The 60,948-nt window shown below is 36.9% G+C and overlaps 1 pseudogene; it reads left to right on the top strand.

The window, feature by feature from the left end:
- Positions 1-7,262: 7,262 nt before the first annotated feature.
- On the top strand, positions 7,263-55,074 carry LOC107129664 (small ribosomal subunit protein uS2-like; annotated as a pseudogene).
- The last annotated feature ends 5,874 nt before the right edge of the window (positions 55,075-60,948 follow it).

The raw sequence follows: 60,948 nt of genomic DNA, 5'->3' as shown, positions 1-60,948 counted from the left end.
ACACAACAATATGGTAGATGTAAACAAAAATATATCAAAATTGAATTAAATGTGGCTAGCTTAAATGTTCCAATTAAAAGATAAGGATTATTAGAATAGAATTTATAAAACAAAACTCAACTACCCACCTACTACAATAGAGAATGCAAATATAAGGACAGATAAAACTGGGGGAAGGGAGAGCATCAGGATAAATAGCTAATGCATGCAGGGCTTAAGGCCTACGTGATGGGTTGATGGGTGCAGCAAACCACCACGGCACAAGTTTATCTATGTAACAAATCTGTATGTCCTGCATATGTGTCTTGGAACTTAAAATTAAATTAAATTAAATTTTTAAAACAGAAAAAATTGAATGTATAAGAATAAAGTAAAATGAGGTATATATTGCAAATACTAATCAAAAGAAAGCTGATATCCCCATATTAATATCAAACCAAGTAGGTTTTAGGGCAAAAAGCAATATTAGGACTCAAGAAAACATAATAATAGAAAAAGCTTAATTCACCAAGAAGATCTAGTTGTAAACATGATAAGCAAAAATTGAGCGAACTAAAAGAAGAGGTAAGTAAATCTACACTCATAGTGCGATATTACAGCATACTTCTCTCCAAAAGTAATAGAATATGCAAATAGAACATTAGTAAAGATATGAAAGACTTATCAACATGAATGACAAAATAATCTAATTTTGTCATGTAGTAGATGCTGCATGCAGCAATAGCAAACTACATATTCTTTTCAGATACCCAGAGAACACTGACAAAAAAGGACCATATGCTGGGACATAAATTGACATTGTGTACAAAATATGTTCTTAGGCCACAATGAAAATAAACTAAAAACCTATAATATTAATTAAAAATGATTACTGGAAAAATGTTTATGTGTTTGAAAATTAATAAATAAACTTCTAAATAGTCAAAGGGTTAAAGAAGAAATTAAATTTTGAAATTAGAAAATATTTTAAATGCACAATAGTGAAAGTACTGCTTGTCAAAATTGTGGGATACCGCTAAAGCTAAGTTTATGATCTTAAATGGATATTTTTTAAAACCATAGTTGAAATTCAATGAGATACACATTCATTTCAAGAGAAGAAAAAGATCAGCCCAAAGAAAATGAAGCAAAAAATTGATGAAATAGCGAACAAACACACCATAATGAGGATCAGCCAAACCAAAAGTTGATTCTTTAAAAACAAGGCACAGCATATTGAAAGGGCATGTGAGGAAAGGGAAAAAAATAACAGTAGTCACAGATTTGGCTAGCAGGAAAATGAAAAAATTGATATCAATGTTTCATCTTTAAATGACCTATAACACTGACAAAATAAAGATTTTAATCATTACATGTTTAATCTTAAAACTTGGTACTCTTGCTTCTGGTCTAAGCTCCTCCAGTCTCTCTCTCTCTCTCCATCTCATCACTGTCAGTGGGATAATCTGAAATTCCTCAGTGATGCACTTTGCCTTAGCATGGTTTATGAAGCCCTTAATGGTATGGTAGTCCTTATCTATCCAGTATCATTTTCCACTACCCTCCATCCTGCCCTTCATATCTCAGAAATAACTACTTGTAGTTTCTGAAACACATTCATGCTTAACTCTACTTGCAATTTCTTGTGACATTAATGGGAAATAAATGATATTCCCATTTAACCAACTTGTATTAGTAGCTACCCTTCAAGAAGGTATTAAGTATTCTCATTGTGGTCTTTCCTGATGTCCTACCTACACCTAAGTAAATACACTTTGCTTTGTGTTCCCATATACTCCTTGTTCACACGTCAACCATAACATGTATCCTACCATTTTATAATTATTTAAACTTTGACTTTCTCAAGTATTTGTGAGAAGCCTCAAATTTTAAAACTCCATCTCTAGGACTTTAATAATTGTGAACACAAATAATTGAAAAAATACGCACATCTACTGAAAACCTTCTTACAAAAGACAGACCACTATCCTCTATGTGATCCCTCATAGAATGCCTAACTTTTTTTAACTACTACCATGCAAGCTTCAGAAGGTAGGATGTTTTTAAATTAGAGGCCATTACATTATAATCCATCTGCCAGCACCATTTTTAAAAATTAATTTAGCCCTTGCTTTCATTATGTGATCTTATGTCTAACATCCACTGCTGATCAAGGCACTTAAATAAACTTTAAAGTAGCAACCAGGTTGTCCTGCTAAGTTCTGAAGCTATAACTCCACAGGCACACAGGTAATTACCCTCAAATTACTTAAAGTCTAGCTTGAAGGCATGCCATGATGAGAACCACACTAATTAATAGACCATGTATCTGCAAGACCTATGCACCTTGGTTTTGGGGGGAATAGTCTTGGTTTCAGTTAGTCTCTTCTATTACCCCATAAGTACATAATAATCTGTTAGAATATATGTTTCTTTATGTGTGTTTGTGTCTGTATACATATATATAATATATGTATACACACACACACATAAATATAGTCATCCATCTCCTACCTGTTATCTGTCTATCCTTCCCTAAATGTTTCAAAAAAAAGATGTTAACATGAATTGTGAGAATAAATATAAAATATTTTCAACAAAAAGTGCTGGAACAACTGAATATTCACATGCAAAAAAAAATGAATCTCGACACAGATGTTATACCCCTTACAAAAATTCACCCAAAATAGATTATAGAACTAATTGTAAAACACAAAACTATAAAATTTATTGAAGATAACATAGGAGAAAATCTAGATGATCTTTGGTTTGGTGATGACATTTTAGATTCAACACCAAAGGCATAATCCATAAAAGAAAGAATCGAAAAGCTGGACTTCATTAGAATAAAATAATTTCCGCTCTGTAAAAGACACTGTCAAGAGTATAAAAAGAAAAGCCAGAAACTGGAATTTGCAGAAGGCAAATCTGATAAAAGACCATTATCCAACATGTATAAAGAACTCTTAAAACTCAGCAATAAGAGATCACTCAATTACAAAATGAACCAAAGGCTTTAACAGACACCTCATCAAACAAGACATATAGATGGCAAATAAACATATGAAGGAACATCAACTCCACATCATGTCATCAGAAAAATCCAAATAAAAACAACAGTGAGATACCATTACACATCTATTAGAATGACCAAAATCCAGAACACTGACACTACCAAACGCTGGCCAGAATGTGGAGAAACAGGAACTCTACTTCATTGCTGGGGGCCATGCAAAATGTTGTCACCACTGTGGAGGACAGTTAGGCAGTTTTTTAGAAAACTAACATACTCTTACCATACAACCCAGCAATCACACTTCTTGGTATTTTCTCAAAGCAGTCGAAAACTTATGCTTACACCGAAACCTGTAAGAGATGGTTACAGCAGCTTTATATATAATTGTCAAAACTTGGAAGCAACCAAGATGTCCTTCAGTAGGAAAACTGCCAAATAAATTGTGGTACACCAAGCAAATGGAATTCTACCGAGCACTCAAAAAGAATTGAACTATCAAGCCATGAAAAGATATGGAGGAAACTTAAATGCATATTACTAAGTGAAAGAAGCCAATCTAAAAAGGCTGCTTACTGTATGATTCCAAGTATATGACATTTTGGAAAAGGAAAAACTGTGAAGACAGTGAAAAGATCAGTGGTTTCCAGGGGTTAGGAGGGATGAATAGGCAGAGCACAGAGGACCTGTAAGGCTGTGAGAATATTCTGCATGATACCATAATGGTAGATACATGTCATTACACATTTGTCCAAACCCATGCAACTTACTACAACAAGTATGAACCCAAATGTAAACTATAGGGAATAATGATGTGCCAATGTGGGTTCATGAAAAGTAACACATATACCACTCTGGTGGGGGATGTTGATAGCGGGGAAGGCTATGGAGGCAGGGTGTACATGAAAACTCTCTGTACCTTTCAATTTTGCTATGAATTTAAAACTGCTCTAAAAACAGTCTTTAAATTAATTAATAAATTTAATGTAATACAAAAAGGTAAAATTTTAAACTGCATCTAACTTCACATGCCTGTAATCCCAGCATTTTGGAAGGTGAAGGCTGGAATATTGCTTAAGGCCAGGAGTTTGAGATCACACTGGGCAATATGATAAAAATTCATCTCTACCAAAAAGAAAAAAAAATTAGGCGTGGTCGCATGCCTGTAGTCCTAGTTACTCTCAGGAGGCTAAGGTGGGAGGATCCCTTGAGCCCAGAAGTTTAAAGTTATTGTGAGCCGTGATTGGGCCACCACACTCCAGCCTGGACCACAGACAGAGGCTCTGTCTCTAAAATAATTTAAATGAAAGTAAATAAATAAACCTAAGTATAGCCAGCTGTATTAGATTCTCTGGAAACAAAGAATCCAAAAAAAATGTTTAAAACTCTACAACAATCATAATACATTTTTAATGAATTATAAATAAAATGAGGTATTTTAGAATTACTTCATTTGGGAAAATGTCTTCCCAAGTCTTTTAGACTTAGATAAAATAAAGACAAATAACCTGCTACAAGTCCAAGGATGGTGAAGTACTCAAAAAAGCCTATCTCCAAAGTGCGTATTGAATAGGTTCACTTTTCTCCATCCTCGCAGCCACTCCATTCTGGTCCAAACCACTATTATCTCTCCCTTGGAAAATTAAATTATTTTCTATCTGGTTTCTCCTTTTCCACTCTTGGCAGACTTTAATACACATTTTACATAGCAGCTAAATTGATATTATAAAACCACAAACCTGATAATGATACTTTCCTGTCTACAGGGAAGCGCTTCAGTGGCTTCCTACTGCACTTAGGATGAAATCCAGATTCTTAGCATCATGGCCCCTGCCCACATCCCCAGCCATCTTAGGTTATTCTCCCCTCATGTTTTATGCTCCAGGCATATCAGCGTTCTTCCCACTGTTTCCTTCCTTGAGGTCTTTAAACATGCTACCAACTCTTCCTGGAGTGTTCTTTCCCCCACCCATAACCTGGCTAATTCTTAAACATCAGTTCTTCGAGTTGACTTCCATTTCCTCTTTCCCCACAAATCTAAGTGAAGTCTGTTGTTGGTTTGGGTTCTCTGGGAACCAGATTCTGAGATGAAATTAGAGGTGTGAATGGTTTTTGAAGGACAACGCCTGAATAGGAAGGCCAAGAAAGCAAGATTGAGCAAGAGATAGCTTCAGACAATGATGCTAAAGACACAGTCTCTGCCAAACCGGCCAACACACCTGGAGCAAAGATTGTCCATTGCAAGGGTCTCACATTGGATAGCAATGGCTAATCCCTTACATCACTGCTTTTTTCAGCCACTGACTAGAGCCACCTCTTCAAAGCAGAAGCTAATCCTTATGAAGCTAAAAGCTGAAGATTACCAGCTAGCCACCCACCTTGAGTCTTGGCAGGAAGTTCTTTCTTTTTTATTTTATAATTTTTTAGAAAATAGAGATGGGTTTTTGCTACGTTGACCAGGCTGGTCTTAAACTCCCGATCTCAAGTGATTCTCTCATCTCGGCATCCCACAGTGTTGGGATTACAGGTGTGAGTCACCACAACTGGCCAGCAAATTATTTCTTTATTTTAAAATTTTTTGAGGTAAAGCATCCATATAAAATACACCATGTTTGCTACTTTTAAGTGTACAGTTCAGTGGTGCTCTAAAAACAGTCTTTAAATGTAAGAATAAACTTATATTCTTTCCTTTTCCCTTCATCCCCCTTCCTGCTACCCTTCCCACGCTCTGGTAACCAGAAGTCTACTTTCTATCTTAAAGAGATCCACTTTTTAAGCTCCCACATATAAGTGACAACATGTGATATTTGTCTTTCTGTACCTGGCTTATTTCATTTAACAAAATGACATCCAGTTCGATCTATGTAGCTGCAAGTAATAGAATTTTACTTTTTATGGCTAAATAATATTCCATTGTGTATATATACCATATTTTCTTTATCCATTCATTCACTAATGAGCACTTAGGTTGATTCCATATCTGGGTTACTGTGAATAGTGTTGCAGTAAACATAAAGGTGCAGATATCTCTTCAATATATTGATTTCCTCTCCTTTGGATATATATCAAGTGGTAGAATTGCAGGATCATATGGTGGCTCTATATTTAGTTTTTTGGAGGAACCACCACACTGTTCTCCATAGTGGTTGTGCTAATTTACATTCCCACCAACAGTATATATGAGGGTTCAACTTTCCCTACATCCTCTCCAGCATCTGTTATCACCTGTCTTTGATACAAGCCATTTTAATTCTAAGGAGATGATATCATTGTGGCTTTGATTTGCACTTTTCTGATGATTAGTGATGTTGAGCATTTTTCATATGTCTATTGGCCAATTTTATGTGTTCTTTTGAAAAATGTCCATTCAGATCTTTTGCCCTTTGTTTAATTGGATTATTTGGTTTTTTGCTATTGAATTGTTTGAACTCCTTATAAATTCTGCTTATTGAATTTCCTTTATTGAAATGACTCTCCTTTACCCATTGCATGTTCTTGGCACCTTTGTTGCAAATGAGTTGGCTGCGATGCATGAATTCATATCTGGTTTCTCTATTATGTTCTATTGGTCTATGTATCTGTTTATATAATATTACCATGCTATTTTGGTTACTACAGATTTGAAGTAAATTTGGATGTCAGGTAGTGTCATATTTTCATACTTCCAGCTCAATTCTCTTTCTGCAAAGTTGCCTTGGCTATTCAGTCTTGTGGTTCCATATAAATTTTAGGATTTTGAGGGGCCAAGATGAGATCTCCAACAAACGTGTCTACAACTTAGGCAAGGCAGAAGGTCTGCACATACCTTCTGGAAGGGGGGCAGAATGCAGGGAGCCAAGCAGCATTGTTCTGCAGGTCCCACTTCCACAGCACTTCAAAAGATAAGACACACTGGCTTGGAATTCCAACCAGCCACCAGCAATAGGGTGGAGCCTGCCTGAGACCTAACAGAGTCACGGTGGGGAGGGGCAGGCACCATCTCTGCTGTTTGGTCAACTCAGCTGTTCCAGCCTGTGGGCTTTGGAAAGTCCAAACATTCCAGACGAGGAAGGGTGCCCCTAGCAGTGCAGTGCAGCACAGCAGCTTTGCCAGATTTTGGCCAGACTGCGTCTTTAAGCAGGCCCAATCCATTCTTCCTCACTGGACAGGGCCTCCCAGCCAGGCCCTCCAGCCACCACCACCCACACATATTACAGATAGAGCTCTGATCTCTCCCTGGGATGCAGTGCCCAGGAGAGGGGGAAGGGCCACTACCTGGGTTGGTTGTACGATGACAACTCAGCCATTCCAACCTACAGGCTTTGGAGAGTCCAAGCCAACAGAGGCAGAGGCGGATCTCCAGTGCGACACAGTTGTTGTGTCAAGGTGTGGTCAGAATGCTTCTTTAAGGAGGACCCTAATCTGCTACTCCTTGTGGCAGGTCCTCCCAGCTGGGTCTTCCCAGCCAGGGCCTCTGGCCACCACCGCCTGTGTTCTAGGGGACCAAAAAAGCTCTAATTTCTCCCTGGGACAGAGTACCTGAGAAGCAAGGCAGGCCACCAACTTGGCTGTTCAGGCTTCTCAGCCCATTCAGCCTGTGGGCCCTGGAAAGCCCAAACCAATTGAGGGCTGAAAGTTATCCTCAACACAGCGCAGCTGCTTTACCGAAAAGCAGTCAGATTGCTTCTTTAAATGAATCCCTGATCTCGTTCTTCCTGAATGGATGAGACCTCCCAACTGAGGTCTCCAGCCACCTCCTATGGGAGCATTGAGGCAGGAAATAAGTCAGTAACCCCCGGCACAGAGCATTTATAGGAAGGAGCAGGCTGCCATCTTTGCTGTTTCACAGCCTTCACTGGTGATACCTCCAGGTACAGGAAAAACTGAGGCAGCTATGGTCTAGAGCAGATTCCCAGCAAACTACAGCAGCCCTATGGGAGAGTGGCCTGACTATAAAAAGAAAAACAAACAAACAGAAAACAACAACAACAACAAAATCCAACAAAAACCCCATCCAAAGGTCAGCAACTTCAAAGATCAAAGGTAGATAAACCCACAAAGATGACAGAGAATTAATGCAAAAGTGCTGGAATACAAAAAGCCAGAGTGCCCCCTTTCCTCCAAATGACCACAACACCTCTCCAACATGTGCTCAGAACTGGGGTAAGGCTGAGGTGACCAAATTGAGAGAAGTAGGCTTCAGAAGGCAGGTAATAACAAACTTCACTGAGTTAAAGAAGCAAGTTATAACCCAATGCAAGAAAGCTAAAAATCATGATAAAACAATACAGGAGCTGACAGCCAAAATGGTCAGTTTACAGAGGAATATAACCAACCCGTTAGAGCTGAAAAACACACTACAAGAACTTCACAATAAAATCACAGGTATTAATAGCATAAGAAAACAAGCAGAAGAAAGAATTTCAGGTCTTGAAGACTAGCTATCTGAAATAAGACAGGCAGACAAGAATAGAGAAAAGAGAATGAAAAGGAATGAACAAAACTTCTGAGAAATATGGGATTATGTAAAGAGACCAAATCTAAGACTGATTGGGGTACCTGAAAGAAATGGGGAGAATGGAACCAAGTTGGAAAACATACTTGAGGATATCATCCAGCAGAACTTCTCCAACCTCGCAAGAGGGCCAACATTCAAATTCAGGAAATCCAGAGAACCCCAGTAAGATAATCCATGAGAAGATCAACCCCAAGACACATAATCGTCAGATTCTCCAAGGTCAAAATGAAAGAAACAATGTTAAGAGCAGCCAGAGAGAAAGGCTAGGTCACCTACAAAGGGAAGTCCATCAGATTAACAGTGGAAACCCTACAAGCTAGAAGAGATTGGAGGCCAATATTCAACATTCTTAAAGAAAAGAATTTTCAAAACCAAATTTTATATCCAACCAAAGTAAGCTTCACAATCAAAGGAGAAATAACATTCTTTTCAGACAAGCAAATACTGTGGGAATTTGTTACCACCAGACCTGACTTGCAAGAGGTCCTAAAGGAAGCGCTAAATATGGAAAGGAAAAACCATTAACAACCATTACAAAAACATGCCGAAATACACAGACCATTGACACTATAAAGCAACAACATAAAGAAGTCTGCAAAATAACCAGTTAGTCTCATGATGACAGAATCAAATTCACACATAACAATACTAACCTTAAATACAAGTGGGTTAAATGACCCAATTAAAAGACATAGAATGGCAAGTTGAATAAAGAGCCAAGACCCATTGATATGATGTCTTCAAGAGACCCATCTCACATGCAAAGACACACATAGGGTCAAAATAAAAAGATGGAGGAAAATTTGCCAGGCAAATGAAAAACAGAAAAAAAGCAGGGCTGTCATGCTAGTTTCTGACAAAACAAATTTTAGACCAACAAAGATCAAAAAATTCAAAGAAAGGCATTACATAATAGTAAAGGGTTCCATTCAACAAGAAGAGCTAACTAACCTAAATATATATGCACCCAATACAGAAGTACCCAGATTCACATTGCAAGTCCTTAGAGACCCTCAAAGAAACTTAGACTCCCACACAATAATAGTGTGAGACTTTAACACCCTACTGACAGCATTAGACAGATTATCAAGAGAGAAATTTAACAAAGATATTCAGGACCTGAACTCAGCTTTGAATCAAGTGGACCTGTCAGATATTTACAGAACTCTGTACCCCAAAACAACAGAATATACACTCTTCTTATCACTACACAGCACTTGCTCTAAAATTGATCACATAGTTGAAAGTCAAACACCCCTCAGCAATGCAAAAGGACTGAAATCATAACAAACAGCCTCTCAGACCGCAGCACAATTAAATTAGAACTCAATATTAAGAAATTCACTCAAAATTACACAACGAAATGGAAATTGAGCAATCTACTCCTGAGTAACTCTTGAGTAAATAATGAAATTAAGGCAGAAATCAATAATTTATTTGAAACTAATGAGAACAGAGACAATGTACCAAAATCTCTGAGATGCAGTTAAAGCAGTGTTAAGAGGGAAATTTATAGTACTAAATGCCTGTATCCAAAGGCTAGAATGATCTCAAGTTAAAAACCTAACATCACAAGTAAAAGAACTAGGGAAACAAGAGCAACAAACTCCAAAGCTAGCAGAAGACAAGAAATAACAAAGATCAGAGCTAAACTGAGGGAAACAGAGACAGAAAAAAAGCCTTCAAAAAACCAACAAATCCAGGAATTGGCTGTTTAAAAATATTAATAAAATAGACCTCTAGCTAAACTAATAAAGAAGAAAGTAGAGAATGTTCAAATAAACACAATCAGAAATGATTAGGGGGATATCACCACTGATCTCATAGGAATACAATTATCAGAGAATATTACAAACACTCTATGAACATAAAGTGGAAAATCTAGAAGAAATAGATAAATTCCTGGACACATACACCCTCCCAAGAGTGAACCAGGAAGAAATTGACTCCTTGAATAGACCAATAATGAGTTCTGAAATTGAGACAGTAATAAATACCCTACCAAACAAAAAAGCCCAGGACCAGACAGATCCACAGATGAATTCTACCAGAAGTAAAAAAGAAAAGCTGGTACCAGTTCTACTGAAACTATTCCAAAACACTGAAAAGGAGGGACTCCTCCCCAACTCATTCTATGTGGCCAGCATCATCCTGATACCAAAACCTGGCAGAGATACAACAAAAAAAAGAAAACTTGAGGCAAATATCCCCGATGGACATTGATGCAAAAATCCTCAATAAAATACTAGCAAGTCAAATCAAGCAGCACATCAAAAACATGACGCGTCGAGATGAAGTCAGTTTCATCCCTGGGATGCAAGGTTGGTTCACCATATGCAAATCAATAAATGTAACTCACCACATAAACAGAGCCAAAGACAAAAACTACATGATTATCTCATTAGATACAGAAAAGACCTTTGATAAAAGTAAATATTCCTTTGTGTTAAAAACTCTCAATCAATTAGGTATTAAAGGAACATACCTCAAAATAATAAGAACCATGTATGACAAACCCACAGCCAATATCATACTGAATGGCAAAAGATGGAAGAATTCCCCTTGAAAAATGATACAAGACAAAGATGCCATCTCTAGCCACTCTTACTCAACATAGTATTGCAAGTTCTGGCCAGGGTTATCAGGCAAGAGAAAGAAATAAAGGTATTCAAATAGGAAGAGAGGAAGGCAAAACGTCTTTGTTTGCAGATGACATGATCCTGTATCAAAAAAAAAAAAAAAAACCCGTTGTCTCAGCCCAAAAGCTTCTTGAACTGATAAGTAACTTCAGCAAAGTCTCAGGATACAAAATCAATGTGCAAAAATCGCTAACATTCCTATATAACAACGCCAGCCAAGCCAAGAGTCAAATCATGAATGAACCCCCACTCATAATTGCTACAAAGAGAATAAAATACCTAGGAATACAGCTAACAAGGGAGGTGAAGGACCTCTTCAAGAAGAACTACAAACTACTGCTCAAGGAAATCAGAGAGGACACAAGCAAATGGAAAATCATTTCATCCTCATGGATAGGAAGAATCAATATCATAAAAATGACCATACTGCCCAAAGCAATTTACAGATTCAATGCTATTCCCATTAAACTATCACTGACATTTTTCACAGAATTAGAAGAAACTTTTAAAATACATATGAAACCAAAAAAGAGCTCATATAGTCAGGATAATCCTAAGTAAAAAGAACAAAGCTGGCGGCATCACAGGAACAAAGCTGGAGGCATCACAGTACCTCACTTCACACTATAAGGCTATAGTAACCAAAACAGCATGGTACTGGTATAAAAATCAACACATAGACCAATGAAATGAATAGACAACTCAGAAATAAAATCACACATCTACAACCATCGTATCTTTGACAAACCTGACAAAAGCAAGCAATGGGGAAATGATTCCCTATTTAATAAATGGTGCTGAGAGAACTGGCTAGCCATGTGCAGAAAATTGAAACTTGACCCTTTCCTTACACCATATATAAAAATTAACTCAAGATGGATTAAAGACTTAAATGTAAAACCCAAAGCTATAAAATCTCTTGAAAAATATCTACACAATACCATTCAGGACATAGGCATGGGTAAATATTTCATGACAAAGATGCCAAAAGCAATTGCCACAAAAGCAAAACTTGACAAATGGAATCTAATTAAACTAAAGAGCTTCCACACAGCAAAAGAAAATATCATCAGAGTGAAAAAACAATCTACAGAATGGGAGAAAATGTTTGCAGTTTATCCATTTGACAAAGGACTAATATTCAGAGTCTACAAGGAACTTGTATTCAGAGTCTACAAGGAACAAATTTACAAGAAAATAACAAACAACCCCATTAAAAAGTGGGTAAAGTCTGGGTGTGGTGGCTCATGCCTATAATCCCAGCACTTTGGGAGGCAGGGGCGGGTGGATCATAAGGTCAAGAGATCGAGGCCATCCTGGCCAACATGGTGAAATCCCAACTGTATGAAAAATACAAAAAAACTAGCTGGGCATAGTGGCACACACCTGTAGTCCCAGCTGCTACTCAGGAGGCTGAGGCAGGAGAATCACTTGAACCTGGGAGGCAGAGGTTGCAGTGAGCGAAGATCATGCCACTGCACTCCAACCTGGCGACAAAGCGAGACACCGTCTAAAAAAAAAAAGGGTGAGTGGATCACTTGAAGTCAGGAGTTCAAGATAAGCCTGGCAAATATGCTGAAACCCCATCTCTACTAAAAATGCAAAATTAGCCAGGCATGGTGGCAGGCACCTGTAACCCCAGCTACTCATGAGGCTGAGACAGGAGAATCACTTGAACCTGGGAGACGGAGGTTTCAGTGAGCAGAGATCATGCCACTGCACTCCAGCCTGGGCAACAGAGTGAGATGCCATCTCAAAACAAAACAAACAACAGCAACAACAACAAAAAATATTTTAAAAGCTCAACATCACTGATCATTAGAGAAATGCAAATCAAAACCACAATGAAATACCATCTCATGGCAGTCAGAATGGCTATTACTGAAAAATCAAAAACAACAGATACTGATGAGGTTGTGGAGAAAAAGGAATGCTTTTACACTGTTGGTGGGAGTGTAAATTAGTTCAGTCATTGTGGAAGACAGTGTGGTGATTCCTCAAAGACCTAGAGGAAGAAAAACCACTTGACCCAGCAATCCCATTACTGGGTATATACCTAAAGGAATATAAATCATTCTGTTACAAAGATATATGCATGTGTATGTTCCTTGCAGCATTATCTGCAATAGCAAAGACGTAGAATCAACCTGAATGCCCATCAGTGATAGACCGGATAAAGTAAATGTGGTACATATATACCATGGAATACTATGCAGCCATTAAAAGGAACTTGCAGGACATGGAGCCGTAAGCTATTACCCTCAGCAAGCTAACACAGAAACAGAAAACCAAATACCACATGTTATCACTTATAAGTGGGAGCTGAATGATAAGAACACATGGACACATGCAGAAGAACAACACACACTGGGGCCTGTCAGAGGGTAGGGTGTGGGAGGAAGGAGGACATCAAGAATAGCTAATGGATGCTGGGCTTGATACCTAGGAGACGGGATGATCTGTGCAGCAAACCACCATGTTGCACGTTTACCTATGTAACAAACCAGCACATCTAGCACATGTACCCCTGTACTTAAAAGTTGGAAATCAAATAAATCAATCAATAAATTATAGGATTTTTTTCTATTTCTGTGAAGAATGTCATTGGTATTTTGATAGGGATTGCTTTGTGTTGTCTTGCCATCTTAACAATATTAATTCTTCCAACCCATGCACATGGAACATTTTTTCATTTTTTTTTTTTTTTCTTTTTTGAGATGGAGTCTCGCTCTGTCGCCCAGGCTGGGGTACAGTGGCCAGATCTCAGCTCACTGCAAGCTCCGCCTCCCAGGTTTACGCCATTCTCCTGCCTCAGCCTCCTGAGTAGCTGGGACTACAGGCGCCCGCCACCTCGCCCGGCTAGTTTTTTGTATTTTTTAGTAGAGACGGGGTTTCACCATGCTAGCCAGGATGGTCTCGATCTCCTGACCTCATGGTCCACCCGTCTCGGCCTCCCAAAGCATCTTCAATGTCTTTCATTAGTGTTTTATAGTGTTCCTTGTTTAGCTCTTTTAATTCTTTGGTTAGATTGAGTTAGATTGAGTATGTTACATTATTTGTAGCTATTGTAAGTGGAATTGCTTCCTTGATTAATTTTTCAGATTGTTTTGAAATAATAGAAATAGATACTTGAAATATAAATTATATCAAGTATCTTAGTTGGTGTATATAAATGCTATTGATTTTTGTATGCTGGTTTTGTACCCAGAAACTACTGAATTTGTTAACAAGTTATGACAGTTTTTTGATAAAGTCTTCAGTTTTTTTCCAGATATAAGATCATATTAAAGAAACAAGGCTAATTTTACTTACTATTTTGCAATTTGGATGCCCTTTATTTCTTTCTTTTGCCTAACTGCTCTTGCCAGAACTTTCAGTACTGTGTTGAGTAAAACTGGTATAAGTAGGCATCCTTAGCTTGTTCCAGATTTCAGTAGAACGTCTTCAACTCTTTTCCACTTAGTACAATGTTAGTTGTGGGTTTGTCATATATGGCCTGTATTATTTTGAGGTATGTTCCTTTTATTCCCATTCTGATGAGGTTTTTTGCCATGAAGATACATTTAATTTTATCAAATGCTTTTTTGGCATTTATTGAAATAATCATATGGTTTTTGTCATTGATTCTCTTAATGTGATATATCATGTTTATTGATTTGCATATGTTGACCTATTTTTGCATCCCAAGAATGAATCCAACTCGATCATGGCAAATAACCTTTTTAATACACTGTTTTGTTTTGTTATGTTTTGTTTTGTTTGTTTTTTTGAGATGGAGTCTCACTGTGTCGCCCAGGCTGGAGTGCAGTGGCATGATCTCAACTCACTGCAAGCTCCTCCTCCTGGGTTCACACCATTCTCCTGCCTCAGCCTCGAGAGTAGCTGGGACTACAGGCGCCCACCACCAGGCCTGGCTAATTTTTTGTATTTTTAGTAGAGACAGGATTTCACCATGTTAGCTAGGATGGTATCAATCTCCTGACCTCATGATTCACCTGCCTCAGCCTCTCAAAGGGCCGGGATTACAGGCGTGAGTCACTGCCCCCAGCCTTTAATACATTGTTGAATTCAGTTTGCTAGTATTTGTGTGTGTGTGTGTGCTTTTGTTTGTTTCTATTACTTTATTTGTGATCCAAATATCTCTTTAAAATAACTTGCTGTATCTTTAAGATGTTTTTCATAAGCCTCATGATAGCCACAGTGCAAAAACCTGTAACAGATACATTAAAAATAAAAAGTAACAAATTAAAACATCTTACCAGATAAGCTACTTCAACACAAAGGAATATAGTAAGAAAGAAAAAGTCTGAAAACAACCAGAAAATAGGCAATAAAGTAGTTGTAATAAGTCCTTACTCATCAACAATAACATAGAATGTAAATGGTCTGAAATCTCCATGTAAAATGCAGAGATTGACTGAATATAAAAAAATCAAGACCTAACTATATGCTGCCTTCAAGAAACCCACTTTACCTACAAAAACACACATAGTTTGAAAGTGAGGGAGTAGGAAAATATATTCCATGCAACTGAAAACCAAAAAAGATCAAGAGTAGCTATGTTTCTATCAGATAAAACAGACTACAAATCTAAGAATGTAAAAAAAGACAAGAAAGGTCACTATATAATGATAAAGGGGTCAATTCAGCAAGAGAATATAACAATTATAAGTATATATTCACCCAACACCAGAGCTTCCAGGTATATAAAGCAAGCATTAAAAGATCTAAAGTGAAAGATAGAATTCAATACAATAATAGTAAGGGACTTTTACACCACACTCTCAGTAATGGGGAGATCATCCAGACAGAAAATCAACAAAGAACCAGTGGAGCTATACTGCACAATACGTCTAATAGACCCAACTGATATTTACATAACATTTTATTCAACTGCTGAAAAAAAATACATCCTTTTCACTAGTGCCTGGAACATTCTTCACAATAGACTATATCTTAAACCACAAGACAAGTCTGAACAAATTCAAAATAATAGAAATCGTATCAAGTATCTTTACTACCACAATAGAATAAAACTAGAAATTAATAACAAGAGAAACCTTGGAAAATGCACAAACATGTACAAATTAAATAACATGCTCCCCAATGATCAATGGATCAATGAAGAAATTAAGAATGAAACAAATGAAAATGAAAATACAACATACCAAAATCTGTGGGGTACATCAAAAGCAGTACTAAGAGAGAAGTTTAGAGCAATAAACACCTGTATCATAAAAGAAGAAATAAACAACCTAAAAACACATCTCAAGGAACTAGAAAAAAGCAAGAACAAACCAAACCCAAAATTAGTAGAAAGAAAGAGATAATGAGGGTTAGAGTAGAAATAAGTAAAACTGACACAAAAAAATATAGAATATCAACAAAACAAAATGTTGTTTTTTTGTAAAGATTAACAAAATCAACAAATTTTTGGTTACACTGAGAAAAAGAGAGATTCAAATAAATATATAAAAACAAAAACAAAAAAGGAGAGATAACAACTGAGACCTCAGACATACAAAGAATAATTCAAGACTAGTGTGAGCAACTAACTATATGCCAACAAATTGGAAAACCTAGAAGAAATGGATAAATTCCCAAACGCATAAAACCTACAAAGATTGAAATATGAAGCAACAGAAAACCTCAACAAACCAGCAATGAGTAATATAATAAAAACCATAAGTCTCCCATCCAAGAAAAGCTGAGGACCTGATGATTTACTGCTGAATTCTACCAAACATTTGAATAATCAATCTTAATCAAACTCTCGAAAAAATTAAAGAGGAGGGAATACTTTCATAAATTCATTCTATGTAGCTAGCATTACCCTGATAACAAAACCAGACAATGACTCAACAGAAAAAGAAACTTACAGGCCAGTATCACTAATAAACATAGATGCAAAAATTCTCAGTGAGTCTTTTCTTGAAGGAAGATCTGAATAGCTCATCTCTCTGTTCAGTACAATGTCCCTGCCTTTCTTCTCCTCAAAGCACTTTTTACTTTTCCTTCATTTCTCTATAATTTGAAACTTGTTTTTGTGTATTTATCTGTTCAATTGCTGGCTTCTCCACCAGATGGCAAACTTCATGAGAGCAGAGGTTACATTTGTTTCATTTTCTACTATATACCCAGCACCTAGCACCATGGCTGGCATGTTGCAAGAACATGAATGTTTGATCAACAAAATTAATAAATATTCCTGACACCTGAGGATAATTTGCCTTGAAAGTATTTGTAACTGGGATCAGCAGTGGTCATCAGATGCAAACCACTGCACATGACCCAAGCCTCTACAAGATTCAGATAATTCTGCTTTTCCCTGCTGGGGGTATTGCTTTTTCAACTAACAGGCCTTACTTAGTCTAGCCTGTGAAGTTTGGTCTCAGACCCTTGTGGTCTGATCTATCTTGTTTCCATATCCAGCTTAGAATAAAATAGTGCCTTTGGCTTCTAATCCTGAGTCTGATAATCTAATTTCCTTTCATCTATGGCACTAGGTAAAGTCATGAAGAGTTAATTTCAGTGAAGTCCTGGTGACGTCATAACCACATCTACTATCAGCTACTGTTTCCTGCCCCCCGAAAAATCTACATTTTCTTCTCTCTAAGCTTTGAAGCTTGTATGTTTCCAACATATCTATTCCCCCAAAATTATTTTCGTGCTGTGTTACACTGGGTCTTATTGCCCACTCTCCAACTGAGCAGTCCTCCTGACTCTTAGCTTGCAGTTCTCATTCAGGAATTTCTGCTACCCATTCATGGGGCAGAAGGAAGGCGAGAACAGCCATTAAGGCTATCAAATATTACAAAATTGAAGACCCCACTGCTGAAATTTTAACAGCTGCTCTCCATACTGTCTCCTAATCTAAGCTTGATCATGTGGTTCTCAATGACAGTTTAGGGAGGAGGGGTTCAGATCATCTAGACTATAATTATGAAATGGGGAGAAAAAATTGGAGACCCCAACAGTGATCAATTTGGTGCCTTTACAGAGGACTAGCCTCACCCCAGTCACCATTAGGATTTTATTTTCAATCTGCTCAGTAATGTGGTTGAGGAAAAGGATCCCTGGGCCTGAGTTCAAAGCCCAGCTCTGTCATATATTAGCTGTATAATGTTGGGCAAGTTACTTAATTTTCCATGCCAACATCTTCATAAATATAAGGAGGTAAAATAAAAGCATCCACATAAAAGTGTTTGTGGTGATTAATAAAGTAATGTATACAGTTGCCTAACAAAGTTTCTGGAACAGAAACAAAAGAAACACATTAAAATGTTATTGATTGTTGTTATTTTCTGTATCATCACTCTTTTCCTTTGTTCAACTGTCACTCTCTCTTACCTTCCTCCCTCCTCCTTTCTAGTTGTTCTCTCTCATTCTTTCTCTGAGCTTTTCTATAAATGACGGGATAAAAGAGTCTTATCTACTCATGCCTTCACTAAGAAATTAGTCATTTATTAATAACGGGAGGCAATCTTGCAAAGTGGTTGGTCTGGTAGACTCTGGAGCCTGATGTCTTTTTTAATATTGCGTCTGCCACATCCTAGCTGTGTATTCTTGGCCAAGAAATTTAACTTCTCAGTTTTTCTATCTGGAAAATACAGATAATATTTGTGTCTGCTTCACAGAGTTATTTTTAAGATAAAATGATTTGTATCAAGTACCTAGTGCATAGGACTTCTGGATAAATATTAACTTTATTTCTTATAGCTTATTTTTATTTTAAAATAAAAGAATTACTAAAAATAACAAATCAATAAATACTAAAAAAAAGAAAACAAAAAAAAAAACAACCCTCTGGCATAAACCAGGGAGCTATCAGGGGGCAGATAGCCTCTCCCTGTTATGCATCAAACCTCCAAGGTACTGTGTCTACTGAAGACCTTACTTTAATAATTATCCCAACAGTCAACTCTCTTTCAACTAACTTTTCTCTTCGCTCTTGGGAAGTTTCCCCTGGGTTGCCTGTTAGTGAGTCACTTCCTACTGCCAGTCTTGTTCACACTTTAAACTTCCTGACAGTTAGTGAATCACCTCTATATCCTGCCTTGTTATTTATTTATTTTTGCTTCTCCTTACCTGCCCCTACCCCCACCCCACACCAGCCACCTAATTCTCCTGGAGAAATCAAACAGGGAAGAGAAAAGACATTAGCGGCCACAACATTGGATATCCATGGAAACTCAATGCCTTAAATACCTCTGGATGAAGCTTCAACTCAAATGTTGGTAAAATGTCTCCTCCCTCATTTCTCTTAATGTTAGAACCTACGGTCTCGCAATTCTAACCTGTTCTTTTCTTCAAAGCCTTCGTTTAAAACCTCAAGTACAAACACTTGTATTTGTTTAGTGAAATATTTTTTACATGAAGAAGACTTTGGAAGATGAAATTCTAGACAGAAGAGGTAGTGTGATGAGAAAGAAAGAGAGGATGAGAAGGGGAGGATGAACAGCAAGGGATACCCTTAAAAAGAATGGGGATGGTGATAATATAGGTAAAGAGAGAGGATAAGCAAGAAAGAGAATTTGGAGAGGCTAATGAAAAAAAGCAGAAAATAAAAAATAAAAACTGAAGAAAGTAGACTATAATTAGCCTGGTGATTAAGAGTACTGGTTGTAGAGTCAGAGTAACTGTTCACATTACAGCTTAATACTCACTAGCCATGTAACCCAGAGCAAGATAGTTAACGTTTCAGTACCTCAGTTTTCTTATCTTTAAAATGGGAATAATAGTAATGCCTACCTCTTAAGGTTGTTGTGATTAATGAGGTAATGCATGGAAAGCGTTGTGAACAATGCCTAGAACATAATAAGTGCTCAATAAATGTAGCAGTGGTTATTATTAGTAGGAATATTTATTCTTATAACTAAGGTCATCAGAGCAATGATTGCTTTTTTAAATTATCAGTATCTATAGCTATGACAACTTCTGAATGTCTACAAATCCAAATAATTAGAAAAACTTACTAGAGATGCCCAATATATTTGTCAGTGATATTAAATATTACTCTCTCACTAAGAATGTGCTAAAGAAAATTCAACAAAACAATTTTTTTTACAACTTGCACAAACGTGCTACAAACACCCAGAAGAAAAGTTTAACAGCATTTTTGTACTCTATTTAATGTATCTATTTTAGAATATCGAGGCACTTTCCTAGAGCCAGGACATCCCGTTTTAAAATACTAGGGTCGGTGGGGAGGGAAGACTCAAAAGCCTATGTGTTAAATGTGTTTCCATAATTTCACAGGGAGCTGACCCCAAATCCCAGCATGTGTATATAACTGCCTCAGATACCTGAAAGTAAACAAAGCGGATAACTAGTCCTGCCTATTGAACCAACATAAAAGCTCTGATCAAAAAGATCTTTTCATCAGATGTTCATATATTCAAAAGTTTACCGCATCCCATAATGTGTTGACATGTTTACTGTGATTTGCTAAGAAGTAGGAGAGACTTTTTTCCACTTAACAGGAGGCTTCTTCAATCAGGCTCCTGAAGAGTTTTAGCAGTTCAAGCAGGTGAATGACAAATGTGATTACAATCAACAGGAAATAGAAGCTAGATCTTCTGCATATTCTCCTCCCCACTTCTCCCCTATAAAATATCTCACATTCAACTGCCAACATGATGAACTTCAGAAAATATTCACAGCCCAGTGACACTCACATATTCAAGCTGCTTTTAACAACTACTCAGACACCTAATACTGCCTTGTTTTGTGTGACTTAAAGACTGATGGACCTGAATTCTTTCCTTTTCACTGTTATCTGATACTATCATTTTATAATAGTTGGGGCCGAAAAGGAAAATTTGTCTAGAGGAAATGGAAGACAATGTTTATGATATTATAGAAAAAGAAATGAAATACAGTTTACAGACCCTGTTTTTGCCACTAATCATGCCTTTGCCAATTAAAAAATGAAAACAATGGCGTTTTACAGGTAGTACTTTCCACTAACTTTTCATACATATAACCTCTTACAATCTTCTCAATGATCTTGAGAAGACTTAACCTCTAAGATTAATCTCTTGGAATATCCTCGGACGAAATTTCCTGACCTATGAACAAAAAGTCTAAAATCTTGAGGAAAGAATGTTTATAGCAAAATAGTCTTTTTCAAGCCTAGTAACTGCGTTACTTTTTTTATTGAGTTTTTTTTTTTTTTTTTTTTTTTTTTCCTTCTCTCCCTGGAAGAAGTGTGAAGCTCTCAGGCAACAAAAGTAAGATTTTCTAAAATGCATTTTTTATTGTTTTTTCTGTAAATGATTTATTTATTTCTCAAGTTTGTTCTAATTGAAAAATTAACCTTGCTAATTCAAGGTGACTCAGTTGCTTTCAGATATATCTCAGTCTCTTTCGGTTTAAAACTGTTTCATGTTTTTCCTCTTTCCCTTCCCCTTAAGGATAATCTGAATTCTAGGAGACTCACTTTTTGTCTCCAGGATCAGAACTGGAATGTCTATAAAGTATGCCATCATCCGAGTGTTTTGTTCATTCAGGCTTTGGGTACCATTTTGTCCCTTCATGCTTGTCCTGGCTTGGACAGTGTATCCTGTCATATACCAGCCTACATTTAGCCCTTGCTTCTAGGGCACACAGGGCTCTGAGAGGCTGTCTTCAGACCTATGATCAGACACCTCCTTCAGTCATGGTCAATTGTCACTCAGGCATGATGTTGGACTTGGGACGTCTTTTACTTTGCGGTTTGGGAGCTGCACCTTCTGAAGCTTCACCTGCTATGGATCCATACCCTTAGCCAGACTTTCTTTTGCCCTCCCTATGAGGTTTAGACTACACAGAATGGAAGTAAGCAGGACCTTTTCTGGCACCCATTAAAGCCCTAATAGGGTCTTCTCAGATTTTTCTTTCCCCATCAGCTGATCAGAATTTCATTTCCTTTGAGTGACCCAAAAAGACCTTGATCCTGCATTTTTGTCAACTCTATAATGTACAGGATAAATTACATATCCTGCATCCTCTTTATGTTCAAAACTTACCTCTTGAAATTTTAAGGAAAAATATATTGTCTCTTAAGAAGGCTTATGTATATCAAAAGCACTGGCTTTTGGATTGCTGACAGTTTCTGATGTAGACTAGTAATAGTCTATTTAGTTTACTCTTAGAGTCAGTAATATGCCATGATCAGGCACTTGGTTTCAAGGGCCAGAATGCCCAGGTTCAAATCTCTGTGTAAATGTTTACTAGCTATCTGACATTACATAAATCAACCCCTGTCTAGTTTTTTCATCTGGAAAAATGAGCATAATAAAGGTGCCTGTCTCAAAGGATTGTTGTGATTAAATAAGCTAAGCACTTAGTACAGTCTTTAGGACTGTATGTGGCATATGGTAAGCAGTTTTTTTTACTATTAAAATTATCAAAATTATTATTACTTTGGAGCTGAATAGTCAAGAATTTGACTTAGGTCTTGCTGAGTTCTCTTTTGTTTCTCATCTTATGGCAATTGTCTACGATCTAAATAGGGAAATATTTACAGATATCATTCTGCTATAAATAATTAAATCTAGTAGCTTTCTAACTACTGTGTACCAACCACTTAGACTGTATTGAACACAAACAAGTTGTTATGATGGCTAAAATGGACCCAGTAAAAGATAACAGTTTATACCTTTTTCAAGTGTATCTAGATTTATCTAAATTCAGATTCAATGAATCTAAAAAAATTATCTCATAATTGTATGTACTCTGTGAGGCTTTTCTTGATGAGTACCCTCTGCCTTCCCATAGATTCCCAATACTCCTCCTCCACCATCCCCATATAAAACTAAATGTGATTTCTCTACTTTGAAGTCTCAGAACTCTGTTTCTGTCTGTGTACTTTTACTAAATATTGCATTATTGTAATTTTTATACTTTATACTTGTTAACTCTCCCAATTTGCTTACATCAATTCCTTTTTCTTTACTAACAGTATCTGCCGTAATGCTTCATACTAAGAGGGTTACAAATAAATGCTATTGATACAAGTCTTTAAAAACATGTCTATGAGATGAAGCTAAGTCATAAAGGAAAAAGATTGTAAGAAACACAGAATGAGATAAATGGAATGAATCATAGTAGTTAACAGTGTAGACCTTATGTAAAGCTGTAACCGGTTTCAATCCTAGCTCTGTTATGCTGTGACCTTGTACAAAAGTCTGCACAGTATTTTCATCTTAAGCTGGGAACATTTAAAACCATATGAGAGAATAGTTGTGTGAATTAAGATTATGTGCAAAGTACTCAGCACAGCATTTGGCATGTGGTAACCATCAATTAATAGTAGCTATTAAGCCTGAGGAAGTGATACCAAAAACTTTGTATGTACCTCAGAGTTTTGACTAAATGGGTATTCTGATTAAAACTATTTAATTAGAAAGTCAGAGCCTGTGGTAGGCTGAAAAATGACCCACTAATACATCTACATCCTATTCCGCAGAACCTGTGACTATTACCTTATATGCCAAAAGGGACTTTGTAGATGTGATTAAGTTAAGAATCTTGAGATAAGGGAATATCCTGGATTATCTTGTCAGGCTTAAGGTAATCACAGAGATTCCTCCACGGAAGAAGGAGTTCGGAGATGAAAGAGACAGCAGGAAATTCGAAAACAGAAGCAACATGCTGTAGTGATCGTGAGCCAAGACATGCAGGTAGCCATTAGAAATTTAAAAAGACAAGAAAATGGATTCTATCCTCAGAGCCTCCATAAGGAACAAGCCCTAAGATTAATGTTGTACTTCTGACTTTCAGGACTGTAAGATAATTAATACAGGTTGTTTAAAAGCACTAAATTTATGATAATTTGTTATAATGGCAACAAGAAAAGGAATCCAGAGATTATGGAATAAAAATCAAGGTATCACTCCTTTGAAAAATAATTTGATAATTTATTATAAAGTTAAACATACATTTACTCTATGACCAAGCAATTCCACTTCTAAGTACATTCCCAAGAGAAATGGACACAAAGTCTTACACACAGTTATTCATGGCAGCTTTATTCATAATAACCCCATACTGGTAAGAACCTATATGTCCATCTGAAGGTGAATGGATAAGCAAATAACAATACATTCACTCAATGGAATGCTACAGCATTGCAATAAAAAGGAACTACTGATACAATAACATGGATAAATCTAAAATACTTTGCTGGTCGAAAGCAGAAACAAAAGCATACATACTATATCATCTCACTTTTATATGTTCTAGACAAGGTGAAATTAATCCATAAGGATAGAAATCAGATCAGTGGTTGCCTCTGGGTATGGAGGCATTGGCTGCAAAGGAACAGAAGGTAGGGGGAAGAAAACATTTTACATTTTGATTGTGATGGTGGATACATGGATGCGTAAATGTAATAAAACTCATTAAATTGTCCTGGCAAACCAATGGCTGTATTCAAGACCTTAAAAACGTTGAGGACGTTAGTTTAAACTAGAGCCTTAAATCCATATGGATTCCAAATATTTCATTCTAATTTGCACAAAGCAGCCTGGGAAATTGCCTGGACAAATACATATCTAATAAATTACAAGTAGTAGAATTTAAAACCTTATGCTATTCAAAATATGTAAAGCATAAAAGAGTTGCTCTTTTTTTTTTTTTTTTTTTTTGAGACAGCATCTTGTTCTGTTACCCAGGCTGCAGTGCAGTGGCATGATCACTGCTCACCATAACCTCCACTGGTTATGGAGAACCTTCCTGGGGTTCAACCTCCACTGGCTACTTGAACCTTCCTGGGATTCAAGTGATTCTCATGTTTCAGCCTACCAAGTAACTAGGATTACAGGCGCATGCCACCATACCTGACTAAGTTTTGTATTTTCAGTAGAGACAAGGTTTCACCATGTTGGCCAGGCTGGTCTTGAACTTCTGGCCTCAAGCCATCAGGCCACCTCAGCCTCCCAAAATGCTGAGATTACAGATGTGAGTCACCGCACCTGGCAAGAGTTGTGATTTTTTTAAAGTATTCTTTCTGGGGGGGAACATGTCTCTTTGAAGAAGACATGTTTTAGATTGAACTACATGAAATTATCCTCTATGTGATTTAAAAAATCAAATATCAATGATTTTGTATTATTTGATTTAAAGAGAAGTCAATTTTTCAACTAGCTTCATTTCTTAGTCAAATACTAAAACATAACTAAAATATTGACATTTTTCTTACAAGGCAAAAAAATTATATCCTTGAGTGAATATCCCCTTATAATATACACTTTAGAAATTAGAATAGAATTACTGTTATTGTTTTATTCTGTCAATTGCATTTCAAAGATAGTATACATGTTTTAAAGTATTTTTTTCATACAAAATGCTGTCGGTTTAAAACACCCTGCATATATTTACATTCCAAATCAGTGTCACTTTCATCATATGTTACCATAGAAGAATGTTTCTTCTGTAGTGAATTTTAAAAAAGAGCAAAAACAGGGTATTCTTAAGCAGCAGACTTTGACAAGCTGCTCTGCAAAGCTTAAGCGCATGTTTTTGATTAATTCAGGTATCTATAATTATCTAAAAAGCAATCTAGAGAAAACCAATTTCAATCCAATTCAGGTCATTCCATGCTTTTAGTCTCAGGTTAAAATAGTGATCTTGGTATGTTTGGAAACTGCTGTCTTATGAGTGACGTGGGGCAGTAGAGATAAGATGAAAACCTATTGTAATCATAAAATAAAAAGGTCAAGGTGTATACCTGTGCTATCTACTTCTATTTGGTGGTAGCAACCATAACTGACCTGGAGTGAGGAGAGTTCTGGGGAAACCTGTAACACGCGTCTCTCTCCTTTCTTGCTTTTTCTTTCTATTGGGTTAAAAATAGAGGACATTAGATAGACTATTTAAGTCCTTTGGAAGTGTACCTACTCAAAGCATAGTTCTAGGAATCTTTTTTTCTTTGACCAGAAGGTGCTTAAGTGAGTTTTCGATTCAGAAACAAAAAATAGAAGTTCTGTAAAAGAAGAATACAAAGTAGTTTACCTCATTAAAATAGGAGATTTTAGTCCTGGGAGCAGTATCTAATAAATTCCACTTTTCATTATAGAATAATACCTGAACGGCTGAAAATAAAGCAAAGAGAGGTGGTACTACCACCAGAATGTATATTTTTCCCCTAGATATTTAGGAAGTATCCAAAACACATTACTTTCCATTCTTAAACTTAGAAAATAATATATATATAAGTATTAATATTTTGCTTTTAATTTTTTTCTGAAAAGTCCTCCCTTTGAATGCTATAGAAAGTGTTTCATAAAATTTTTAGTGTTTCTTTCCCAGGCGATCAATTCCTTTCTCTTGTCAAACCACTCCTGATCTGCTTTTTCCCCAGATCTAACTGTCCTTCCTTTCTCAGTTAAGTCCAAACTTCCATATCCACTAAAATTGCAAATTAACAAAAGATATAATTTTTTTTTTTTTTTTTTTTTTTTTTTTTTTTTGAGACAGAGTCTCGCTCTGTCGCCCAGGCTGGAGTGCAGTGGCGCGATCTCGGCTCACTGCGAGCTCCGCCTCCCGGGTTCACACCATTCTCCCGCCTCAGCCTCCTGAGTAGCTGGGACTACAGGCGCCCGCCACCACGCCCGGCTAATTTTTTTGTATTTTTAATAGAGACGGGGTTTCACCGTGGTCTCGATCTCCTGACCTTGTGATCCACCCACCTCGGCCTCCCAAAGTGCTGGGATTACAAGCGTGAGCCACCGCGCCCAGCCAAAAGATATAATTCTTAAGTGTGTTTTTATATTTTTGCTGGTATAGCCAAGTCCACATATAATTCAGTGACTGAAAATAACCATGTTTGGGGGTAAGGAGACATATTTTAAATACCTCCTTTTGAGATGAAAATAAAACCCTCTTGTTTGTTTCTCCTTAAGCAATCATACTTTTAACCTTCTGTTTGTCAGATGGTGGAACTGAATATCCACTTAACATGAGCGTGGTACCTAGGTAGGATAGCATGAGTCACAACAGGAAGAAAAATAGGAATGTTTATTTCTCTATGATTTTTTAAAGTATGCTTTTTATTTTCTCCTCATTTGCCTGACTCTGAGGCACTGAATACTGATTATAAAAGACACATTGGTGCACCCAACTTCAGTCCGTTTTATCCATCTGGGTAGAGAAAGTTTGACAGGCGTGCGTGGGAGTGGATGTGTGTTGTGAGAATGTATAAGCAGGAATACAGGCTTGAGAGAGCGAGAAAGTGAGAGTGAGAAAATGGACTGTGAAAATTTAAGTCTACCCCAAATCCTGATTAACAAGTCTGTTATTTAATCTTCATTTATCTTCACTCATTTTGTAGTCAGGGCACACGGGCATGATTTTTGTCAAGGAAGTTTTCTCTGATTAGAAATGCAGAGCCAATAGACCCAAGGGCTCTTATCTGAAATGCTTCCCTGGACCTTATCTTTGGATATCTGTCAGTAAATACACAGACAAATGGGAAGGTCTCAAGTGTAATAACTAAAGCAAAATGTAGGAGAAAAGATCGTCCCCCGGTAATGGGAACAGACACATTCAGGCCTGCAAGCTTCCTATTCAGTTCATTGCCTGTAGGCTCTGATACCTACCTTCAACTAGACCTACTTTCATTAACTTTGCCTTATTATTTTTCTCCTATACTCCCGTTATTGGCTCTATTTTGGTTTTGCCTCTTATCTTTCATCTTCCACTTCTTTCATTTTCTCTAATTTCTCATCCTTTTCCTCTTAAATTCCTATTATCATTTATGTCATCTACTACAACTTCAATTTTCTCTTTTTACATATTTTAGAATTTTTTTCCTGTATAAGCATGCATTTCATAAAATCTTAAAATTATCAGATAATTTAAATTTTTTTTAGTAAAGTGGATTCTATCAGATCCTCCTTGGACTTACTTCTCACTTAGGGGAAGTACACGGAGTTAATAAGCAAATAGGGTTGTTCACAAAGGGGAAAATGGCACGTGTTAACCAATGACCCAGAGTAGCCGATAGCAGTGACTAGTATTTGTAGAATATTTCTACAAAATCCTTCTCAATAATATTATTTAATTCTCACAATTAATCATGTTAGAATGAAAAAATCAAGACTTAGAAAAGTTAAGCCTTTTCCTCAAAGTCATAAAGTTAGCAAATAGAACAGTCACGAACACAGGCCCTCTGACTGTATATATTATTATCTTTTAAACACATAATCCTCAGCAGAGAATCAGTCTTAAACGTAAAAGCCTACTGTATACACAGGTTGAGCCGAAGGTGCTTCCTGTGAAATATAAGCTTTAACTTAATGTATTTACTATTGGTTGGCCTGTGCCTGCTTTTGTAAATAAAGTTCTATTAGAACAAAGAGCCACACCTAATTGTTAATGTATTGCCTCTGGCTGCTTCCACATTATAATGGCATAACTGAAGAGTTACAACAGAGACCACATGGTACAAAAAGCCTAAAGTTTTTTTTTTTTTTTTTTTTTTGAGACGGAGTCTCGCTTTGTCGCCCAGGCTGGAGTGCCATTCTCCTGCCTCAGCCTCCCGAGTAGCTGGGACTACAGGCGCCCACCACCTCGCCCGGCTAGTTTTTTGTATTTTTAGTAGAGACGGGGTTTCACCATATTAGCCAGGATGGTCTCGATCTCCTGACCTCGTGATCCGCCCGTCTCGGCCTCCCAAAGTGCTGGGATTACAGGCTTGAGCCACCGCGCCCGGCCCTAAAGTTTTTATTGTTCGGACCTTTTCAAAAGTATTTGCTGACTCCCCACATTAGATACATTTTTACTAGGGTTCATTCATAAAAATCAAGTAAAGGAGTAAGAATAGATTGTAACCAGCAAAGTATTATTTCCTTAGAAGTGGACTGTGTCTATACATAGCTGCCAAATTAACTATTTTAAGATTGTTTTTGAATAACATCAAGTACCATTACACTATAGTTGACTAATTCTACCCTGGGGTACTATTAATAAGTTATTGAAAATCAGTAGTACTGAAACAATTAAGTAGTATTCCAGTTACTTTAAACACATGAACTCAAATCATAAAGAAATTCCTGAGTTTCCAAGGGGTTTTAAGCAGAGATTTTTCTGATGTTAGCTAATCTCCCTGAGATGAGAATGAACTGATTTGCTTAAGAGAGAAAAATATTGAGAAATGTTTCTGTGTTTTGCAGAGATTAAATCTGTTGGATGTTCACTGCCTTGTCTCAATAATAACTAAACAATATGATGTGACAGATGTTTCAGAAACTCATGTAATAATTACACATCTCCATTTTTAACTTCTCAATTCATGAAGCTATTGGCCCTGAGGAGATGCTTTTTACCTCTGTTTTTGGTGAACACCAAAAGATAGTAAATGAGAATTTATTAATATCCAGCTTACAAAGCTAGAGATAAATCCAATAAACATTATTTTTTCTTGAATAACAACTTAATTGCATACTATAAGAGTTTATTAAATTCTTTCTGGAAATTCTACTTTTATCAGGTACTATCTCTCTAAGAAATGAGTTTCATACATCTACTCTATGCTGAATCTTTTAAATAAAAATTCTTTCAATTTATTCTTTCTTTTGCCTCTTTTACAATAATTACCTGGTTTTTACATACAAAACAAAATCTTTAACAATTTTGAAGATTTGGGCTTTATTTTCTCTCAAACTTCGCCATTCCATTTTGGAGCTTAAATCTTTTTAGTCTACACTTAATGTGGCAGCATGGCCCTTCTTCCTGGTTCTTTCAGATGTCTTACCCCTATTGCTTTCCTTTTCGTCATATTCTTGAATATAGTGATCAGAACTGTAAAAACAGACACATGTGCACCTTGATTTTCTGTAAGAGGACATTGTGTTCTATTTGGTTTCCTTTCCCTTTCTTGTGATCGTCAGAATTCCATCAACCTTTAATGGACTCCTCCCTGTCCTCAGAGAAGAGTTCACAGTGATCCCCGTATTGTAATAGATAGCTCCAAGCCCATTACTCTGCAAGTATAGTTTGGATTTTTTTTTTTCCAAGTGCGTTGGCTCATTATTTTATCTTTGTCCCTTCTGTGGCTCATATATCAATTTTTGAAGTCTTTCTGCAGTTTGTTTCCATCAGCTTGGCATTTTCATCAACCAGAAGAGCTTAGGGTCACTGGCCAACTTGGGAATTTCAATGTGAACATTTTCTTTTCCACCGTTTATGAAGATGTTAATAAGGCCAGTTTCTGAACCCATCCCTGATACTAAATTATTAAATAGATCACTAAAATAAAACTATTTATTGGGAAGAATTAAACCTTACATGTATTATTTCAGGATATAACACAGTTTTGAATTAACGTGATTTAGAAAATGGATGAACTAAATCAACTCTTGTAGAAGGTGAAACAATATTTAAAGACCTTTAACTATTCATGGTGAAACCCTGTAGAAAACTGCTACCTTTCTCAACAAGAGACAAAAAAGGGACCATCTCCACAGTAGTGAATCTGAGATTCCTCTTGCAGATTCCCTTACTCTTAAACTACTACCAGGACACACCATGTAAGTGCTATGGTCCCTTAAAATTACGAACCAATTGTGAACATCAAATCTATTACTTAATATCCGTGAGCACAATAGAGAACAAACTAGAACATTTCAGTAAGATTTTATTTAATGCCAGAGGATAACAGAAGAAAAATATGCACAGAAAAACTTGGACTTAGAGAATCTGGCCTACAAATAATGACTTTTTTCTCTAGAGCTTTAGTTGCTCATCCCATCCAAATTCCGACTGGCCTCCAAGAAAGGGGTTCTTGTTAGCATCCACCCCTAAATAACCTAAGTTTTCACATTCAGTTTCCTCCCTGGGGAATGCCCTCAAAGTCAGCGCAATATAAAGAAAGTTTTGACTGGGTCAGTAGAGAGGTAGATACATAGATAGACACATGCATACATATATAGATACATAGATAAATAGATTAAAATAAATTAGATATCTAAAAATAGATATAGACTAAAATAAAAATACAAACGTACAGATATATCTGACAGTTCTGGAATTTGAAAGCATTGCAAATGATTGTTTAGTTATACCAGGCCAACAGTTAAGCCACATATTGATGGGATGAACGTGGCAAATGTTTTTCTTCTTTTTAATATTTTCTGAATCATACTTGGAGCAGATGCTTTGTAAGCCTTGTACCACATCCTGTCAGTTCACCTGTGGGTTTCAGCTGCAGCTGTGGTGGAAAGACAGATCCTGTGCAAGCTGCAAGCATCTTTACCTGTCTCAAGCTTCTGCTCTTGCCACCCACCTTTCTCCATTATGCTGCCACAGGAGGCAGCCCAGAAGTTGGGGGAAGTTAACCCTCCACCATTTGAGGACAGTCAATAGAAAAAGGACCCTGTCCCCTGTCCTCACAGTCTCCTGGTCCTTTGGAGTGATAATTGCGAGTGCATTTTACATGGCTCCTCAGAAGATCCCCAGTAGGATCAAGCTCCAGCTATATGTACCAACACAATAATACACCACTTATCAACTTTCCATCATTTCTTGCCTCATTCGCCTCATTTTTAGCCATGATTCCCCCCCACCGCTACCAAATTAACTGATATAATTCAAAGTTATGTCTCAGACTCTTCTTAAGGAAACTCAAACTAATACAGTATCTGTATATCAGATTTAACAACACACTTCTCATTCAACGGTATATTTTTCCACCTGAAAAAAAAATGACAAATCATCATAATAGCATTTAGCAATGATAACCATGGGTATCATGAACGCCATTAACAAATAAAAGAAAAACAGCATTCATCCATTAAGAACGATATTGTAAGGAGCTGAAATCATAGAATGATGAAAAGTATAACACAGTTCTGCCAAAATTGTGAAAATATGTGCTTGTTGTGGTGAAAAAAAACATGCAAATCTAACTCTAGATGTGAAACTGTGGAAGAGGAACTACATCCATGACAAGAACTTACATAACATCACAATAGTCGTCATTTGTGAGTAACTGCATTCAAATCAGAAAAACCTTGTAAATTTTAAGCTATGTTCTTATGGTTTAAACATACAACAATGTTAGGATGGGAGTAACAAATAGCACCTTCTTTCATAGCCTCATTTTGGACTAATTAAGAAGAATCAAGCAGACAGAAATTTAAATATCCCCTTTATTGCTTTGAATGCCCCACAGGTCAAGGCCTTTTCTCACATTTACTCATTCAGTCACAGAAAAAAAACTGGCCACCATAAGCCTCCTGAAATGGAAGGTTTGCCCTGTAAAACTTATGCCAGAAGGAGCCAAACTGCTATGTGCAGATAGATCACAAAATAAATAAGAGATGAGAGGGCTAAAATACACTTTCCTAGTTCCTCCTTCCAAACTTAGCTTTCAAATAAGTCACTCTTTCTTCTGTAGCAGAGGAGTAAGGAAGAGGATCGTGAATGTCACCATGGGAAGAGGCCATGAATGTCATACTAGTTAGTACTCTCCATGTAGAATGAGACTCAGGCTTGGGGAAAGAGCAAGCTATCAGCCCCCAGCAGACTGGACAGTGGTTGCTATGGATCTGTCACCAGATGAATTATCCCACAATCTCCTACAACTCTCAGCATTTTTCTACTTCTAGTTTCTCTACAGAAAAGAAAGTATTTGTTGCTTAAAGTGGGTTTGGTCGGGCACAGTGGCGTTCACCTGTGGCCCCAGCTACTCTGAAGGCTAAGGCTGAAGGATTATTTGAGCCCAGGAGTTAAAGGTTATAGTACACTATGATTGTGCCTGTAAATAGCTACTGAACTCCAGCCTGGGCAACATAGCAAGATTTTGTCTTTAAAAGTAAACAAACAAATAAATAAATAAAATCTATATTTTAAAAGTGGATTGAGCCTGTACAATATAGGGATGTCCAAGGAGCTTTAATGTATCAATAAGAGTATCCTTAATGTCCAGTTTACTTGTCTAATGAAAACATTGAACATGTAATAGTCTTTCAAGCATTAAAAATTATCATTCCTGTAAATATCTACACTGTATTTGCATAATTAATAAATAAACATTTATCCAAATATTTGAACATTGACTACAAACTTATTTGCTTGTATTACTACAAAATTCAATTTAAGACAAATCTACTATATTATAATCTCCTGATGCTCTAATGCTTAAACTCCTTAAGAAATAGACAAAGCAGGAGCTCCAGTGGCGCAATCGGTTAGCGTGTGGTACTTATACAGAAATAGACAAAGCACATGATCAAAATAACAATAATTTGAATTTATTATTGCACTTATACAAAAACCAAAAAAATTAAAGCATTTTAAATTTTTTCTGGAATTTAAAATCCACATATTTACATTTTATTTCTTTATTAGCTCTCTTCTTACTCTATTTCTTGTTCTTATTCTTATCTATGGGTTACAGTGAAGTTAGCAGACAAAACGTCCTAGCACAAATCTTAACAGACACAAATGAAAAAGAGTTCTATTTCTAGCCTAAGCAGCAAATTCTATATTATCTGTCAACAGATTCCTGATTGGGATGTGGGACAAAGATACACCTAAACTTCATTTCCCTAACATTATCATTCTTGGTGTACTAATTACTGTTGCTGCATAACAAATTATTCTTGAAACTTAGTGGCTTAAAACAAAACTACTATCTCACAGTTTCTGTGGGTCAGAAATCTGCGGACAGCTTAGCTGGGTCCAAGATATCACTAAATTTCCAATTATATCTCACTATAATTAGTAGAGTCATCAGGAAGTCTTATGTCCTAGGAGATAAAGGGTAAATCATGTGAAGATGAAGTTCCTCTGTAAGACACTTACCTCAGCATATGCAATTAAACCCTCTTTCTATGTGGTTATTGAGAATTTGACTAGTGGTGTTGATTGTGGGTAGCCACCAGTACTGATCAGTACTTTTTGTTTATTCCTATTTTTCTGGGACCATTGTTTTACACATTGTTCTCTGTATTACTCATATTTACCCAAAAAAAAAAATCACTATAATTTGTAAAATTCATACGTTTAATGGAAGGAGCAAAACTGTTCTCTACGTATTAAAATTATTTTTGAAACATAATCCTATTCTGCTATATTCTCTTGCTTTGTTGTTTTCCAATTTTTCACACTTACAACTTTTTTTGACTTGTTATTATGAATTCGTAGGCTTTCACACAATGTATGTCAATTACTAATTATTGTTGTGATTTGATGCTCAATTTTTAATAACTTAAACAGTAGATTTTTCATTAGATAGCTCCTTTATCCTTTCAGGCTTCACCCCCTGACATTTGTAAAAACATCTTTTCTCCCTGGCAAAAACTATGTTTCAGACATATTGCTTCAAATCCTAACTTCTTCCTGCTTCAAGTCATTGAAACAGCTACCCTCTAAGGAGTCATGATTCTCTTCTGTGAAAAACAGCATCAGAAAAAAAAATTCTGGACATTAGTGGTACACACATTTATGCTGTTGTAAGAGAGAGGGCTAATAATTGTTAAATTTTAGAAAAAGATACAGAAAGAGTTTACCTTTTTAAAGCCAAGTTTCAAGTTGATTTTTCTAATCTGTTTAATATTATGTTGTTTTATTTCACTTTTTTTAAAATGAGTTTTTGCAGACTACTAACAATTTCTAGTACATGAAAGGCAATCAGGTGAGTAAAGGTCACCATTCATAGTTTCTGTCATGCATGTCCGTGTGATGAGACCACCAAACAGGCTTTGTGTGAGCAACATGGCTGTTTATTTCACCAGCAGGCAGGCTGAGTCTGAAAAGAGAGTCAGCGAAGGGAGATAAGGGTGGGGCTGTTTTATAGGATTTGGGTAGGTAAAGGAAAATTACAGTCAAAGGGGGGTTGTTCTCTGGCGGGCAGGAGTTGGGGTCACAAGGTGCTCAGTGGGGGAGATTTTTGAGCCAGGATGAGCCAGGAAAAAGAATTTCACAAGATAATATCATCGCTTAAGGCAGGGACCGGCCATTTTCACTTATTTTGTGGTGGAATGTCATCGGTTAAGGCGAGGCAGGACATTTGCACTTCCTTTGTGATTCTTCAGTTACTTCAGGCCATCTGGACGTATATACGTGCAAGTCATACCTATGGGATGCGATGGCTTGGCTTGGGCTCAGAGGCCTGACAGTTTCCTAATGAGGAAATGAAGAACTTCCTGATTTAGTCCAAGCAACTCACGTCAACAGAATTGTAAAACTCATTTCAGTTCAGTAAACATTATTGAGCAATCTTTGTGTGCACCCTCACTATTTCTCAAAATGTGCATTCCTGTGATTTTTTTTCTCTATAATTTAGCAGCTTTTCACTGATGCCTGTTTAAAACTGCTTTTAGGTAAAGAAAGAAAAATCTATATGGAACGTCTCCAAAGTCATCAACCATTGTTAGAATATGGGAAGCACATCCACCATCTCTAACACTTCTCCTAAATACAGACATACATCTCTTTATTTTTATAATTTCTGCCATCTCTTCTACCAACCACTATCCCCCTACTCCCTCTACATTTTAAGGGGTAAACATTGTTATATACACAGAAGACAGAATAAATCACATATGCAGTGACATGCATGTGTGAGTGTGTGTGTTTATATGTATAGTTGGGTAATGTTTTTTACATACCTTCTGTGGCAAACATTGCTATTTGGCTGAGCCAATATTCACTCCTATCCTCATTCTCTCTTGCTGCATCACATGGTAGCAGGTAAGAAAACTAAATTCTCACTTGAATGATCACCAGCACAATTAGGCCATGTGACACCATCTGGACAATGAGATAAGGGTTGCTAAATCTACTTGCAATTGAATCTTTATTTTAGAATATTTTTCTAGAGGAAACCAAAGTAAGGCAACAACAGAAAGGTGACAGTTTTTATAGTACTCCAGCAACACAAAAAGCCTTACTTATGGTGAATTGGGATAGACTACAGGTGAAAGAGGATATGTGGTATGTGCAATAACTCAAGGGTTTGAGAGAGATAAGGAAACAGTAAGATCTGTGGAGGTGTTTGTGTGTTCTTGGGCCATAAAAGTGGCAAAGGAAGATAAGAGTAAATCACACAGTCACATCACTCAACTGTCAACTCAGAACACAGTGTGGAAGCCATTGGTCTGGTGTGACAGTACTTAAAGAGACCCTTATCTCCAGCAGCCAGAGGACGGACTCTGCTAAATTAGGCTATGGATTTTACTGGGAAAGTAAAAGTTACAAATAAGGCTAACTGTACAATCCATTAGCATTCCCTATGTTATAGTCCTGGCCCTGATAGGAAAAATAGAAAACTAAAGTTTAAAATAAGAATATCTGAATATATGAATATGCTGAACCACTAAATCTCCCGAAACTTTTTACTTAGGAGAAGCAACTTTCTGCTCTTGGGCAGAGGACAGCCTTTCCTTACCTGGAGACCATGAAAAGGTCTCATCTGAGGCAGGTGCCCCATAAGATGATATCTGACCTTCTGAAGATCTGCTCCCATTTCTGGTCTTGGCTCCTAGTTAAGTGTTTCTCAAACTTTAACATGTATCTGTAGCACCTGAAGGGCTTGTTAAATCATGGATTACTGAGTCCCCATCTCTAGATTTTCTGATTCAGTAGGCTTGGGATGGGACTTGGAATTTGCATTTCTAAAAATTCCCAGGCATTACTGCTGGTCCAAAGACTATGCTTTGAGAATCACAGACTTAGATCAACAATCAGGAATAACTTTCAACCTAGCTCTGACTAGGGAGGTACTATATCTGGTATAAAAGAAAAAGATTATTTACCCCCAAAACCACAGAAGCTGAAGGTGGGTATGGTGGCTCACACCTGTAATCCTAGCACTTTGGGAGGCTGAGGTGGGTGGATCACGAGGTCAGGAGTTCAAGACCTGTCTGGCCAACATGGTGAAACCCCGTCTCTACTAAAAATACAAAAAATTAGCCGGGTGTGATGGCGTACACCTCTAATCCCAGCTACTTGGGAGGCTGAGGCAGGAGAATTGCATGAACCCGTGAGGTGAAGGTTGCAGTGAGCCAAGATTGTGCCACTGCTCTCCAGCCCAGGCGACAGTATGAGACTCCGTCTCAAAAAAACAAAACAAAACAATAGCAGCTGATGAACTTGTATTCAGATCATGACCAAATATAGATCTGTGGGCATAGAGTAGCGAGGGGCAGATATAAAGCTGTTTAAGAGAGCGTGTTGATCTGTAGACACTCTTCCATGATCAGGACCCTGGGAGCAAAGCTGTTTTGAGTCAATCTTATCTTGCTGCTGGGATAGTCCTTGAAGCATGAAGATGATAATGGCCTATAATAAATGAGATAAAATTGTTAGAATTGCCTTGGTAGAGTATTGATGACGGGGCCAAAGTCTCACATTATTACATATGACCAGAGAACCCACCAGTCATATTCCACAGTAGGGCTAAGAGGATACTTCCTTTATTAAAGCACATCATAATTTGTTTAGTAATGCACTCTCTGTTGGCTTTCTTTCCTTCCTCCTCTCACTTCCCCACTCCCTTACCAGTGTTTCCACAGATTATCTCCCAGATAAGCTAATTGCACTCAAGTGTTTGTTTCAAGGGAGGAATGCATACTAAGATATACAAGTAAGCAGAGAGGAAAATAAAAAGTTTCTTTCCTTTCTCATTTAGGATTCTGGCATGATCATCACCTACATTGCCTGTCATTAACAAAGGATGTCCAGGAGATTAGAATCTGTCATGTGCCCACTAGGCACAAAGAAAAGACCAGGAATAGCACCCGCTGAATCTTTCTCTTGTGAGGTTTGTAAGAGATTTAGAAATTCTCATGTGAAGTAAGTGAGTTGAGAGCCAGAAGGCCAGCTAAGGGGGATGAGAAATGTGGTGGCATCATTGTTGAAACTGCTGAGGATTGGTAATGCTGCCAAGAGTTAACGGGGAGGCAGTTCTGTAAGTAGAGGATCCCTGTTCACTGGCCATGCAAAGAGACCCCACCACAAGTTTCATCAGATGCAGACTTTGGCGGGTGATTCCAGAAGGATGCCTAGTTGACTATGAGGGACAAAGAACATTTCCCAGAAGCCAGGGAGAAACTAAAGCCCATTTGAAATCATCCCCACTGCTCCTATGACCATGAAGACCTATACGTTCTCTTGAATTCAGATGTCATCTTTCAAGCAGAATAGAAGAAGGAATTCTCAAAGAAAGCTGAACTGTGAGATGTCTGAGTAGTTATATTTGATAGGACTGTTTTAAGGCAGAAAAGAGTGAGATAATTTTAACTAGAAGTTTAAATTCTGCCACTGCACAATCCATACCATCCAGCACAGGGGGCTCCAGAGGAAGTTTTCACGTGAATATCGCCTCCACTATATATAGATTTAATGTGTTCAAAGAAATAACTGTATCCATGCTTTTCTTTGCTTGTTATGGGAAAAATGCTTTTGATAAGTAATTTATTTTAAAATGTAGCCCGTGAGTACACCAAGAAGTGCACGTGTACACAGAGACTTTCCGGAGATGTAGAGAGAGAAAAAGGCAAGGGCATCAGCACAGCAGGCTGCGTAGACAAAAAGGTCCTTGGGATGCAGCCAGCTGCACTGACCTGAGACCAGGAAAGGAGTGGCCATGAGCTAGAGGATTCCAAACCTCAGGAAACCTGAAAGCAGGCCAAAAACGGATAACAACCTTCTCTGTCCCTTTTCCTCTTTCTGGGAACTCCTGTCCTTCCACTCACTTCTCCTGTATCTATCCTATGCCTTCTCTTACCAATTCAGCCACTCGGAACCAAAATATTATTAAGAAAGATAATCCCACATAAAAGGGAACTCTAGATAATTTAGGCCTAAAGAAATTTGTTTCAGGGAAAAAAAAACATATATTGAAATCATTAAAATATATTGAATTAAATGTTACAAAATGGATCCTGATACAGAAACCAGAAAAAGCAATGTGAGGATCTCAGAGGTTAACTTGCTCACACAACTGTGAAACTGAGCTTCAAATCCATGTCAGTGTTACAATGCCTTGAATCACGACTCTATATAGGACTTTACAAAGCTTATATAAAAAATGGTATTGTTATCGGAAATCTAAAACAGAAAAGATAATACCATATATACAATTTCCTTTACAGGCGCAATCTGATAATTAGTATGGGGAAAGGAAGAATGAGGATTAGGCCATCCATATGAATGGGAAGTAGAGGAAATGTTGGTAATGAGGGAATCAAGGGGTATCACTAAATCCTCTGTCAAGGAAAGCAGCAAAGTAAAGTAATTAAAGCCTGACTTTGATACCAGATAGGTTGGATTTTAATCTTTGCTCTGTCACCTGCTACCTGTGCAAACTTGAGCAATTTATTTAACCTTTCTGAGAATTAACTGAATGTTGTACAGATTAACTGAGATCATATAAAGTTTCAGGAACATCATAGATACCCAATAATTACTAATCTTTTCACCCCATTCAAACCAGTCCTCTCATCTAAGAGAGGGAGAAGTGGAACATAAGGTAAATTAGACTAAATATACAGGGGAAAACCTAGAAATCCAGCAAAAAGCACAGAGGAAGATAGAAAGTCAAAACACTTTGCAGAAAGTGCCTTGATTTTCTAGCACATACATTCTGATAAATCAGAATATTTTTATATTTGTATATTTTTATTTCTAATCTAAGCATCCATGTATTTACATCATTATGACACCTATCAGGTCATTCCCAGCCTCCTCTAAATCCTCTGGAGTGGCCAGGCATGGTGGCTCATGCTTGTAATCCCAGCACTTCAGGAGGCTGAGGCAGGCAGATCACCTGAGGTCAGGAGTTCGAGACCAGCCTGGACAACATAGTGAAACCCCGTCTCTACTAAAAATACAAAAAATTTGCTGGATGTGGTGGTGGGTGCTTATAGTCCCAGCTACTTGTGAGGCTGGGGCAGGAGAAACGCTTTAACCCGGGAGACGGAAGTTTCAGTGAGCCGAAATCGCACCACTGCACTCCAGCCTGGGTGACAAGAGCAAGGCTCCGTCAAAAAAAAAAAACAAAAAACCAATCCTGTAGGGTCCATCTGAGATCAGGGCCAAACTGAAAAATTTGCTAAAATGATTATCCCAGACCCCATGCCCAGAGGTTCTCATGTTTGCAAAAGAGGCTAATATTTTGAGATAACAGGTTTCTCTCCTCATTTCTCACACCTATTACCTAGTTTTCCTGTTGCTCTTCCCCTATTTGGTCAGAAGCAGCATTACTTTGAGGTACAAAAAGAACAAGAACCTAATTATTACTTTTTAATATACCTTTAAATTCCACAAAGTCTACAGCTTTGAAAGAAGGAAAAATGTTTATTTTGAACAACAAAACCAAGGATTATTCATAAACAGTAGGTTCAGGGATAGGCTAGATAATCCCCCATTCTCCACCTACCCTTAGCCCTGACAAGGAAAAGGAGGCTAACAGAGAGAGAATAGAATTCCATGTGATTATAGAATTCCTGACAAGTAAAGATGAAAAAAAAAACAAAAAACAAAAACCTCCAGAGCTTAGATACAACCTCAGGAAACAAGGGTGGAGTAGAAGTTTGAATCTGAATTGAGAATAATCGTTAATTTCTAGGTTTAACTTAATGGGAGTAGATTAAGTTTTCTGTCATCAATTGGGAACAGTGGCTCTAGGCAGAAATTAAATTCAATTACATGACAACTTAATAAAAGTTATACTTTTCCACATATTTAAGAAATGGTCCTATCTACTATAATTTAAAGGTTTCCTAAGTACTTTTGATAAAGTGGTAAGACACACTGAGAAGTACTGTGAACTTTACTGAGTAGTTCCAGATTCCCTCAGTACAGACCTTAAGGCTTTCTATAAAATAAGGATAATGGTATCTACTTCATAGGGTTAAGGTAAAGATTTAATGAAATTATGTGCATTGTTTGGTACACAGTAAGTTATCAATAACTATTATTATTAGCAGGAAAACATTTCTTATCCCTTCCTGATATTTTCTTTCATATTGAGAGACCTTAATTAGCACAACTGCTGGCATCTTTTACACAACTACCATCTGTCCCAGGAAGTGGAATGACTTATCTGATTGGTAGATTTTGGAAAAATAAACAAGAGTTTTGTCAGCTCAGTTTCTTCCTCCTTCCTACTGGGAAACTATTGCTAGTGGCCTTTTATTGGGAGTTTCAGACAGTAAACTCTGTCTCTGGAGGAGTAATTAATATGATGAAGCTTCTCCTGGTCCAGGATTATCTGTCCTTGGGCAACTCTACTTACCCTGTGTTCAGTTGGCAGGCTTCTTTAGCCCTCACACCACCTAACTTACCTTCTCTACGCAACAAAGGTGCCATTTTGGCTTACAGCTGGCATTCCTTTTTATTATGTATCAGTTTGTTTTAAAATTATGTAGTCAGGAAGACTGTTATTTAGTTAGTTCCTAAGGAATCCCAGCACTTATTTTAGATGGGTAAGTAATATCTATATAATTTATAAAAAAAAATCCTTGGTTATTGTGTACTCTTAGACCAGAAATTTTGTGTAAAGAAATATTTGAAAGCATATAGAAATATATCTGCATAATATTTTCATAATATTTATGCAAAACAAGTTTCTTTATTGAAAAATATAAATATCCAATAATAGGTCACTAGTTTAAATATGGCATATCTATAAAACAAAATACTATGCAGAAATTAAAAATGGTATTGTAGATTTCCAATGTGGACCAGATGAAATAATGCAAATCAGATTTACCCTCCCACTTTAAACATGAAGAACATGAATAAATAGATGAAATATATGAAAAAAATACTTTTCAGACAGAAGTCAGCAGGCCAAACAGGACTGTGATCTCTGAAACTTCGGGAAAAAACCAAACCAAACCCTATATTTGTACTAGATTACAGCTTGCAGAAAGTTTACAGTCCACAGTCAGGGAAGAGCCAGAGACCAGTAGCATTGCTGAGCTGAGGAAACAGAGATTGGAATTCATACGAATTCATGTATTTAAAAGGCACAGATTTTAGGAGTACTACAAATAGCAAGTATGACTATGAAATCATAGATGATGTTCTATGCATCTAACCTGTCAAAAATAAAAAGTAACTTCAATTAGCTATGATAAATAAATATTCTATTCTCTTTATTAAAAACAATCCTACAACTTTTTTGTCACAAGAGAGGCAATCAAAATGTATGCAACTAGGCTGAGGCAGGAGAACCTCTTGAACCTGGGAGGCTGAGGTTGCAGTGAGCTATGATCCTGCCACTGCACTCCAGACTGGGTGATAGAGTGAGACTCTGTCTCAAAAGGAAAAACCAAAGGTTGCAACAAAAAAGGACAAAGAAAATATTACAGAGATGCCAGCCATTGATTTAAAACTCATGTTACTTATATTTTTCTGGATTTAATAGTTTGTAATAATTGCCAACTTTTCCATTTCTTTAGTCTTTATAATTTACTTTCTCCTTATATATAAATATTTACTATTCTGCCTAAATTTCTATTCCTCATTTTGTGTGCTTGTTCTTAATGCAGGTCTCCAAAATTCTATAAGCTTCAGGTCCCATAAAACCTGGATCCTCCCCTAAACATAAATGTTAAGGTCTACTTAAAGAATATCTTATTGTGTACCACTGAAATATGAAGCACACTTAGGAGATAATTAAATTTATTAATGCAATCCTTCCAACAGAATAGTTCTGAATTATCAATGAGATCATCGATGGGAAAGCATTCTGAAAAGTATGAAGTGCTGTGTCAATGCAAACTATTATCTTTATTATCCTTTTAAATACAACCATCTGAAGTTCTCAACATTTGTTTGATAATTCTTTAGTGATCTTCCACTAAGTGCATGGCACTTCAGGGGCTGTGGAGGGTATAAAGATGAAATACATCCAATACTTGCCTTCAGGGAGTTCATTGTTTCCAGGATGAAAATACTGTGCTGAACACAGAATTAAAAGAGACACTGTATGTCAGTGAATTTCAAACTTTTTAAAATTACAATTCAGATTTTAAAGTGGAGATCATCGCCCAATAAAAACACATACATGCACAGTTACAAACACACATATTCATATACACACTAAAAGTTTCACACAAAAAAATTACATGTACTATATATATAATACTTTTCTGTAGTTTTCTGTTCTATTATATTTCAATCTTTAAAATGCTGATCACAACTTTTAAAATAGATTTTATAACCTCCTAATCAATCACAACCTACCATTTGAGAAATACTGTTCTATATGATAATTTCGTCCTGCTGGGTATATGGACTTAAAAATCCATGAACATAAACTCAATGAAAATCTCCATTAGCTCTAATAAAATTTGAAGTCTACTGGGTGAAAAACTAAAGACATTGAAGTCCTACAGACCCCTTTGCCAATTATTCATATATATTTTATTAGATCAGAGACATCAGCTGTCCTTCTATATACATACATACATACATATGTGAGAGCACACACACATATGCTCTCACACGCCTTCTTTCCCTGTATCTATATGTTAAATTTGATTGCTTTTGCACAGTGACAACTGCAGTGAAAGCTCCCTGCAGGGAATCACAGGAGTCTGAGTGAAAGGGTTATTTTAGTGGTTCTTCACTATTCGAGAATTACATTGAGGCACAAGAGCTTTCTGACAGGACTTGGCAAGCTTTGCATTGTAGTCAAGATTGTTTATTCTGTTGGCAGATTTGTCATAAAGGGGTTTAGTTCTTTTCTAAAGTATGTTGTGTGTGAGCACATGTATGTATTTGTAAGTATTCCATAAAATATTTTATATTTATTTTATAGAATGGATATATAGAAATGCTTTCTGAAGTCCTTATTGGCAACATTTGTACCTGAGTTTTTATGTATGTGCCATTATAATGGTAAACATTTACTTAGCAAATGCATCACGTTGATGGAATAATGTTGAGCTCCTACCTCCTCACCACAGAACTTACCTGTATTTAAAATTTACTTCCCATCATCAACTCTATGTGTATTCAGAAGAAGATGATTTACAAGAAAAGATACAATCACAATAAAAATAAAATATGATTTAAAATAAAATTTAATAATTTTGTATTCTAGTTGATGAACAAAATGTTTACTCCATGTATTTCTCTCTTTGCATATGAATGAGCGATGATACCATTGCCCTTCTTTGTATTTTGCTCTTCATCAGTATTCACCAGAAGTTTCACTCCCTTTGGCCATTTCAAGAATGGGCAAAACTAGGCTGGAGTAAGGACCATGACCCAACAACTTTGGGGCACCCAAGAAACGTCCCTGGTATAACTCCTGGAGTCATGCACAGCAGCTTGTGCTAGTTGCTTATAAACCCTCAGCTGGTTTAGCCATGCTACAGTGCCTTGGAGACTAGCTACAGAAACATTTAGTGAGGTGGTCATCAGGAGGTGAATAGGATGAAGATATAAGGAGGTAGGGAAAATTAGAAATATATGATAACCTGTTGTTGGTTGAACAATAATTCTCTTGCTCTTAAATTAGTAATACTGCACTTCCCAATCTCCAAAATTTCTATTGTTTTAGTTCATCGGCCAAGTTCATTTCTGCTGTAGCCCACTGTTTCCATAAGTTCTGTTTTTCTGTGTCCTGCTCTTTCCGATATAACTCTTTCAGATCTTCTAAGTCCACTAAATGCTGTTTCCTCTAATTGGAATGTCTTCCCTTCCTCTCCAAAAAAACAGACTCCTATTCATCTCTCAAGATCAAGCTTAGATATGTGTCCCTCTGTGAAGTCTCCTCTGACCAAGTCTAGTAGAATGAATCACTCTTTTTCTCATACCATGATTAAAATAAGTCTTGCATAGTATTTCAGTCTTTTCTTCCTCTTCTACTAGATTACAAGCTTCTCGAGAGTTGATTCTGTGTTATGTTTTTATTCTATCCTCAGTGCCTCTTATAGAAGCTGGTTCTAGGGTACTGAATTGATTTGTTGATTAATTAACCTATTGATTAATGTGTGTGTCTTGGGTTCTCTGCTGTTCTTGAGAGCCCTACTTTATTCTGAAGCACTTTTCTCTATCCTTTCTGAATTTTCAAAAATGTGTTTATTAGAAGTTCATGAGAGTAGCTTGTACCTATTTTGAAGTCTGTCTTCTTTACCAAAAATTTAAGCTATGTCATGATCCAGGCTCTCTTGAGAATTGTTACCATCAATGGTGGATGATGCCACTCTCTGGAGTGTGTCTGTATTACTTTGTTTCTTTCTAATGATCAGAGATAACCTATTTTGAAAGCTTTTGTTGCGACTATTACTTTTTTTTCTTACTGAAGGATTTCGCAGTTAGAACAGATAATCTAAAATGACATGGGTTTATAAATAAAATCAGGACAGTAATTTGTTGCTGTTTCTGCTGAATTTGAGAATGCTTTCCCCTCTAAGTCAGATATATTCTCTGTCTGAAGATGAAAAATTTTAATTGTTAATAGTCCCTGAGTTGTCATCATGATTTCTCAGTAATTGCTAATTCTCTGTAGGTTTTTTCTTATCTACTATACCTGGGAGAAAAGTATTCTTCACTTATTATTATTTACCATTTTTTCCAGGCAGCATTTGGAACTATTCCACCTGTGATGAAACTCAATTGTAACTTCCTTTTGTCTTGCCTAGAATTCAGAGACATGATTTTTTTCCTATTTTATGTGTAGATCTAAACATAACAAAAGACTAATAGGATATAATTTCAAAACAAAAGGAGCTTTTATAAAGGATTTTTCTTTTTCAATTTAGTGACAGAACATTACAGAAAAGAGATCAGCAAACTTAGGCCACCTTGTTTAAGAAAAACAGTTGGATTTATCAGTCTTGTTGTACCTATGGGAAGTAAATGATTATTACATGATAGCATTCCAGAGATCTCAGGCCCCATTTGGGGATTTTTTCATAAGCTCCCCTATAACATAGCTCCATCTACTTTTCCCATATAAAGGTCAAACCATAGAATCACTCTTTCCAGACAATTGTCACCTATAGGTAAGAAGAGGTTTATCCCCCAACCCCAGTTACTGACGATGAGACTACAGGGCAGGCAACTTTAATAGTTGTTCTAATGCAAGTTTCATTACTCTCTCTCTCTCTCTATATATATATATATATATATGTGTGTGTGTGTGTGTGTGTGTGTGTGTGTGTATGTATATATATGTGTGTGTGTATTTATTTATTTATTTTAGAGGCGGAGTTTCGCTCTGTTGACCAGGCTGGAGTGCAGTGGTGCGATCTCGGCTCTCTGCAGCCTCCACCTCACAGGTTCAAGCGTTTCTCCTGCCTCAGCCTCTCAAGTAGCTGGGATTACAGGCGAGAGCCACCACAATCGGCCAATTTTTGCATTTTTAGTAGAGATGGGGTTTCACCATGTTGCCCAGGCTGGTCTCAAACTCCTGACCTCAGGTGATCCACTCACCTCGGCCTCCCAAAGTGCTAGGATTACGGGCATGAGCCACTGCGCCCAGCCTCATTACCTTATATTAGAGTTTCCTGATTCTTGATCTTATTTTCCTCTTTAGAACAACTCTTAGTACCCTCTTCATAAGTATTCAGTTCTTCCTCCCAACATTCTGTTATTGTCTTTAACATCTGTTTATAATTGTATCTTGGATCTCAGACTAAACCTGGAGATAATTTGCTGACCTTGCCAACTATATTCCTACTCCTCTTCCCAATCCTTCAAATTATGATTGTTGCTGCCACAGAGAATTATTAGGTTTAATATTAGATGGAGAATATTTCAACAATCTTAGCAAGAAATAGCTGGACTGTGGCAGTGGCAGTGGACATAAAAAGTTCACATTTGAGAACCATTTCAGAGTTATAATCAAATACTTTGATAATGGGGTGAGGAAAAGGGAAGAAGCTGGTAAACAAATGGAAATCAGACTGCTCTTCTAGTTAATAGTTACTGCAGAAACTTGAAAGGAAAAGGTGAGCATGTGTGTGTGCGATATCGTGGGAATCCATCAAAACAGCTAAGGATGACCAAATAGTTTGTCTTACATTAGATCATTTTTGACCTATATAAATGGCAATTTAATTTGCTTCAGCCTAAAAGAATTAAACCCAGAAGGAGTCATTCTCATCATTGACCACCTCATTCGTACATTCACCATTTTCCATCTCCAATATTCCTTCCATATTTTTGTGCGTACTGAAAAATAGTGGTGAGTAGTATGAGCCTCCTTAGATCTCTAAACTACCAGTAAATCCACAGATGCTTTCTTTTTAATAATAAAAATGCTAGATAAGTGCACTTTCACAAAGATTATAGCATATTATCCTCATAGTAATATCCCCAGGGAAGATATTATCCTCATCATACATATGGAAACAAGCTCAAAGAGGTTAAACGGCTTGTCTGATGACAAGTGGAACATAATGACCTCTAAGTACTCTCGCTGTTCTTTCCACTTTGTGTCGACTGCCCATCTATGAAACAGAAAGGAGGAGCTTATTTTCCATCAGCTATGTGCAGTTAGCAGAGAAAACAAAACAAAACAAGACTGACATTTATTTCTTACATAATGATTATCTCAAAATTGTGACTTTTTTTTTACATGGACTTGAATGCTTGTAGCAGCCTAAAAGTTATTAAAATTCTCATTGTTTAGCATTTTAAAAGTAATTATATCCGTAGACCTCCTCTTACATTACATCCTATGGAACGTCAGTGTGGGGAAGACCACAGGACACCCCATGGTAAAGAAACTTCTGTTCTGCCAAAATTTGCCTTTCCTGGTGTTATCTGCTTTCGCCTCGTGACTGCATGTTGTCTACAGAACATACCCAGTGCATTTTCTTTGTTTCACAGAGAAGCCTGCAAAAGACTTTGGATTTTAATTTGAAAAATAAATAAATGCCCTTGAAAAAGGATGAATGTGTTCCCCTAGGCCTCTTTCATTAATAGGAGCTTCCTGAAATATACAGTTCAATAGTGAGATTGAAGGTTAGAGTCAGAAGACCATACAGACTTGGAGAAGCCTTAAAAAATAAGAGAGAAAAATGTGGTTTATTAGTTATACTAGTTACAGAATGAACAGCATATTGTATGTGCTGTGTTAGAGGTATGTTATGAATAACAAAAGCCCTGGAGCATTTACATATTTGTTTTCAGCAATCCTGGCAGTTGGATTTCACCATTCTATGCCTCTTTGCCAGAATCACTAAACACTGGTACATATGGCATCTGAAGTACCATATGCCATAGAAAATGTTAGCTGATGCCTATACTTCTATATTATATTTTTATTTCAGATTTTTGCAGTTTGAACAAAGAATAGTAGAAAAAACAAAATATTGGACAAGCAGTAAACAGTAAAGTGAAAAAAATGCCTTCAGAGAAAGCAAATAAAGGAAATGAATCCACCATGAGTTAACATGGCTATATGGTAATGAGTCAAATATGGGAAGTAATTGTTTTGCATGAACGAATTTCCATAGCCTTTCATTCTGTTATTTTGGAGCTAAAGGCTGCAGCATGAAGAGTGAAAGTTGACATATTATTTTTACCTTATTCTTTCTGACATTTCTTGCTAGAATCAGAGTCTTCATTTGATTGAAGTTAATTAGCATGAAGGCTATAGTCAGCAATGTGTAATATCCTGTTTAAAACAGAAAAATTCAAATATAAGAAATTATTTTGCAACATTTATTCAGGTTATTAACTGGGATTTTCAGTTAATATCTACGGTTTTTGTTTGTGTTCTTAAACACAGGGAAACTATAACATTAAAATCAATAATAATTGAATAGCTAGGTTTCTCAAATCAAGCAAAAATTTCATGGCCAACCTTTTATCAATAAGAAAATTATCAAAATAGCTAGATAGCTTGATATGTAACAGGTAAGTGATGGCCCACTGGGAATGACTTGATAAATATATTAATTTCAGAAAAAAATGCTCATTTGCAATATTCCAAACATTGTTACAATAGCCTCAAAAACTAGAGGCAAACTTCCTAATCTGAATTTGGATGATGGTGTGTAATAGACAAGTGATGCAAAACTGTGGAAACTGATAAGATGTCAAGATAAATGACTCAGTGTTCGAATTAATTTAATAAAATAGGAATGGGGGAGAAAACATGTTAGCATGAAGTGTAAATGTTGTAATATTTCAGCTTAAAATCATCTAGCAATATCAATAAGTTTTAAAGTACATTTGTGTGGTGTGTTATAGCTTAAAAAGCATGTTCACATTCTTTCTCATGTAAAATAAACAATGATGCAAGTTAGATTCAAATGCTTTCTTATTTCACGGATAAGAAAACCAGCTCAGAAAGGTTGCCTTCTTGACCTTGTGTCCTAACTACATACTGAAATGACCTCCCATTGTAGAAGTAATCCTGCTAGGAATTGGAAGGAGATTAAAAACAACATACCTTTTCGGTAGAATCCTATTCTGCCCAATGAGACCCCAAATTGGATGTGACATAGAATCTTATGCTTTCCTTTTTTTTTTTTTTTTTTTTCGAGACGAAGTCTCCCTCTGTCGCCCAGGCTGGAGTGCAGCAGCCGGATCTCAGCTCACTGCAAGCTCCGCCTCCCGGGTTTACGCCATTCTCCTGCCTCAGCCTCCCTAGTAGCTGGGACTACAGGCGCCTGCCACCTTGCCCGACTAGTTTCTTGTATTTTTTAGTAGAGACGGGGTTTCACCGTGTTAGCCAGGATGGTCTCGATCTCCTGACCTCGTGATCCACCCGTCTCGGCCTCCCAAAGTGCTGGGATTACAGGCTTGAGCCACCGCGCCCGGGCGAATCTTATGCTTTCTTAAGAGTTGCTCTTCATGGGGCTATTAAGAAGTCTGTGTAAACTTAGGGCCGTATTTTCTGTCACGATCATTTCAAAAACAAGAATCCCAGGCTCCCAAACTTACACAAGAAACCAAATGTACATGAGGGTTCTTCTATAAAACCAGTGTGATCTTCACTTAAAAGAGCTCTAAATCTAAAAATGTAACAAAGTAGATGTATTTGTTTCCTAGGGCTGCCATAACAAGTTACCACAAACCGTGGTTGCAAACAACCAAAATGGGTTATCTCATAGTTCTGGACACCAGAAGTCCAAAATCAAGGTGTCATTCTCTTTGAAGGCTTTAGGGGGAAATTCTTCCTTGCCTCTTCCCTGACGACTCTAGGTTATTTCCTGGCTTGTGGCTGCATAACTCCCACCTCTACCTCTGTCTTCTTATGATATTCTCATCTGTGTTGCTCTCCTGTGTATCTCTTAAAAGGATAATTGTCATTGGATTTAGAACTCATTTACATAATCCAGGTTGATTTCATATTGAGATGCTTAACTGCATCAGCAAAGACCCTTTCTCCAAATAAAGTCACATTCTCAGGTTCTGGGGGTAAGGATATAGACATATCTTCTGAGAATGGAATCATTCAAACTCCTACAGTCCACCCTCTGGCACCCCAAAATTCACACCTGTCCCACATAAAAAATACACTCATACCACTCATATCCTCCAAAGTCTCAACCCATTATATGATCCATTCTAAGTACAAAGTCCCATCTAAATATTATCAGCTCGAAAGTCCCAATCTCATCAACTAAATCAGGTACAAATTAGTCTCTGAGTGTATTATTTCATTCTCATACTGCTATAAAGAACTACCTGATACTGGATAATTTATTAAGAAAAGAGGTTTAATTGACTCACGGTTCCACAGACTCTACATGAGGTGTGGCTGGGGAGGCCCCAGGTAACTTCTAATCATGGTGTAAGGGTGAAGTGGAAGCAAGCACCTTCTTCACATGGTAGACCAGGAGGACGAGAGAGAACAGAGGGGAAAGTGCTACACATTTTTAAACAACCAGATCTCGTGAAAAGTGTACCACGAGATAGCACTGGGGGGATGCTGCTAAACCATTAGAAACCACCCCCATGATCTAATCACCTCCCAGCACTCCTGACTGCCAACAGTCAGGATCACAATTCAACATGAGATTTGGGTGGGAACATAAAGCCAAACCGTGTCACTAGGTATGATCCATTCTAGAAAAAAAAAACTATTCTCTTTCTGTGGACATGTAAAACAAGAAAACAAATTATCTGAATCCAAAATACAATGGTGAGACAGGCACAGACATTAAATATAGACAGTATAAACTTTCTCATTCCAAAAGGGAAAAATTGGAAGGGATAGGGAGTCACCAGTTCCAATCTGGTTTGAAATGGGACAATTTTGTTAGGTTTCAAGGCCTGTGAATAATGCTCTGTGCCTTGATGCTGTGCCATCTGAAATTGTGGCAGCTCCACAGGCCTCTGTCCCACCTGCAGGGTTTCCTCTAAAGGAATAATAAAGAGAGTTATTATTCCTTTTTCTTAAGTGGGAGTACATGTTTGCAGTTGCACGTTCCTGCCTGTGTAGTTTTGGAAGCCCAATATCTTTCTCTCATGTTGTCCTTTCTCTCTTCCTTTCAGTCTAAGCTAGGAGTGTTCCTGCTGATATGACATTCTCAATAGCTTTGTGGATCTCCTGTGTATGTCACAAGGGTCTATGGCATTAGACAAGACAGTCCTCCATAGATCTTTCCTGGATAACCCCATCGCTATCCCTGGCTTCCACTGAGATGGCTGAGTGGATCCAATAATCACACGCCTAAGTGCATCAGTAAAAGTTTATCCGACCATATCCTTGCCCTCTTCTCCATTGCACACTTTCCTGACAGTGACTTTCCTCGTTTTAGCATGCTTTACAATCTGGATAGACCAATAACCTCCCAATTTATCAAGTGCAAATTCCCTTTTGCTTAACTTTCTTACTTTATCTATTTCCCAGTGTTTTTTACTAAGCAGGAAAAAAAATAGACCACACCGTCAATGCTTTACTTGGAAATCATTTTAGCTACCCGTTCAATTTTATTGTTTCTAATCTCTGTTTTCTCCTCAACTGTAGAACACAATACAGCCAAGTTTTCTGCCACTATGTAACAATTCCTCAGTTACATATAAAATGTTTTCAATCTTGATAACATGTTCCTCATTTCCTGACTCCTTAACAGAATTGACTGTGACATTCCGATTTCTACCCACAGTCTCTTCAAGGCAATCTAGTGTGTTTTGTTTTGTTTTTTTATTATGTACCCTAATTTCCTCCAGCCTCTACCCATTAACCAATCGTTATGTAATCACACTAATTGTCACCTCTAAATATCAGCCCCTCGGTTGTTTATTTCTTCACAGCAGGCAAGGATCCATTAATTTATAAGCATACTAGGGCCAAACTCAAATTTTCATATACCTCATTGCTTTAAATATTCCACAAATCAGCATATTTTAGACATTTAGAGCCTGTTTGCTTTGCATGCCCCATGAAAGTGCACACAGCATCTGCTAGTCATAGGATAAACTCCAAATCTGTAAAGATCCCAGAATGCTACTATGCTCTGGAACCCTCTCACCTGGAGAATCCCTACTGGGCTACTGAGTGACATCATCTAGACACATAAGTTCTGTCTCCTAAGCCCTCTCCCACAGAAGTACCCTGCCTTCTTTCCCTTCAGAGTGGTGGCCTCCACACCATAGCCTCTGACAGTTTCATGCAGTAAGAGACTTCTCCTAATATACAAATCTCTCAAGGCATTGTCCTGAAAAAGCCTGCATGTGGTACTACCACCCCGTGTCCATATCTTTTCTTTATCACTCCATAAGTATCTTGAATCTCCCAACAAGTGGCAATGAGAATAGAGTATCCACTTCCATATTTTTAGATGTCTGTTGCCACCTTCCAGTACTACAGTGTTTTGTTTGGAATATTGCTTTAAATAAAAACAACAGTGTGTAACTTCTTCAGATTATCTTCTTTCACTCAGCTTAATTCCTTTGAGATGCATCCAAGTATTGTATACATCACCAGTTTATTTCTTTTTCTTGCTGAGTAGAAAGTATTCCATTATATGTATATACCGAAGTGGTTTATCAATTCATCCACTGAGGACATTATGCTTGTTTTCAGTTTGTAGAAATTACAAACACAGCTGCTGTGAATGTTAGTTAATAAGATTTTGTGAATATGCTTCATATCTCTAGGGTAAACACCTAAAATATGGGATTGCTTGGTCATGTAAGTGTATGTTTAACTTTTTTTTGTAATCGCTAAACTATTCCAGACTGCCTGAACTATGATCTAATCACCTCCCACCAGTCCTGACCTCCAACAGTCAGGATCACAATTCAACATGAGATTTGGGTGGGAATACAGAGCCAAATCATATCACTAGGTATGATCCATTCTGGGAAAAAATAGTTGTCTTTCTGTGGACATGTAAAACAAGAAAGCAAGTTATCTGAATCCAAAATACAATGGCGAGACAGGCACAGACATTAAATATAGACAGTATAAAGTTTTTCATTCCCAAAGGGAAAAATTGGAAAGGATAAAGAGTCACCAGTTCTAATTAATTTTGAAGTACATAGGGGACAATTTTGTTCAGTTTCAAGGTCCATGTAACTCCCATAAAGAATGTATGAGAGTTACAATTTCTCTGCATCATCATCAGCAATAGGTATTTTCAATATTTTTAAATGTAACTATTCTAATATTGAAAATTGTGTGGTTTTAATTTTCATATCGATAGTGATATATTATATATCATTTTATGGGGTTATTTGTATCCATATATCCTCATTGTTGAGTATCTGCTCAAATCATTTACCTGTATTTTAATTGAGCTTTTAATTTTCTTACTGTTGAGTTTTGAGAGTTTTTTTTCTATTTTGGACAGAAGTCCTTTGTTGGATATATACGTTGAAAATATTTTATCCTAGTACATAGCTTATCTTTTCATTTTCTTAACAGTGTCCTTCTGAGAGAAAAAAGTTTAAATTTTTATTAAAATCCAATTTATCTTTTTTATAAAAGAATAGCGTTTTTGATATCTGTCTGATAACTCTTTGATATCTTGCCTAACTCCAACTCATGTGTTCTTCTAAAAGCTTTATAGTTTTAGGTTTTACATTTAGAACTATGATCTACTTTGCATTAATAGTGATACAGCCTTTCCGCGCTACCTACAGAAGGGTCCATACAGCCTAGTTGTGGATTGCCGTCATAACTTAAAGGGAAACTTTCACAATATCTGGAGCCCTTGATATTCTGCAAATGAAGGAGGATGTTCTTAAGTTCCTTGCAGCAGGAACCCACTTAGTTGGTGCCAATCTTGACTTCCAAATGGAACGGTACATCTGTAAAAGGAAAAGTGATGGCATCTACATCGTAAATCTGAAGAGGACCTGGGAGACTTCTGCTGGCAGCTAGTGCCATTGTTGCCATTGAAAATCCTGCTGATTTCAGTGTTATATCTTCTAGGAATACTGGCCAGAGGGCCGTGCTGAAGTTTGCTGCTGCCACTGGAGCCACTCCAATTGCTGGCTGCTTCACTCCTGGAACCTTCACTAACCAGATCCAGGCAGCCTTCCGGGAGCCACAGCTTCTTGTGATTACTGAGCCCAGGGCTGATCACCAGCCTCTCACAGAGGCATCTTATGTTAACCTACCTACCATGGCTCTATGTAACACAGATACTCCTCTGCACTATGTGAACGTTGCCATTCCATGCAACAACAAGGGAGCTCACTCAGTGGGTTTGATGTGATGGATACCAGTCTGGGAAGTTCTGCCCATGCATGGCACCAATTCCCATACACACCCATGGGAGGTCATGCCTGATCTCTACTTCTACAGAGATTCTGAAGAGATTGAAAAAGAAGAGCAGACTGCTGCTGAAAAAGCTGTGACTAAAGAGGATTTTCCATGTGAATGGACTGCTCCAGCTCCTGAGTTCACTGCTACTCAGTCTGATATTGCAGACTGGTCTAAAGATGTGCAGGTGCCCTCTGTGCCTATTCAGCAGTTCCCTGCTGAAGACTGGAGCACTCAGCCTACCACGGAAGACTGATCTGCAGCTCCCACCACTCAGGCCACTGAATGGGTAGGAGCAACCACCGAATGGTCTTAAGCTGTTCTTGCACAGATTCTTAAGCAACATGGAAATAAGGTTGATGAAAAATAAAAATCAGTTTCTAAAAAAAAAAAAAAAGATATAAGTGTAAAGCTTAACTTTTCCTTTTGTTATGCTTTGTTTGCATGTGGATGTTCAATTGTTCCAACATCATTTATTTTTTCAAAGAAACCAAACCTATTCTTTCTTTATTTACTTATTTTGCAAGTTTGCCAAATCAAATAGTTATACCTCTATGGGTTTATTTCTGGATTGTCTATCCTGTTCCAAGACTACTCTAGACTGCTTATGAGTCTGTTTCTTTGCTAATACCCATTTTCCTGATTACTATAGTTTTTTAGTATATCTAAAAGTCAGGTGCTATTAATTCTCTAATTTTTAAGACTGCTTTAGTCATTTTGATTTATTTGGCTCTCTAGATAAATTTTAGAATCAGTTCGTCTACATCTACAAAAAAACACAGAAAAATTTCGTTAGAATTTTGCATAAAATTATAATTTTACCAGAATTAACAACTTTCCTCTGTTTAATATTCTAATCCATGAGCAAGCCGTATCTTTCCATTATTCAGATTTTCTTTGATTTCCTTCATCAGTATTTTGTAGTTTTCAGCACACAGATATTGCAGTTTGGTTAGGTTTATTACTACGTATTTCTTCTCTGTAGGGAGTTCTGTAATTTTTTTAAAAAAAAATTGTGTTATCAAATTGTTCATTGCTGGTGTGCATAATAATGATTGTTTTGAGTTTTGACCTTGTAAACAACAAGGTCTGTGTTCTGTGTTCTGTAACCCTGCTTAACTTACATATTCATCCTTGGATTTAAAAAATAAATTCCTGGGAATTTTTATGTTGGAAATCATGTCATATACAAATAAGGACAGTTTATTTCTTCCTTCTCATCTCATACATCTTTAATTTTATTGTTTTTCTTGATTTATTGCAATGGCTAGGTTTTCCAGGATGATGTTCAGTAATTTTGGTGAGAATGAACATTCTTGCCTTTTTTTTTTTTTTTTTTTGAGACGGAGTCTTGCTCTGTCGCCCAGGCTGGAGTGCAGTGGCCAGATCTCAGCTCACTGCAAGCTCCACCTCCCGGGTTTACGCCATTCTCCTGCCTCAGCCTCCCGAGTAGCTGGGACTACAGGCGCCCGCCACCTTGCCCGGCTAGTTTTTTGAATTTTTTAGTAGAGACGGGGTTTCACTGTGTTAGCCAGGATGGTCTCGATCTCCTGACCTCGTGATCTGCCCGTCTCAGCCTCCCAAAGTGCTGGGATTACAGGCTTGAGCCACCGCGCCGGGCGGGATTCTTGCCTTTTTTAGGAGAAAAACTTTTTTAGGAGAGAAGCTTTCATTCTATTACCAGTAAATAAAATGTTAGCATAGATTATGGTAGAAATTCTGTATCAGATGGAAGAAGTCACCCTCTATTCCTAGCTTGCTGAAATTCTTTTTTTTTTTTTTTTTCTGGAGTGCAGTGGCATGATCTCTGCTCACTGCAACCTTCACCTCCTGGGTTCAAGCGATTCTCTTGCCTCAGCCTCCCAAGTAGCTGGGACTACAGGTGTGTGCCACCCCACCCAGCTAATTATTGTATTTTTAGTAGAGACAGGGTTTCACCATGTTAGCCAGAATGGTCTCTATCTCTCGACCTCGTGATCTGCCCGCCTCAGCCTCCCAAAGTGTTGGGATTACAGACGTGAGCCACTGCACCCAGCCTGAAATTCTTTATCAAGAATGGGATACAGACCATATGCAGAATAATAAAATTAGACCCTTATATCACCCCATATACATACATCACCTGAAATTACAAAACTACTAGAATAAAACATAGAGGAAAAAGCTTCTTGACATGGGTCTTGGCAAAGACTTCTTGAACATGACCCCAAAAGCATTGACAATAAAAACAAAAATAGACAAACTGGATTTTATCAAACTAAAGAGGGTCTGTACAGCAAAGAAAACAACTAACAGAGTGAAGAGACAACCTATGAAACAAGATAAGATACTTGCAAACTATACGTCTAATGAGAGGATAATATCGAAAATATGTAAGGAACTCAAACAACTCAATAACAAGAAAACAAATAATCTGATTTTTAAATGGACAAAGGACCCAAATAGACATTTCTCAAAAGACATTCAAAGGGCTAACAGGCCGAGACAGGTTTATGAAACTAATCACCAGGAAAAATGCAAATTAAAGTCACAATGATATATCACTTCACATCTATTATAATGCCTTTTATGTTTAAAAAAAGATAGAAGATGTTGGTGAAGATGCAGAGAAAAAGGAATTCTTGTACATTGCTGGTGAGAATGTAAATTAGTATAGCAATTATGGAAAACAATATGGAGGTTTTTCAAAAAATTAAAAATAGAACTACCATATGATCCAGCAATTCCACTTCTGGGTATATATCCAAACGAAATGAAATCAGTGTGTGGAAGAGATATCTGCACTCTCGTGTTTATTGCAGCATTATTCACAATAGCCAAGACATGGAATAAACTTAAGTGTGCATCAGCAGATGAATAAATAAAATGTGGTACATATGCACAATGGAATACTATTCAGCCTTAAAAAAGAAGAAAATTCTGTGATTTGCAACAACATGGATGGAACTCGAAGACATTATTCTAAGTAAAATTAGACCAGCACAGAAAGACAAATACTGTATGATCTCACTTATATGTGGAATCTTTAAAAGTTGAATTAAAAGATGTAGAAAGTAGAATGGTAGTTACTAGGGGCTGGCTGGGGACAGAGAGAGTATGGGAAGATGCTGGCCAAAAGGTTTAAAGTTGCAGTTAGACAGCAGAAAGAAGTTCTGAAGATCTATTGTATAGAATGGTAACTATAGTTAATAATAATGTACTGTGTACTTGAGAATTGCTAAGAGAGTAGATTTTAAATATTCTAACCACAAAAAAACAAGTATTTTAGGTGATGTACATGCTAAATATCTTGATTTAATTATTCCAAATGTATACATATATCAAAGCATTATGTTGCATTGCATACATGTAAACAATACAACTTTTTAAAAATATAAACCAGTGCAGTAGCTCATGCCTATAATCGAAGCACTTTGGGAGGCTGAAGCAAGAAGATGGCTTGAGCTGCGCTGTTCAAGACCAGCCCTGGCAACATAGTGAGACCCTGTCACTACAAAACATAAAATAAAAAACAGGCATGGTGGCACACACTTGTAGTTCCACCTACTCAGGAGGCTGATTTGGGAGATCACTTGAGCCTGGGAGGTGGAGGCTGCAGTGAGTTGTAGTCACACCACTGCACTCCAGCCTGGGTAACAGAGCAAGACTGTCTGAAAAAAATTATATGTCTATTTCTATATCAAATGTACATCAATTATTGCCAAATGCTATTTCAGGATCACTTGATATAATGTGGGCTTTTCTTCTTTAGATTGTCAATATGATGAGTTACACAGATTACTTTTCAATTATTGAACCAACCTTGCATTATTTGAGTAAATTGCATTTTTCATTAGTGCTGTTTTCCTGTTTTCCTTTTATATAATGCTGTGTCCAATTTACTAATATTTTACCAGGGACTTTGTGTCTATGTTCATGAGGAATATATTGGTCTTTGGAAGTTTTTTCCTGTATCATCTTTGTTTGAATTTTATTCCTGGCTTCATAAAATAAATTATGAAACATCTCCTTTCTTCCATATTCTGGAAGAAAATATGTGGCATTAGTGTTATATCTCCTTTAAACATTTAATAGAATTTAACTAGCATTTGTGTTATATCTCCTTTAAAAATTTAGTAGACTTTAACTAGCATTAGTGTTATATCTCCTTTAAACATTTAGTGAAATTTAACAGTTAAGACACCTAAGCATAAAGATTTCTTTTTCAGAAAGATTTTTTTGTTTAACTTTGAATTCAAGTTTTTAATAGCTGTAGCACTGCTCAGCTATGTATTTCATCTTGGGTAAGTATTGGTAATTTGAGATTTTTCAAGGAATTTGATTTTCCATAATTTGTCAGATTTGTTGCATTTATCATAGTATTAACTTAGTATCCTCTTAAAGCCTGCAAAGTCAGTCATGATGTCTCTTCTTTTATTCCTGATATTGGAAATTTGTGTCTTATCTCTTTTTTCTTTGTAAATCTTGCTAGAGCTTTCTAAATTATATCAATCTTTTAAAGGAATCAGCTTGTGTTTTCATTGATTATTGTGTTTCTGCTTTTTATTCATTTAATTCATGTGGTTATTTTTACTATTTCTGTTTTTTGGTTGTTTTTCTTGTTTTTAGTTTAAGGTGGGAGATTAGATTTTTTTTTTTTTTTTTTTTTGAGAATGTCCTTTTTTCTCCTCTTTCTCTCTCTCTCTCTGTCCTTCTTTCTCTCTCTTTCTTTCTTTCAGAGAGTCTCACTTTGTCACCCAGGCTGGAGTGCGGCACAAACAGGGCTCACTGCACCCTCCATCTCCCAAGCTCAAGCAATCCTCCTGCCTTGGCCCCCAAGTAGCTGGGAATACAGGCACACATAACCATGTGCAGCTAATTTTGTATATTTCTTGAGATGGGGTTTAGTCATGTTACCAAGACTGATCTTGAACTTCTGAACTCTAGCCATCTGCCCAGTTTGGCCTCCCAAAGTGCTCAGATTATAGGCATGAACCACTGCACCTGACCTCTTCTTTTCTGATATATATATCTTGTTATAAATTTTGATCCAAACACTGACTTAGCTGCATCAAAAACAATTTATGTATTTTCATTTTTCTTCATTTCAAAATATTTTCTAATTTCTCTCAAGATTTCTGCTTTGATACATGGGTTATTTCAATGTGTGTTATCTAACTTCCAAGAGTCTAGAGATTTTCCTGTTAGTTCTCTGATATTTGTTTCTTGTTTAATAACCACTGTGGTCAGAGAATATCTTCATATATTTCAAATATTTTAAATTTCTTAATTTTTTTTCTGTTCCAGGACATGCTGTATCTTGGTAAATGTTCCATATACATGTGGAAAAATGTATATTTTGCTGTTGTTTGGGGGAGTGTTCTACAAATGCCAATTAGATCCAGTTGCTCAATAGTGATACTTTTTTTTCTATATCCTGCTTGGTTTTTTGGTCTACTAGTGATTCTATTACTGAGAAAATAGTACTTTAGTCTTCAGTTATAATTGTATATAAGTCTATTTGCCTTTTAACTTCCGTCCATTTTGGTTTTGTGTAAGTTAATGTACTATTACTAGGTGCAAACTGATTGAAGATGGTTTTATCTTATTGATAATTTGACTCTTTCCACATTATATACTGATCCTTTTATCCCTGGTATTTTTTTGGCTATAAAGTCTATATTGGTATTAATATAGCCACTGCAGCTCTCTATTGATTAATGTTTTCAGGTATTCATTTTTATCATTCTACTATTGATCTACATCAAATTATATTTGAACATACTATTTTGTAGACAGCATAAATTTGTTTTGTAGTGGTTTTTTTCCCTGCCTTTTCTATTGGTGTGTTTAGAATATTTGCATTTAATATAATTATTGATATGTTTGCATTTAGAGCTACCATTTTATGATTTGTTTCTGTTCACTGTATCTCATTTCTGTTCTTCTGTTTTCTCTTTCCTATTTTAGGTTAAGCATTTTTAGTATTATGGATTATATGGTAACTTTGTGTTTAACTTTTTGAGGAACTACCTACCATATCTTTGCCAACACTTATTATTATTTTTTTCTTACAACCATTCTAGTGTTGTGAAGTGGTAGCTCATGATTTAGGTTTATCCACTGTTTTTTATTGTATCTTTTTGTATAGCTTTTAAGCAAATGCACTAGGGTTTATAAGATAGCATGTTAGTTTTGCACAGTCTACTTA

This window comes from Macaca fascicularis, chromosome 5 (genome assembly GCF_037993035.2).
Source record: "Macaca fascicularis isolate 582-1 chromosome 5, T2T-MFA8v1.1".
Taxonomy (NCBI): domain Eukaryota; kingdom Metazoa; phylum Chordata; class Mammalia; order Primates; family Cercopithecidae; genus Macaca; species Macaca fascicularis.
The sequence above is the reverse complement of the archived record's forward strand: the minus strand, read 5'-3'. Positions and strand labels throughout refer to the sequence as shown.